Source organism: Stegodyphus dumicola, chromosome 6 (genome assembly GCF_044657685.1).
Source record: "Stegodyphus dumicola isolate Sdum_Otavi_A_Nest chromosome 6, ASM4465768v1".
Lineage (NCBI taxonomy): Eukaryota > Metazoa > Arthropoda > Arachnida > Araneae > Eresidae > Stegodyphus > Stegodyphus dumicola.
The window spans coordinates 52,541,926-52,614,014 of NC_140773.1; positions in this window are offsets into that span (position 1 = coordinate 52,541,926).

The window sequence follows — 72,089 nt, forward strand, 5'->3', positions numbered from 1 at the left end:
TTAATGCTACATGCAGTATATTATTCGTGCAGCCAATGGTTAAAATTCCATTTCTATGAATGATTTCTTACTGATCACATCTGATCTCGTTTCATTATCCAGTCTTTTATAACCAATAAGTTTAAGAAATTCATTCTTAACAAAAATTATCTAAACATTTTCACTTGACAGATTCATGATTTCTTACAGAAGATAGCTACATTTTCATAATCATTCCTTAATATATTTATTCTTAGAAATCATTGAAATTTTCTCTCTTGACAATCTGAGCAGAATTCACTAGCACTGAGTTTAAGAAAGTGTGCAGTGAACTACTGAAAATTTTGGTATTTAAAAATTGTTAAAACAGTTCTTTTTTCAATTCCCTTTTTTTCAAATCAACAACATTTTTTTTACCATTTTCCATTAATGTTAAATGTGAGAGTTCTCGAAATGTTACTTTGATTCATAGAATCATTCGAGAAAGCTTTACTATGTATCAGATGCAGAATCGCTTTTTCCCATTAAAGATAAAAATAACATGAATCTCTTTTCTTGACACTCAAGAAGGTTTCCTATCTATGAATGCATAGGTAAAGAAAACGAAAAATATGTTTATATGAAAAAGTGAACAGAAATAGAAAATTTAAGAAGCACAAGACATTACAAAAGTCTAATGAAAACACTTATTTTAAGAGGCAAAAGTCACAGACTGAATAATTCAACAACAAATAAAACAATCATAAAATAACTAAAAATATAAATATAAGTATAAACAAATGTAAGTAACAACCTTGAAAATAATCACATAAAACTGCTTTGGAAAAACCGGACAGTATTCTTTTAGTTTGGGTCTTCAAAATCTGAGGTCACAAAACTTTAATAGGATTTGCAAATTCTTACCCTTAAGTAATTCCTTTTCATTCATTCATTTTTCCCATGACTCTCGAAGTGTAAATCAATATTTAAAGTATAATCAAAGTTTATATTATTATTATTACTAAATTTAACTTCAAGCTAGGAATTTTGTTTGCTTAATTTTAGGCAAGGCTCATTTGATATTCAAACATTATGAGATCATCACCTGTAAATCTACGAAACTTCTAGTATATTTCGTATCGAGCATCGTCTAAAAGAACTAAAAAATGGATACTTTAAGCCGAACTGGCGTGAGTAAAAAGAATACAATTCAAGCGCATTCAAGAAATGAAATGAAAGGAGTATACGTAATGAATATCAAAGCAAAAGGACGATTACCCAAGGTCGAAACAACGATTTCTGACTGAACTTATCTCAGAGATTTCCAGGTTAACTTAATTAATTCAGAAATCCTTTAAACGTTTATGTCGTGTTAAAATATACAGCAATTAAAACACTTTTGATATCTCAAAGGTTGCATTCGCTTTTAATGAAATCCTGATAGATGTTTCAAATTCATGGGTATTTGATGTAAGAAATATTAATATTAAACAAAAATTTCTAGGCATCAAGCAGCTTTTCACATGTGACTAATAACAGCACAGGAAGAGAACCATTATGAGATCAACTATAATTAAAGGCATTATTGAAAATACATTAATTATCTACTTTCTTCTTTATTTAGAAAATTGAACGAAATAATAACCGGTTAAAGTAGTCACTGAAATTTTAAGCGTTCCGTACAAAAATTGGAAAGTTTTTTTTTTTCTTTTGTTTATGCTTTGAAAAAGTTTCTGTTTTAAGGTGTGTTAACTAACGCTTTAGGTAACTTAGGATCTTTACATTTGTTTGCAGCTAATATAATAAATAGTTAAACACTTCTAAAAATTATACTCTGTAAGGATTTTCAGCTTAAGAAAAATTTTGCACTTAAATGTTGTTACAATATGCATTTCAGGATACTGTTTCCAATAATACTTCTAAACGTATTACGTAAAGTAACACTGACGTTCTAAATAAGAAATTTAATACATTTTTTAAATCCTATTAGAACAATATTTTACAACTTGTATTCTCAGAAGAACATAACATTTTTCTTACCTATGTGGCAAACATTCCGTTTTGGTTAAATAATAGTTACATTAGCTCTAATAATACTTAAAGTATTTGAATTAATGTTGCCTTCGGTGTTTATGTGCTTATGGAAGATTTCGAAATTTTTCATCCGACATTTTGTAACTCAACTGTGAATTTTGTCAAACTATTCAGAAACTGTACCAAAAACTGCAGTCATTATTTGATGGTAAGCTTTCAGAAACTGACACTTAAAAAACTTATGGTATTTAATCGGTTTTGTTTAAAGTCATCGCAAATAAGTCTTCTGTACTCAAATAATGGTTCATTCTGTAATTATTAGTGTAATAATACTACAACGATATGAATATAGTACACAAGAGAGAAACCTGTTCCTTTCAAAATTGTACATGCGTATATAACAAATATATACCTGTATCAATAAATTACGATTTCCTGCTTACGTTAGGATTAAACTAAAACTATGATGGAACTATGATTTTCGGCTTAAATGTGTCAAATATTATGCATGACTAGTGATTTATTATATTACTGTATCTATTACGCTCCACAAGTTATGTATTTCCTTGACTATTTTTCAGTATACGTAACTCAAACTGAATGACGTATTACAGAACATGTTGTATTAATATAACGCATATATTATGTTAATACAGCATTGCATTAGTATAATGTATGTAATATATTAATACAATGTTATAATTATGGTAATGTGAATGAAAAATAATTAAATGTTAATATAATATATATTAACTCATAAAAACTACATTAATCGTGCAAATGTTATTACTGTGTTATTATATATTGCTAACTTCGAAGACTTTATTCGATTTAATTAAAAATGCCGGCTAGTTAAAAACATATTGGCTTGTACTCAACATTGTGGGTTTGCTTATAACACTAAACATCTCCAGTTACGAGCACGTCAAACCGCCATCTGTGAAACAACACGTACTTCGTAAAAATTTTTCTAAATAAGAAAAAAATATAAAAAGTATGGGCTTAAGTGCGAAACACTAAATAATTAACGATACACAGAAACAGCGAGTTTAAAAAGCTGTTAAACCTTACTACGTTAAAAATAAATAAAGCTTCAAATGTAATTTATTATTCAAGAAAAGAAGAGAAAGCTTAATTTACAACACCATGTCGTAACTGACACTGCAGCCCCTTCAACTGAAAATCTCTTTATTTGCTTGCAGCACACAAATTAAGAATGAAATAGCGCTTAAAATATATACATATTTTTTTAGGCAGCTCGCAACACTTTGTATCACTGAAACCCTAGATCACATCTTTTAAGAGGTTACCACTATGCTAATGAGGTTGTGAAAAATTTTAGATAACTGTAACGCTGATGATTTAAAGAAAGATCAAAATACTGCATAATTATTTTCTACTAATTTAAAGGTTCATTGTCAAACTCATATATGAGAATGAATGTCGTGTAGGTAGCTGGTATTTCTTCCATCTTTCAAACTTTCCAGTTATTTTCAAATAATTGCAATAATATACTTTCTTCTGATAGAGCGTATGCATGGTATTTCAGGAAGACTGCATTAATAAATATTCCTTGAATAATTTTTCATTGATAAACTGTTCTAGTTAAAATTGTATCGAAAAAAAAGGTTTTTACAGACAATCAACTTTTGGTCAAGTGATGATAAGACGTAAGGAAATTAAGAGGCTCAACTACACAAACTGAAGCAGTATCTTATTAAACATGCTTCAATTTTAAAAGAGAGAAGCATGGGTTATAAAATTTGTAGGAATGCTAGAATTAAGTTTTCTTTATTCTAACACAGTTTCGTTGCAGATAACCTTCTGGATAAAAAGTGCAATTTAAAATAGTTTTCACATACATTTTAGCGCTTTGTTAACATACCAATGGCTTAAATGCCATCATTAAGTCTTCAATATTGGTTTAATTATAATTCGTTATTTTAGTCTGAATTTTCTACTTTTTTATTTCGTCAGTACTTATTCGACACTACAACAGATGAATAATAATATTTCTACACCACTAAGCGCTGGCTCTATAAAGACGTTTTTTTTTTTTTTTTTTTTTTTTTTTTTTTTTTTTAATTTATCGGCATAAACGCATAAACGCAAATACAAGCCAACTCCTCTTAGTACGTTTTCCTCTAAGGCATCTCTCATCTAGATAGACAGCTCTCGCATGCTTTCCCATATCCGAATACCTGAACATAATCATACTCATTTGCTTATTTCTAATCCAGTAAATAATATTCTCTTTACTCTATTTTTAGACAGAAAGTATTCCATAAAAGTGAAAGTTTTCCAGGCATTCTGTAAATGAATCTGAAAAACATTTTTAAACGTTTTTGAAAATATAAGTTTATAGAAACATATGACATTATTTATCGTGTTCAGACTGTTAATTAAGGAGTTGTAGATAAAGGCATAATTGTAAGAAAATAAAAATTGAAACCAAACACCGCGACGGAAATTTGGAGTTAAAATTGAAGTACACTGTTGTGAAGTACACTGAGCTATCTGTTGTGATCACTTCAAAGAAGACAGATTTAGTTGTATTTCGTGTATAGTGTGGTGTAACAGCTTTAAATAATATTAAAATCTTGTAGTTTAAATAATTTAAATAGATGAACATTAAGGTATTTGTGAATGGCAATATTTGAAACCAGACTCGAGTGCCACGTGCGACTCTCGCACGAAGAATGTAAATTATTTTTAAATGTTAGAATATGTTTTCTCTCCTTGTTTGTATGTCGCCATTTTTGAGCGTTAAATAAAAGTTATTGCTGTGTTCCATCATTGGAGTTGCTTCATATCGCCAAAGAAGTATTATAGTGGGTTCATGAGAGGTGTGCTGGTGTCAGAAAGGGGATCATAATGTATTAAAACATGCAAATTACCGCAACAAGAACCAATAATTGATGCTATAATTAGTGTAAAATTTATAGCCTAATATTAATAGTAGGCTGAATAATTATTTTATGCTATTTGAAATTTTTCAAGTTATCGTTGTTGTTCTTTTTATACTAGCCTAACTATAAATTAACCCCAAATTCTCATTTTCGTTAAATATTGTCTGATAAACGAAATTCAACATTATTTCTTAGATTCTCACATTAGGTCTGTTTTATGATTATAAAGACTAAAATAAACCCAGCTTCTAATTCCTTGTGAATAATATATTTTCACTGGTCTATGTTGGTTTGTAACCAGCATTTTACATTTGCGAATCCTGCTCAAAATAGTTTTAAACAATTTATTGACTCATAAAATGATGCTATATTAAAAAGAAATAGCGAATCGGTCCATTCACAGAAACTTCCCGGCTCAGTGAAGGCGATCGGTTTCTTTCATTGGATCAGTGGCACCTATTTTTATTTTTCTAATATTTACTAAACGTTTATTAATTTAACGTCTATTCCTATACATATTTAGCATGGAAAGTAATATGTGAACATGTAAAATAAAAGTAAAATTGCCAAGTTTAACTATTTTAAGGATCATTTTGAAGTAGTGGTCCATCGATAGCAACCTTCTCCTAAAAATAAGGAATATTTCAGAATTTCTAATGTATTTTACAATATTTGGTTTCAAATAAACATTAAATGTTACATATTGTACCCCATATTACAGATTACACGTACTCTTTACATTTTCTAAATTTGAACATATGCTTTGCTTCCAAAATATTCATCTACTTCTTCAGTATCTCAGCAAAAGAAGTTATTTCCTAAAGTGTTTTATTTGAACTGAATGGTCATTAATGACGTTATTGGTAAGCGACAAGATCAGCTTGACGTATAACGATCAAATATGTTTCGTCACAAGAAGAAAGACTTAACCTTTGAAGAGATGTCACCAAATTTTCATGGTCGTGAGCAAGTTATTGAATACAAATATGATTAGGAGTGTTGGGTATGTCGGTTTTCTTAGGAAAAATTCCAAACTCTTGGATCGACGTTTATGTTCTCAGATGACAGCAAGGAATCGATAGTTGACACATCCAACATTCAACTTCAGTATGATATACTGGAGCTTTCAGACCAGTCTCATATGGAAAGCAGAAAAGCATATGACAAAGGACACAGTGCTGCATGAACATATACAACAAAGTACACTTAGCAGTACTAAGTAAAGAAGTGAGTTCAGTGTTCTGTATTAAAATATTAGGATTTATGAAAATCTTACAGGAACTGTTAGCATTAAAAAGTATTTGTCAATGACTGCATTTATAAAATTCTATGAATTTTAGAACTATAATTATATAATAGTGAAAAAGTTTTCCTTGTGTAGTTAGTAGCAAGAAAAAGATCCCATAATATAATATATGTGTTTAAGGAAATTATTATTTGAAGCAATGAATAAGAAATATTGCTAGTACGTTTAACACTTTGTGGTCGAGAAAAGAATTGGATTGGATTATTTCGATGTCAAACTATAAAACGCCTATTTGTTTAAAGGGAAAATATGTATTCATGATAAGCATTTTCAAAAAGAAAATGGTTGGGTTCCACTCATCAGATATCCCTAAAACTCCCATGCAACTAATCCCCTCGCTCGTAGGGATATAGACCCGGTTCGAGCTACCAGTATTCAGTGGCTTTACTGGTCGATTGTTTGTGAGGTGATGAATGAGAAAAATGTTTATTTATGCAAAGGAATGGAGAAGGAGATGCATATAAACGACTTCACTCTTATGGATTGAAAAATTTTGTTACTCCGCCTGATTTATAGGAAACCATGGTTTTGAAATGTTAAATAATTATCCTTTTTTTGAGCGCTTATTTACGCTATTTGTTAATGTAAGCGTTAACTTTTCAAACTCCCATTGTTAAAAAATAAAAGATTTTAGAAAATCAATGATGCTTCTTACAAAAGCTAGAAGGAATTAAATTATTATGGTACATGATTATGTCAATACGTAAAACTTTATTCAGATAATATCATACAGGAACTGAATACTGAAGCTCCGAGAAAGGTAACCAAAGGAATTCTATTTGAATGAATGAACCAGCCTTCATAAGTTTAATGTGTTAAATTTGCGTCTGGAACTGGAAAGACGTTTTCATTATTTCATTCAGAAACAAAATCTGCGATCTTCACCATCTATTGTACTCTCATCATTGTCTGATGGATAAAGTAACAGGAAACATTTTTTTGACAATAGATGACAGAGAATTTTGAAGCACTAATTTCAATTCTATACTTTTATTTCGACATTTAACACGACTTATTATAGGCGAAAATTGATTCCTCGACAATAACTAAATAAAGGAGCAATAAAATGCAATAAAGAAAGTAAAAAGAAAATAACATTTGCTCATAATATCTACTACACCGCTTTGAAAAAGGGAGAAAACGTTTTGCTAATATTTCAAAAACACGCCTCTTATATTTCTGATTAAAAAAGGAAAAAGAGTAAAATATTAAAAGGTATGTAAATTGAATTACTTCATATTCCAGAAATCAAAAAAGAAGAAAATGAACAAAAAACTTCTCATCCAATGGCTTTTGAATGTCAACTAGTATTCGCACGTAAACATTATGAATGAAAAAGCTATATACAGCATACGTAGCGTACACTGAGAAACAAAATAAGACAACAACAGTAAAATATTATGTTATTTAAATAAATTTGTACCTAAGAAATTGGAAATTATGTAAGCACTTTATATTGTCAAGGCGAACATACATTAAAAATGCAAAACTGCTTATTTCTGCAAAATAAAATTTAAATTAATACGAAATATGCGATATACCGTGGAGTAGAGATATTTTGGCTTTATAGCCTCTTATAAGTACAGAGAAAAAATTCCAATAGTGTACGAAGAACCTTGACGAAATATATGCTTTACAGAGATTTACCATGTTGTGTATTAGATTATCAAGGAATTTCTAAGACAACAGAATGTACTCAAGATGAATAGGCCTTGAAGCTTCTGAAGACTCAGTTAGGGGCTGCAGTGATTCAAGCTGACATCTTTATGCGTCCTAAACATGTCTTATTGGATTTAAATCCGCAGAATATGTGGCCAGGGCATCGGCGGGCTTCCTTCGTAATCATGTAATTGATCCTCAATGCAGCGGATGAACATTATCTCCCATTAGCAAAAGATCATTAACGATTGCACGCCTGAACGTCTTGACGTAAGATCAAAAATCTCATCTCTGTGCATTTGAGTATTCATAGTGCACTTGCAAAAATATGTAGGGTTAATGCAAGCATTCAGAATGATGCCCATTCCACTACCTTTGTACTGATGACGTTTCTTGACATTTTAAGGCTTACTGCACTCGCTTTGCATCCTCCAGATTGTAACACTTCTGGAATCATTTTCTAAACTAAAAAACGAGATTTACTAATTATGAGAAATCGATTCTTGTCCATAGTATTCCAATAACGATGATTTCTGACCCACTGCAGTCGAGAGTATTCCGCATACATCTCTACTGTATGCAGCGCTTTATCTAGATAATCGAGTCTCTGCTCGTAGAGGGATCTTCTGTGCAGTATAGACTATGGTTGTCTACCTCTTTTAGCAATCGTTAACAAATAAAGGTCCTGAGAGTCTGTTGTAGCACATTTTCAACTTTATCCATGTTTCCTGCATGCATCACCATTGTCTTTCAACTGTTTCTAGATTCTGGACATGACCCTATTGTCTATATTTTGGTCTTAACAGATCTTTGTGCGTGTCTTGTAATTGCATACCATTTCTCACAGTTCTTTAGATGCCTTATCAAAGATATATTTCACTTTCCACACATAAACGTTTTATCCTAATACTCGTAAAATCTTTGAAATTAAAATTTTTCTATCTCTTACACTACATCCCACGCATGCCGAAAGAAGAAGTGCAAAATTTGCACATTTATATGTAGTGAAAGTGACTATATTGTAGAGACATTAGGTGTAGATAAGGAGAAATACTGGTTCTGATAATATGACCATTTGACTTCCCATTCATGTGAAAGCAATTTCTTAGAAATGTGAAGTTTTGTACATGAGTAAATCTCACACGTAGTATTTCAACATGTTGAAAGTGTTAGACAAGCAAAATAAATAAATGTCTAAATGCCATATTTAAAAAAGTAACTGGGAGAATATGCTTATATTTAAACGATTAAGTAAGGAGCAAGTAATTGATACATTTTTAAAATGGTAGATGTCTCAAACAGCGCAAATATATATATATATATTTTTTTCAGAAAGGCATTTTCAGAGGATAAGTACTGTCTTATATTTGGGCTAATGTCATATGTTATATAGTACAAAGTACATAGTTAATGTTATATAGTACAAAGTACATAGATAATTTCCAAAAAGCAAACAATCATACAGGATTATAAAATTTTATATTTTGCTTAAAATGCAATAGTTATCACTAGGCCCACCATCGGCCAAGCGAAGTTGCTAAACACTGGAAGTTCACTCCGAGTTTCTAATAGCTGCGAAAGGGCTAGCTGCATGACACTTTTTGTTGTTCTTCCATGTGTAGCGTAAATACGTTAGTCCTTAAAAAGTCCTGCGCAGGGTATCCCTCCTTTTGGAGAATAATATTGTGTGCCGCGCCGCAATCAAAGAGGAAAAAATAGTTTTGACAACGTGTTGTAAGTGAAGGAAAAACGAATGAAAAACACAAAACTCGAGCAGCTACCAAGTTTAGAGAAATAATGTTTAAAAAATATGATGTCACACCCTTTCGAAAGTGTTCTCTTTTATCCTTGTCCCTAGTGACTTTCTAATATCCTTTTGCCCGAGTCATTATCACCAGACTCTCGTGTAGTCTTAAATCACATGGGACAGTTTTAGACAACTGCGGTCAAGTGATTATGTTCTGACAGAAAAAGTATGCCTGACGGAAAAGTGGAAACTGGATCTTCAATCCGAAAACATCAAAGTTTCGATAGCACTCGGAGGGGTAAAAAATTATATTTGAGGAAACAGAGTCATGTTCAGGTGTCAGTTTCTCATTTCTTTTTCTTTTTATTCCAAATTCGGGGCTTATGGTTTACAAAGGGCACTAAAGGGCGGCGAAAGTATTAAATTAACTTGGAAAAATTGATAAATTCACATAAAAGGCATCGATAATTATGGGTAAATTGCTGAGGAATTGGCAACGAACCGTATCTTGAATTCTCGAAATCGTTTCTGTGAAAAGATATGATCTTTCATTTAAAATTAATATTTTTCTGAAATGGTTTATGAAATATTGTCATGTTTTTTAATTAATCTGAAACTTAACTACCCATTTAAGTACCACTATTTAAAAAATAAAGTTTAAAATCTAATACTTTCTAATACGTATTACAAATCTAATCTAATCTATATATCTTTGAAACAGTTTGGCACATTTTGCTCACTTTTTGTGAGCTTAAGCATAGCCATTAAGCTCAAAATAGCTCGAACTTAAGCTCGAAATTTACTGTACGGCACGAAACAATTTTTATTTTCGAAAAATTTATAAAAATTATTAAAAAGTACGAATTTTAAAAACAAATCAGAAAATAGCTGCGAATTTTAATTAACTTTCGAACTGTGAAAGAACGAAAACAGTACGATTAATAAAACTAAGTATTAATAAATATATACCATATTCAATTAACATGAAGTAGGTAAAATTTTGAGAGCTAATTTTTTTTTTTTAACTACTAGCGCGATTTTTACCTACTTACGCGATTTGACACGTTGGCATAGTTTGAATCTAGAATTGAACTGTGGAAAACAAAAATAAGTATGCCATTTCAGAAAAGGCCCGATGTTGTGTCAAAACACCTACGTTGGGAAAATGCTATACATAACTCGAATTTATATCCTACGTCACGCTTTCCAGGCATGAAAAATGCAAGTTAAATTTCATCAATCGGCCAAGTAGAATGAGAGATAGAGAACTATCCCACTTTTTTGTGCAAGGTGTATATATATATATATATTTATATATGTGTGTGTGAGAGAGAGAGTGGGTGCATGTTTGTAAAGTATAAAAGTAGCTAAGGTAAATAACTACCGTTAATTTGTTATAACCTCTTAAGTTCTTAAGTCTCATTCTTTTAAATTTGATTTATTTCTCTTTACACCCTAAAATCATTAACTACTTATAACAAGGATATTTGACTTGCGTGGTTTCAAAATTAATCCTTCTCGCATGGTTCCTACATAATGCTAATGGCGCAGCAATTACATAATGCTTCGGAAAGTCATAATCTAATTTTCACAATGAAATTTAAAATGATTTACGAAAAAGAAGTCGAACCCAAACTGAATCAAATCTTTCTCAAACCTTAATTGGGAAAGTGCGCATTCTTTTCCACTTTCCCTCTTGCTGACTTGCAGTCGACGCTTTTCTACCTTACTGCAGATGCGTCATTAAAACGCAAAATTGGTAAAACATAGGCGCATATCATGTCCCAACATGTGTCAAGAAATTGTGTGTTAAAAAAATATAACAATGCATGTTTTCAGCAAAAAATAAAAGTAAATACATACACGAATTGAGGAGTTAATTTTTTTTGTTTAAGCTTCTTTGGGTCAAGCACACTTCATTTTCCAGACTAATTATAAATCCAAATTGAAAGAATAGCTATAGATAATCCCCTTGGTAGAGTACCAAGAACATTTCTATGTAATATTCTGAATTATAGTTACTTAAAAATCTGATTTGGGGGCACTGGATTCGACATGTTAGTGACACAGGTTTCAGTGAAAGAAAAAAAAAAAAAAAAAATTCCCAAGCCTAACCTAAGTGATGCAGCTGTAACAAATCCTAAGATATTTCCGGGCCAACGCCTATCGTCAGAAGATAATCACGGATATTTACTTCAGCAAATGGTCCGTTAATATGAGGTGGAATTATTGTGGAAGCAGGTTCTGAATAAAACATTTCTTTGACAGAATGACAAAAGTCGATTCTTCAGGCCCTGGAAAATTCTGTGTACGGTGGATTAAATAAGATGAAAGAATATTTATAATTAGGAAAAATGATTATTTTTCGTTAATTAAAAAAATTTGTAAACATTTTCAGTAACTGAAATGTAAACTTTTCAGTTAATGACCAGTCTTTAGAAAAATCTGTGCTTTAAAAAATGTGTAAACTTATGCTTACTGTCATAAAATTGCTGTTTTCCTGAATTTTTATACAAATTAGAAGTTAAATTTATTATTTAAATATGTATCTTATTTATTTAAATTTCTTTTATATTTATTTAAATTTCTTTTTTCTTTTTAATTTGTTTAAATATTTTTTTTTTCTTTTTAATCTATTTATTTAAATTTAATACATTCTGAAAGTAAAAAATTTGCAAATGTGATTTTTTTTTCTGTTTTTATTTATAATAATATATTTATTTGTTTATTTATTTTGCATTGCTTATTTTATTTGATAATGGTAAAGTACACGAGAACTATTTGTCTTAAAATAGATAATTTCCATAAAGTAAACCGGCCTGCATTCACGTTACACATCACGTTGGAAGAATTTTTTTTTAATCCAATGGCAGACACTTGCCTTATTTCAGCATCCCTAAGGCCAGCAATGGTGACTATTCTATTATGGAGGCACTTAATAGGATCTACCATTGCTTCTTATGAAGGAACAGCCAGAAAACGCTATCGATAAGTTATTCATATTATTTAATCTCTTTGAAGAAATATTCACGTGCCAAAATGTCAGCAACGTATAATTTCTAAAACTTGTTCTGCAGTGTTCTCGCCATTTAGGCTTATCATTTACTAAAATCTACGAAAAAACTATATATATATATATATATATATATCAAATTTAAATACTACTAATACCTAGACAATTTATTATTATGCATCTCATTTTATATAGCCTAACTCACAGCAACTTTTGAGTAATCGATCTGCTATTCCTTGTTATTATACCTTTATCTCTTATTACATTTTAATCCAGCCTCACCTTGTCTTGTTCGATGACATGATTAGTGCCAACACACCTGTTCTTCACTTGTTTCTATTCGTCCTATGACACGCATTTCTAATTATGTATACCTACCTTATGCATATTTATTATAACCCACCCAAATCCTACTCACCGAAAGACCTTGCACTTGTCAAAATTTTCATTTTGTTTCTTACGTAATTTAATTTTCTAGTTAGTGTTGCACATAATTATGAAAAGCACAATGTTAGATTAAGGGTAGGGCCTTCGGTCCAGGTACCCTGGTGCCAGTGCCGTTCTCTTTGTGAAACAGTCCTGTTGTTAAAAATTTCTATTGCATTGCGATTTAGGGCACCTTTCAATGACTGATAAAATGCCTCACCGCAAGATTCGAGCTCATTACGAGCAACAGTCAGAGTTTGAAAGAGGGCGTATCACTGGATTGAAAGACGCAAGTTGGGCAAATCGTTGAATCGCTCGTCATATTAGGCGATGCGATGCGGCGATTAGAAAATGCTAGCAAGAATGAATGGACAATGGCAAATTTCAGTCTCTTGTTTCGATAAAATTTATATTGTAAATTCAACGTTAGGTTATTTTAATGCCGCAAATGACTGATTTTCGTTTGTACTCACATGTTTCATGGCTTTCATTAAATTCAAGCTTGACTAAAAGCTTTATTTTAAAATCTTCAAGAGACTATGTTGTACATTTTCAGAAGGAGCGTAAGTCGCTTGGAAGTCCAAAAAGGTCTGAAAAATTCTGTGGTAATATTACACAGCTTCAAACCTTTGCCTATTTAAGCACTATTTTCTTTGTTGAGGTGTTGAAGGATATTAGATTTCTGTTACGGCAATACATAACATCCATAGATTCATAAGGAACAACCGCTTTTGTGACAAATGCCTATGATGGAGTTATCAGAAGTGTTGCATCTTTCCATGGGAGTCATTAATGGCCCTTTATTAACATTTTAAGTATACAATATTTTTCATATGGAAAAATATTAATTTCAGCTCTGCCTAAGAACTGTAATATTCGTAAATTCATCACTCGTAAGTGCTATATGCATATACATGTACTTCCGAAAAGTGTTCTGCTTATATTTGCGTGTTTAATTAAACTGCATTTACATCGGTTACTACTGCATTACTTCCAAGAAGGTGTTACACAATACAATATGTATTTTTTATTTTTATTTTTAATATAAATTATACTCTCAAGTGCTCTATATTGTAACATATGTTTACTAACTTATTGCCCGACAACCGCAATGTAATATGTAATGGAATAAATATTTATATTTTTTCTCGCACTGCAATATTGATTTGCTCTGACATTTCCTTTCGATTCATCCACATAATCAACCGACCAAACAAATGTTGTTTATTCTCTCTACCTGGCTCTGGATAAGAGATGAGGAATTCTGAAGGAAGAGAGGACATTCCCATTTTTCCAAGACAAATAGTGGTGTCTCTATTTGGTCGTCTGACTGAACATGTCTGCTTGTGAGACAATGCTCTACAGAATTGGAGTAGTGGATTCCCTAAACTGTTTTTGTTTTGTGTAATTCCAATCAGTCTATGATTTTTGAACATTGAAATAATTGTATTGCACTTTCTCGCTATGAGCGCGTTGTTGAAAAGTACTAGAGAGCCCGTGAACTAATGTCTTAGGCGCTAATGTTTGGCATTTATAAAATACAAAATTCTCTCTCATTGGCAGTGCAATTATAGACAGCCTTACGTTACAGTCTGGTAAAGTAGATTTGCACCATTAGTTAACAGTATTTGTTAAGTATCTCATTATAAACTTTGAGTTCAAAATATACAGTTACTCCCTTTTACATCCTTGTACAAAGTAAAAGAATTATTGTAGCCGTCAAAAATTTCGGTTATCACATGTCATAAAAAAATCCATTATGAGCGGTTCTTCAACCCATTTGAATAATTTTATGCGTGACATCAATACGTACGGACACAACAAAAGACTATTTCTTCGAAAACAGATTGTAAAATGGATTTAAAATGGATTGAGAAGATTTTTTTTTCGTGACGTCTGTACTTACGTACGTAAGTATAAAATGACGAGATACATACTAGGTAATTGTACGTATCTTGCATAACTCAAAAACGAGTAGCTGTAGAACGTTGGAATTTTGTATATGGGACTAATATAGCATGTAGTTGTGCACCTCGCCACCTCGTTTTTTTACGTTGCAGTCATCAGAATCAAACGTATGTGTGTAATATATATATATAAATTCCAGCCTGTTATCCCGCTCAGTGATCTCAATACTTTTATTCTTATACTTTGGTAAATTGTGCGCGTTTTTGCTTTAAAAGTGGTTGAATTATACTGTTCTTGTGTTCTGGATAAGATTTTTATACTTTTGGTTAATTTTCAACCAATAGTTGTACAATTACCAACAGTTTAAAAGTTTAAGAGGCGCTAGGGGTAACAAGGAATAAAAGTTTGCACATGAAACTCTTAGTAGTATAGCGATTTAAGACACATTTGTTTACATTTGAAACTCTTAGTGAAATAGCGAATCCTTTTTTCCCAGTGGGACTAAACGTTAAATTTTATTTACGTAAAATGTTGTATTCTTGTACGTTGTCCGAATTGTTTCTTTCAGCACAGAAACTCTAATTTTAGTTGTAAAATTTGTTTCCCCTGTTTTAACAGTATTTTAGTATTTTACAATTTTTAACGAAAACGTTCTGAGCTTTTATGTATTTTAGCCTTGCGCCGGAGTGAGAACGGAATTAGGTTAATGAAATTCGGGGAAATAAGTTTAAATGAAGTGCAGCAAGAAATGTGTATAATTTAATAGGCTATAACAATGTAGTCATATGCTGTCTACATCAGATGGCTTACAAAACACAAAGAAGGGAAAATGAGTGAAAAGAAGCTCCACAACTTAACGTTTGTCGATTAAAATATGTAGATCTGAAAAGTGAGACGCAGCGAAAATAAAAATATGACCTTTTCCGTAACTCTTAATTACCCTCATCAGCTGTTGCAGATTTAAGGAAGGTATTGTTAAAGGCTGAATTTATAATGCACTGAAACAAAAACTTACCTCAATTTTAAAAATGGCAATTAATAAAAGTAACTGTTTAACATATTCAGACGGGTTATCAAATATTTTTGAATCTCTGTGAACTTTGAGGAACATATCATCTTTAATTTAATGTAATACTCGTATATGCAAAGAAAAAGAATTTTCCTTAAAAGTAATGCTTTCAGTTAAATATATAAGAATTGGTGATTATTACTGCATGCATAGTAATTTATAACAGAACCTTCTTTAATTTAGGATAATATAATATTAATTTGTAATGAATTTCATTAAGAAATATAATTTATAATTATTTATATACACTATTTAAGATGGTGAAATAATTTTTGAAAGTCTGGGATGAGATGCATTTTGCTGTTTTGATCATATTTTAGTTGAAATTATTAGGCGTTTCGAAATTCATTTTTTATTTAAAGTATTTTTATGAATGATTAAATTGATTAAGTAATATCTTAACCTGATAACGGATTTAAATAAAAAAAAATAATGACACATTAGAAGAGCGGTGTTAACGATCTTTTTAATGGTAGGTTACACATCGCACTACATTAAACTAAATAATACAATACTGATGGCTAAGTTTATTCGATTAAATAATATTAATCTTGAAGTTGAAGAATAAATTATTAACTTAGGTTTTAACTAGTTTTATTAATGAACTGGTAGCTTCAGTTAACTTTCGAAATAATTACATAGCATAAATAAATACCAACTTTTAATATATTTATGAACAGGGGGATAATTTTACAATAACACGAAGAAATCTTTATGCGCATTCTAAAAATAATTCAATTTTAACGATGGATACGACACATTCCTTTCTTAATTTCAATCAGCCTGTGATAATTCTATAACTTAATCTAAGTGTAACTAAACAAATAAATAACAATGATATTAGCACTTCTTTAGCAAGTAATTAAAGAAAGGAAAGAGAATACTTGTACTTTTAAGGTATTGTTTTTAAATTCCTTTAAAGACATTATAATTAAAATTATTGACTAATATCTAGTTGAATTCAGTTTTAATTTAATTTAATTCAGCAACTGAAGACATACTTCTGGATGATTTCCGTCAAATAAATTTAAAAGAACGATTAAGCAACAACCAAAACATAATCATGGAAATGCCTGTTTTAAAGCAATAGACTGCAACATTCAACGATATCCAGTAAAACTCTTCAGCTGCATTTAACTTTTCCCATTTGTTTAAAATTTTGTACTTAATAATTTACTTTTCTGTCCTAATTAATTTTAAATATTTTCAAAACCTCAAAAAAATTGAAAGTTGTATCTCTTAATTAAGACACAATAACACGCCGAATAAATACTAATTCAGAAGTCAAACAACAAAAATCAGCGTTAATTTACAAAATTTTCACAGGACTAGTTTCGATGGTTTTACCGAACCATCATCTTCAGCTGCAAAACCGCAAATGGACAAGATAGGAAATGACTAGTTTCGATGGTTTTACCGAACCATCATCTTCAGCTGCAAAACCGCAAATGAACAAGATAGGAAATTAACAAGATAGGAAACAAGATATGAACAAGATATGAACAAGATAGGAAAGATAGGTAAGTATTGTATCTCTTACTAGCTATATATAAAACAATCTGCGCAATTTCTTATTTAAATTTTCTACTTCTATTATTGCTATGACTTGTATCATTTGTTTGACGGTAACATCAAAACAAACCCACAAAATACATCGTGGTAAGGAGAGCAAGATTGCTCCTGCCGTTAGCAAGAGCTTTGAGCACCATACAAGTGATAGTAGGGCTTCCGCATCGAATTTTGATGAACAGAACTCCGGGGGGGGGGTGAACAGATCAGAGTACCTCCCACCTCTCTTCCCCTAATACCGACCTCACAAGAGGACTTTCGGCTCGCCTCATATTTAGCGTGCCCCACATGCAGCACAGACTTTAAATATACCCGATCTACTATACATTTTATCCATGCCCTTCGGGATTCGAACCCGAGCCCTTCGGTACGGTAGTCAGCATCGCTAGACGCTATCCCGATTGGGCGGCTTTCTACTTTTAAAAATATCGATACTCGCAAATATTTAAACAGATATGAACTCGACAAATCGGATAGGGCGTTACACAAAGTATTCAGTGTCAAAGAAGTCTCAAAATAAGACAAAATAAGCATAATCATCCGTAGAAAATATATCATCAAGAAACAAACTTCGCAAAAGATAGATATTTGTTTATAAATGGAAACTAAAACAAATCTAATATAAAGCAGGTGCATGTTCGAACGTCTTTGAAATGATTTCATGCAAAGGCAATACTGATTTCAAAGCCAAAACTGATCAGACACATTGTGAATAAATTTATTTATTATTAAGTTTGATTTATGACATATGCTTGCGAAGTTACTGTAAGCCTTTTTTACCAAGTCTTAACGCATTTGGTAATTAAAAAAAATGGTTTTGTGGCATTGTAAAATTTAAGTCCAATAATCAGGCGCCCTTGATAATCTTGACTTCGCTAAATTCCCGAACATGCCGGATTAACGATCTTCTCTTTAGATTATTTTTTAAATATTTCTTAGATGCAAATTAACGTTTGGTTATATTTATTTTACTTGTTTAGAATCTATGTCTTGTTTTTCGTTGCAGGAAGGAATACATTTTATAATGGATGCCATCCTAAAATATGAGGAAGAAATATATACGATATTAATCTTTAGCATGTATGTTTTCCTCATTAATTTTACTTAATATGAAGTTCTTAATTTCGTTACATTTAAAAATAACTATTATATAAAGTGAAATTGATTAATTTTGTTTGTTGTTATTTGTTTTCCAGTCGAAAATTCGTTGATACGTAAAGCGCAAGCCCATTTGTCTTCCTTTCCGTTTAGCACGAGATACTCAATTTCTCCGATATGCTGATGGCCAGAGAGCTATTTAGAATTTGGCAGAAGATAGATTTGATAGAAAAATGTAAATTATTGTACAGTTATATCCTCAGTCGACAATGACTGAAATGGACTAAGCAAAAACTGTAATTTTGTCACCGGTGATTGCAGGGTCTTAACAGAAAATATACTATCAGTCAATGATGATAGACGCGGTGTGAATGGTAAGTATGGTATGGTGTCAATCACCGGTGACTGACGGAGCGTTTAACGAATATGGTGACTGACGGAGCAATTCCGAATAAAACAAAAAGCGGCATAATGTCAGCCGTTTCGCTGAAGATGGTTTCAACAATTGTATGAAATGATGTATAATGTAAATAACAGATACCTCAAATAAAATTCTTAACTGTATCAAAAACAGTAATGTCTGATGTTTTATGGACGATTGCTAATATTGTTTTTTATCTTTTGGGAAGATGCTGAGTGCATTGAAGTGTTATGGAGTTTGAAAATTGTTGCTTCCATTTTGATCCAAGAATTTCTCATGTAAATGAAACTAATTTGGGTGTTGAATTTAACAAAGAAAATTTTCGTACGAACTTCCCAGTTTGACGTTCATATTAAAGACATTTCCAAATATCATGTCCTCCCCATAATATTATTCCTAGTAATTTTCATTCTTTTATCTATTAGTTTTTAGTTGTTTCAGAGTTAGTTTTGAAAAATCTCTGTATGAAGAGTATGGGAGAAGAAGATATGAATTCAACAAGAAAAGTTACTTATTTTCGTCGGGACTTACAAAGCTTTATGAAAATCTAAAACGTTTTCGTAAACAAAGATCTGAGAAGTCGCGGAACAAGAAGTAAATTTAAATGTCGATTATCTGTATTTTGAATGGAAGCAACCAAAAGTCAACCAAAGCACAGAGGGCAATATATGTCGCTTTTGTAATGTTGAATAGGATAAATGCTTATTTTTTGTAATATAAGGATCTCTAGCAAAGGATTTCAGAATTGACAATCTCGAGAACAAAGATGATAAAGAAATTCCACAAGCGGCATATTTATTGTAAAAGTTGTTAGAATGTTATACAGAAGTTTCGAAATAATAATTAAAAACAATCAAAGGTTTGCGCTGTAATTGCAACACGTAGTGCGTGTAAATGAAAGATGATTGAGTAATCAGTTCCAACGTTATAATTTGAAAGGAGGTTAGTGTGAAAACGTTGAAATCATGTATTCCATTGAACAACGCGTGTTTCTGATAACGGAATACCGCAGATTAGAACACAGTACACAGTCCTATGGCAAAAAGACGTCATTTTCAAATACGATTTAATGTTCTCAAAGCGCTGTATGTGAAAACCATTCGCAAGCTCATCGCTAAACTCAAACGAACAGCCAGCGTGGTAGGGTATGTTGGTTGTAGACAAACTGTAGTTGTTCCTGAAAACGTCGCCAGTCATTCTGGAATTATTTGACAAAACCCAAAGAAATCCATCCAAAGAATTACAGCACAGACTGGTTTGAAACATTCTAGTAAACAGAAACCAAATACGATGGATGCTTTAAAAATAATTGACAACTTCAAAATTAACTATTTTGAATTTCGTGCTCTCTCCGTAAATTCAACTATTCTCCCAAATTCAAAATCCTTCTATGTTATATAACAACCTAAAATTAAGCAATCACAGATTGGCTTTACTTATGCATTAGACTTAGTTTAAATACTCTTGGCACAGTAAACTATGTTATTCCTTATTCTAGTTTCGCTACTGCTAAGCCTACTTAACTAAAATGACGTAGTATCCCTCTATCTGTGTATATAAGAATTATTGTAATTCATTATGATTGGATAAATGTCTATTAATATAGCTTCATATGCGTGAAAAAAAGATAGGGACTTCTTCAGAATTCATTTGTGTCGGCGTCATCTTTTCGTCTTTCCACTCAGCCACCATGACTACGCAAACAATTATCACACACACACACACACACACACATATATATATATATATATATATATATATATATTTGCACAGAAGAGGAAAGTTAAACTTCGTTAATGCTATATATATATATATATATATATATATATATATATATATATATTCATGATAGATTTGCTTGTCGATATGGTGCGCTGAGATGATACAAGACCTCTTAAACGGTAAGCTTATATATTGTCATTTCCCAATCGAATACTGAGCACTATGCAGAGCTGCACCAACGCAGAGCACATGGTTATGCATTATATGAAGAAATGTCATGGGGTTGAGGAAGGAAACTGAGCAGCTGCACAAAGCAGGTACCCGGAATCATTCTTAACGCTAACTCTGTGTAGCTGCTCCCTTTTAGAAACAATCTCATAGATGAAATGCATATGGGTGATGACTAAGATAACGCATATGGTGCTGGTGATGCGGGAGGCGATGACTTAGAATACCAGAACGCTTTTTTTACTGCTTAACAGCATTCTGTACCATTTCAAAGCCCCATTCCCTCAAAGACATTTCATTAAAAATTATCTGCTTGTTTCGGTCCACTCTTCCGAATCATAAACTACACAAACGTCAAAATGTTAATAACCTTTAATAGGAAAATTTATTATGTAATTCTTTATTACAGTTATTTTTGCCAGACGATGCTTCAGCCTAAAATGAGCAATTAAAAAAATTCACAATAAATTCTGAATGTTCTAGGCATCAAAATGCTATACTGAGATCTATGGATAGCAGGAACCTTAGTCCACGTCGATTGTTTTTTTTTTTTTTTTCTCAGTTGTTAAAATGTTGCTTGGTTTCTGCACACATATGATTTCAAATAACTTCGTAGTAAAAAGGCACCTGAATGAATGCTCAAGAAAAAATTCTGTTTTCGCTAAACAATGAGAGTAAAAATAAAGCAACATAAATTGCAATTAAAAATTTACATAATTCACTTTTTGTAAAATTATATGGCTAATGTCTTGCATTTCGAGATTAACTTCCTTAATTTAATACGTAAATTAACTGATTGAGAAGTTAATATATATTCGTTATGCGTTATGGAGTTAAAAAATGGTCCATTCCTATACGCCCAAATTTAGTGGGGAAGAATAAGATCATAAATTCTGCCACGTCACCTGTTCTCGTAAATTCAAGGATTTTACCGCATTAAACGCCACGTCGACCCCTAGAGACAAGGCTTAGGTTTTCCTATTACGTCGCTTCGGTCACTCGGGACTGGCCACAGCACTTAAGTTTATGTTATACCCTCGTGAGCGTCGGTCATCGCCTAGTGACTATATCACACATCTCGTTTAAGCGATTTCGTTTTTTGTTCAATCAAGGATTTTATAAAAGGAATATAAATTTCAACTAAAATCAATACAGCTTACTTAAGTTAAACAAATGTGCGGTTTAACTGACAACAAGAGACAAATATAAAAACATTTTTGAAATTTTTTGCCTTTTATGAACCAATAATGTAATTTGACTGCACAGTGCGGAGGGACAGAAATATTAAATATGCTCACATTTAAAAGGCAGATGCATAAAAAATAGAAAAGTAAAAGTGGAAAATTTTGTGTTTTTTCTCTTTAATTGTCCGAGTGCGATGTTGTTCCAGCAGTTTGTTAGATTAGCTCTGTAAAACGCCTCACGCTGAAATCATGTGTTCCTATTATAGTTATTTTTAAAACAGCTGAAAAATAGAACGTCCTAGGTTTCAAATTAATAAAAAAATATAATTTCTGGTAACAAAGAGAGGTGAAACATTTTATTATCTAAATACTGTTTACTCGCATACTTCTTCCTTGCGTAAATTCTACCCAGTTTTTTCTTTTGTGCTACATTTGCCATTTAAGCCGTTTATCAGAAATAGCATACGCCGTGTATTTTTTCCTTCACTTTCAAATTAGAAAGAAAAGGAGGGAAATCATGCGAGAAAATGCGGCATGCCACTACATGGTTTCTTACTACGTAGCATTCGGTTTGACACCAATAGCAGCACAACGACGTAATAATTAATCATATGTGTGTTAATTCCGCATACAAATATTTGGAGCCTGTCATTTCTACCGTATGAAATGTATATGCATAATAGAGATATTATTCCTATTTGAAAACTTCCTGCCGCACGGGTTCCTTATAAAAAAATTTTTTTTTTTAATTTGCAAAATCATCTTTTTTTTTTTTTTTTTTTTTGTTCTCATTATGTGCTCTATTTTATTTTAAGAAACTCTATAATTGAAGTTACATATATATATATATATAAGTAACACATAAAGTAAGAAATTTAGAACTAATATTTCACAAAGACCAGAAATTCATACTTAATAAATTTCAAATAATCATAGAAATGCAATAATAAATTTGAAAACTTTAAAACCAAAACATTTCAAACAAGCAAAATCCCTCTTCAAAAATTATGGAATTAAAAAAATTAACAAACACAGAAGAGGAATTCAATCAATCTCAATGTCACTTATCTGTTCTCCCTAATTCGAGATCCTTCTATGTTATACTAGCAGCTCCTCGGTCAGCCTTCGTCTGGCATTTAAATGTACCGGGAAAATGCCTGAAGGGCACACCAAACGTTAAATTTAAAAACTGCGCAGAATTTTACTCTGTAGAACAACTTCATCCAAAAAAAAAAAAAATGTGTTACATATAACAGAATTTCAATGACATAAGCAATATCCCTTAATACAAATATTAATTATCCTAATAATAAATTCACCAACTTCCCATTGCCTTCTATCAAGAAAGAGAAACATTAAATTTAAAAACTGCACAGAATTATCGCCCTCGTTTTTCCAAGTAGCAACCGTGTTGATTTTCAACAGTCAGCTGTCCAGTATAAAATTGAATGAAAAACTGTTGCCAAAAACACATTTCTAAGAGAATGAAACTATTCAAAATAATGCGATAAAATCAAAAAGATAAAATAAAGAAAATCTGATTCGAATTTTGAAAAACATCGCTTCGTGGTGCATTGATTCTTGTCGAGATGCACCTATAAACCAAATTTAGTACCACTGAGTCTATTAACACGAACAAAAGAGACACAGACTCTTTCTTTTATTATATGTAGAAATAACACTACGTAAAAAGGACAACTAAAACTAAAATTAACCAATCAAAGATTAGCTGTAATTATACACTAGATTTAGTATAAATACTCTTGGCACAATAACTATATCATTCTTCTTCTTCTTTCTTCTCCTAGCTTCCGCCACGCCAACATCCACGCTGCTTTGCTTCCTCGTCCCAAATGCCTACGTCCTTTCTTTAAAAAAACAATGTGCATAGCAATTTATCCTACTTAATTATGATTGAATAAGTGTCCGTCAAATTAATTAGATATGTGTGAAAATAAAGATGGTGATTCTTCAATTCAGTTTTGTTATCTACTTCATCAAACTTGCACCCTCAGCCAATACTGTGTTCTCAGCCAAATCTACAGCCATAGGTTAAAAGTAGCGGATTCACGACTATGCACATGTCTCATATTTTGCTATTCTAATGCATTTTCTCTCAAAAATATAAGTAAAAATATAAGTAATTAATAACATAAAACGATCTGTTATACTCTCGGTTTCACAAGTTAAAGAAAAGAATCTGAGGGAGTATTTGTCATTTATGAATGCATAATTTGAATATACCTGAATGTGCTCTTAAAGAATTGGAAATTTTTATTTCGACTTGGCTGTGTTTATTCATATAAGGCTTCTCGTTCGCTCCACCTTTTTCTCTTAGAAAGGGGGAATATGTTAGATAAGAAATATGACAGCAAACGTTTAATATTAATTGGCTATAACCTCTTTTATTTTTATTTAATTTGGGAACTTCCTCTGTCTGCAATAGCACGATAAATCTAAACTACGTTATTTAAAGTATTATACGATCTCGCGTAACCCTTAACGCAGATATCTGTTGCCCAATCAAAATAATTGTAAACCAAACCTAACTCGATCTGAAACCTTTCGACTCCCTTCCTTCTTCCTCTGAATTACTACTGCGACACTCCCTTTCTTCTCGCTTACGCTTTCATCCTGTTAAGACGCAGCAGCAATCTTATATGTTCGCTTCCATGGCAATGGTATCAAAATTGTAAATGTTATAGAAATAGGCACGAGTAGAGTACCAAGTGAATTGTGGCCATCAGTGTAAATTTAAAATGAATATGAAATTTAATCCGGCTCGACTGCTTCTTCTTAAAAATGAATGGATACTTCTAAGCATCATGTATCTACACCATCAATACTTCTGCGCATCTACATCTTAGTGTTCTTACATTCAGTGATTTCCAACAATTGTGCTAATATTACGTATGTATATATATATGTGGGGATTTTAAACGATGAAGAAATTAATTAACGAAAGACATTTTAATTAGACAAACGATTATTACATAAATTTAACATTTAAGAGAATTAAACAAGTAATGATTCGTCAAAGTTCTTTTTGAACAGAAGCAGCGTCTCTCTGCTCCCACGTCAACCGGCTATCATCTCAAAACGGTAATTTCCCTAATTTTTGCTTGGCGCCTTCGCAGCTCGTAGAGAGAATGACGTCACGGCATCTGGTTTTCATCACAGCTCCAAGCAATCGGCACTACATATATATATATATATATATATTGCAACTTACAACTGCGTACTTACCTATGATATTATACGTTACCTATAATAGAAAACTTAGAATTCTCAGACCTTCAATATGTAGTTACATTATCACTCGTCTATTGTCAATAATAACGGAATAAATCTTATGCTTATCTATCTAGGAAACCGAATATTCTTAGGTTTACCTCAGCTTAAACATGACTTCGATTATATATTTACTCAGGCTGTCTCTGTCTTTATACGCCAGGTCAACCTCTTTCAGTGCTGTGCTGAAATATCCAGTCAAATATGACAACACATTTGATAGCATTCATTTGATAACAATGTTATGGCTAGAAGAAATAGATAATACTATTAGAAAAGGTGCATTATCAAAGTAAAGAAAGTACGTGACACTATCAGCCAAACTCATTTTATTGTCTCAAACAGATTGTCAATTTGAAGATTTCGCAATCCTTACCGATTTTGCTGCATTAAAATCACGGTTGTCCAGCCTCATGGCCTCACGATCATTCTGCTATGCAATCCACTAATCTCTGCAACTGTTATTTTCTGCTACCTGCATATAGCCATCTTTATTAGTGATATAAATTGCTGCACATGGATATTAATTGAAATAAAGGAATGAAGTTTCATGTCCAATTCCCCATTTCTCTCTACAATAGACGCAAGACGCGCATCAAATACATAACTATATTTCTGATTCACTTTAAACAAGAATCGAAGGCTATTGTAGGTGATAACAAAAGTATTTTTTTCTTAGATAAAATATATTTAATAGTTTATTTATCACTGAATTAATAACATAAAACGATCTGTTATACTCTCGGTTTCACAAGTTAAAGAAAAGAATCTGAGGGAGTATTTGTCATTTATGAATGCATAATTTGAATATACCTGAATGTGCTCTTAAAGAATTGGAAATTTTTATTTCGACTTGGCTGTGTTTATTCATATAGGACACCGATTTAGATTCATACTGAAAATTCCTTTCAGAGGTACTGATATTTCTGATTTCTAAAATTTATAATATTTCGATATATACTGGATGTCTTCAATAAACCGATGCTTAAGAAGAATATATGTTTCTATTAGATTAGACAACCGAAGCCTGAAACCCATTATGGTCGAAATAACGGAAATTGACATTTTTGAAGTAGTAAAATATTGCAACTGCGTTTTCGCTATTCAAAATCTTTTACGTTTTGAACGAGTATTTGGACATTTTAAAATGGAAATATTTCCCTAAGGTTATTTTGTGAATCGATTCAAGGTTTTTCTCCAATATATGACGTTATAATGTAATGTCGTTTTAAACATTTTTAGTTTAATGATACAAGAAATTGTCTTTAAAAGTAAATTTGTTGCATTTAGAATATGGAGTTTGTGAAGACATACACATTACAAAGCAAACTATAGTGATATTATTATTGCCCAAGTTACCTCTTCCTACTTTCTTAAGAAAAAGAAGATGTTTCTTTCATCCACCCATTCTACCTCCATAAAAGGAAAATATATGATTCTGTACATAAGCAAAATTGTCAACATTACCCCTACGCTAGTTTCGTGCTGGATTTTCCTTAAATCATATACGACAGACATACATGCAAAGGTATTAAATAACTAATACTTTACACAAAAATATGTAGTGATTTGAAACTAATAAAATATAGATACAGTGAAACCTCGAGATACGGGTTTAATTTGTTCCAGCATTGAGCTCGTATAGCTAATTTCTCCTATCTAGAAACAAACCCATTGAAAAGTATTCCCTATTGAAAATAATGGAAATCCAGTTAATCTGTTCCGCACCCCCAAAAAATCTCACTGTCGTTTCATCTTCAGTCGGCGTAACCTGGTGTTTTTCGGAGAAGGTCCAAGTACAGATTCTTAGCCTTAGCGCAAATGATAGCTTCGACACCGAATCTGATTCTAAGTGCTTTTCGTTAATCTACATCAACAACAACTTCTCAACATCTTCTGGGAGTTTTAGACGGTACTTGGATGTAACGATAACTCCTTTGGCTGCATCAAGTTTCTTAATGTTTTCCTTCTTCTGAAGAATAGTGCAGATCGTCGATGTCGAACGGTAAGTCTTCACTAATTCCGTCACTCATACATCACGCTTATGTTTATCTATGATCATTTTCTTAGTTTCAACGTCCATGGCTTTCTTCTTTTTCTTTGCAGCACTATCTGAGGCAACAAACTTCTTGGGAGAATCGTGAAATAATTATTTTCACATTAAAAGTGAAGAATAATTAACTCACAAGCGTACAAACACGTAGATCAAAGAACACTGAGTGATCTGATGAGGGGATTACCCGAGTCAAGCCTGATCGGCAAATGCGCCGTGCATACAAACATACTGGCCAATTACTAGTTACCTGAGTTAATGCTTGTCTTTTAGAGATGTATTTTTCACCTATGCTTTCCTCATATCACGAATTTTTCGTATATAGAGGTGTTCATATCTCGAGGTTCCACTGTATATGTGAAGCTATTAAAAGGTATAAAGCAGTTACAATTTCTCAATCAGGCTAAAATATGCTGCCTGAAAAGCTAAAGGTTTTAGCTTCAAACTCTGGACAGAACAAGTTTCTGTCGCTTTGCGAAATGAGAAGAGTGAAAGAAGTAAAAAACTTCACAAGTCTCTTTGATTCTATCTCTCATATGTCATAAATAAAACTGGGGGGGGGGGAGTTTAAATAGGCTTTGTCATAATTTAATTCGTCTTTGGCTTTGTTATAATTTATGTCACTATCCAATACTAATTCAGCTATTCGTAATAAGTAGTTTTTTATATATATCAGTGACTTTTTACTTTTAAAGTCCAGTTTGTTATGTTAAGTAAACGAATTATGTATTTGAGTTTATCTGATTAATAAAAACAACAATATTAAATAACTTAAACTGCAGAGACATTATTTTGAAGCAAGAGAGATGAAAAATGAGCAACGGCTTCGCCGGGACTCGAACCAAGGGCCTCTCGAACACGCGTCGAGCGTGCTGACCACTACACCACGAAGTCATGCTAAGAAGGCGGGAGAAATACCTTATATACTCCCCCTTTTAAAGGGCGACTGGGGTTTTAGGGAACCCAATCGCCAAATCCTAGTGATGAAGAATCATCATTCACCACCTTTTAGTTCGAGCGCCAAGGTAGAGACATTAGGTTATTTGGAAGCTGGAGACATGGAAAATGAGCAGTGCCTCGCCGGAAACCGAACTACGGACCTCTCGAATCGCGTCGAGCGTTCTCACCGCTACACTATGAAGTCATGCTAATAAGGCGGGAGAAATGAAAAAAAAAAAAAAAAAAAAGAAAAAATATAAAACTTCTATAAAATTCCGAAGTTTTAATAGCTAAAGGTACTTTAATAGGTTTCCATGATGAATATTAATAGTTTGGCCTACACAGATCGATAGAATTAGTGACAGATATTATGACAGAGGTCTTATCAGCCATGACTGTAGATTAGGAGCCGATTCTCTGACAAGTGTATGCTGAGAAGGTATTAATGATATGTCACCTCCTAATGGTTCAGTTTGAGTTATTATTAATAAGCAATCCATCATTCGTAGATTTAACTAGACAGCAAGTCACCGGTTTAATCTTCTCAAGTTTTAAGTTCTTAAGAAATTATTAACTCGCAGTAAACGAATGATAAAAATAAAACATATCACCTAAAATATTTTAATTGTTTAGTTGCATAAACCACTCGTTTCATCCGTTCATATGTTTAAGCAATATATTTAGATGATGGATTATTTTTAACCCTTTTACATCTCCAAAAGTTATAATTAGGTACTGGCTTTATTTCCAGTTCTCATTAATCTAAATTTCTCACATAAATTTATTTTACACTATATGAATTTTCTACATTTAATTTGTAGATAACGCTATCGGTTTTCCACAAGAACGTTTGCATGCAACCACCTGCATTCGGAATGAATGCCTGAAATAATATACATTAAAACTATAATAAATATTCAACCGTAAAAAGAGTAACCCAAGCACCTTAATGGAAAAATCAAACATATTTTCAATCAGTTAGATAGAGGGAAGTTAACTTTCGCAAATTGTACATCACGATCTTGTTGTTAAATATTCAGATATAGTAATGTCGTATAGTTTAATAGTTACCCACTATCGAATATAATTTGTTTTCGAATATAATCGAATATAATTATTTTTTCGTAACAGAAGTATGGTTATATTACTTGATAAAACTAATATAATTTGTTTTCGAATCTATCCGCTTTCGAAGCAGTCGTTAATTCACATGTCTCCTTCACAGTCGCAGTTTTCATAAAGGGATGACGAAGACATAAGGCAGAGTCTCTGGATTCACTAAAAATGCCGGAAATTCTAGGTATCTCCTGCAGAGTTCATTCATCTTGTAAGTCTGAGCACTTAAAACTGCAGCCATAAAAATCATCTCAAAATTTCGGATGTTAATGCTGTTCGTCCAGTTATATAAAATACTAAAAAAAGATTTCATGGGAATGTAATAGATATGACAAAGTTTTCAGATCTTTTATATGATGTTTTCGTTACGATCCACTTCCACCTGGCAAAAATCATTCCATACCCAATTCGCTACTTCCTCGATTTTGTTGACTTAGCAAAATGGAAAATTGTAGACATAGAATTCAGCATTCATCAGCATATTAGAAATTCAGCATTCATCATATACAGAAATATCAAGCGCGGAATCTTGTCTACAACTAGCTTATGTCAAAGCAATGCATTCGGTAATCGTCTTATATTTGAAAACACATAATTAGTAATTATTGTTTGGTGCAATTATGTATGCCCATTTTTAGCACTTTGATGATATTGTAATAACTCTATAACTATCGCTGTAGTTTTAGATTTGATCTAAAACTTCTTTTCTATAATGCCAAAATTATTTCATTTGATCGATAAGTACATTTTATTAGAAACTAACCTAATGAGAACTGTATACAATAGGTTTCCAAAATAAAACTGGTACATACAGACTTCGTTTGTGGACCTTATGTGACTTTAGCATGTTAGAGTAAAAGCACTGTTTTGCTCCTGAAGAGTACAGATCTCTATTCTGGGTCTTGAAATGCCTCAAACTTCTCAAATTGAACAGTAGTAACAAATTAAAATGTCTACGCCAAACTAAAGCTTAATTTTATTTTACAATTAGTTGCATTTTCCCAATTATTATTTCTGACGCACATTTTTCCCGAATCACATATTTCTAACATCTATTAATTCGAATTTATAGATATCATGCTATAATCAGGGATAAAGCCTATCTTGTATTGATTTCCTAATTCCAACTCAAAGTTTTTAATTTAAATTTGTTTCATTTTAAATGCTCAGCATTATTCAATACCCCTTACTTGCTTTGATTTCTAAGAAAGTAATAAGAGAAACATTAAAAGTAAAATGTTATACTACAACACAGTTTACGAAGGTGGTTAGGAATGCTTTTGTCTTATATAGTTCAGTTTAACATTTATAAAGGAATAAATAGGGGAAGAATAATACTGTGTTTCAGAAAACATTTAACAAGTTATAAAATATCGCGATTTTTAATATTCCTTTCTTTACACCCTCATTCCGCCAAAATATAATATAGGCAGTCCTCGACTTAATTAATGAATTTAATTTTTTTTTATTGCAAAGAGAATCTCTCTTTTAGTATCCCATTGTACATGCGAAACAAATCACTCGGATTTGAATACAATTTAAGTACATTTATTTGACAAAATAACTTGGTACACCTATAAATAATATTTAAACTTTAATCCCTAACTATTACAACTGTTTTATTCGAAGCAAAAAATGACCTGTTAGTTTCCCTTAATAATAAATAGCAGGTGTTTTTATTCCTCATTTTGTAAGAATTTGGATGTTGAAAATTTCTGTAAATATTTGTGTCTATTTGATAGTATTTTAGTTCTCTCTATATTTGTAATATCACGTATTCTTTCATTCATCCTTTAATTTTTGCATTTACAATAATAATATAGAGTTTAATTAGGTGTAATTAAAATTATCGCCATCTGTTTTGAATGTAATCGACGAGTTTCTGGAAAATTTTAGGAAACACATTTTCGAAACTCTTGCAATGTTTTTACTGCAAAATCCCAAAATAGTGTGTAGCACAATACAAATACAGCTTGATTAGAGAGAATCAGTTCTGATTGAATACTTCAAAGAGACTGCAGTTCGCTGAATTGCGTTTTAGAATTTACTCAGAAAGTGATATTCATAATTTATTGTATGATATTTCTCATGTAAGAGGCCTAGTCTAGTATCCTCCTTCTCCTTGAGTTATTTACAGCTGCTTATATTGTTGTGTTAACTTTACTAAATACAATAGTCAGTTTCTTCCTGCTCATCTGGAATGATTCTCCAAAGAGCTACGACCCTATATTTTATATAGTTCGTGGGAAATGAAAAATAAGTGCACTTACCTGTTAGGAAAGTGAAAAATAAGTGCACTTGCTTATTTTCCAAAAATGTTCCGAAATACTCAATACTTAATCAACATACTGGATAAACACATTAGAGTTTTCAGTAATCGCAAAACAATATCACGCCGTCCTAAAATGCTATATTAGCCTAAACTGTTCAATAAAGAAATGAGGAATGCTCATCTTGATCTGTTTTACTTCCGTTTTCAGTAACTGGATTCGTAAAAGGTGAAATAGCTTCTTCTAAACTGCTAAAATCTCAGATTCATCCGAACTCATAAAAGTGATTTAATATTTTGAAAACATTTGATAATGCAATTAAAATTACAAGCACATTTTACAGCTTTTTGCAAAATACACTATATGTACTCACAATGTTACGCGGCTACAATTCGAAATCAAAATTTAGAGTTCTTTTTAGGGTTACAGTCACAGTTACAGAGGTAGGAGAACGTTCGCGATAACCTGACTTGCAGTAATCTAGAAGAGTAAAGTAAAATGTAAATACAAGGTGTTTATAAATGGTACGGCATTAAAAATTAATAATAAATCGATGCATTACTTTAAATGGGCAAACCTTATAGCATAAGTTGCGGCAACTGTCCATGTTTTTAAATTAATCACAGTCCTTCAATATAATATATGCATCCTTGGTCGCGCGATCCACATCTAGACGTTTATCAAATGTTTTCTATTCTTGGTGTAACATGTCCGCCATGACGGACTGCCGTGCATGCTTTATCCGACCACTGCGACCCGGGCACTGGCGGTACATAAACGTGGTCTTTAACAAGTCCTCAAAGAAAGACATCACATGGTTTTAAAACCAGCGAACGGGACGGTCAAGGGAGAAGTTTGTTGTTGCAGCACGTCCAATCCAGCGTTAGTGAAGAACACGATTGAAAAGCTCTAGTAGATTCCTGTGAAAATGTAGCGCCGTCCATTTAAAAAATACAATGATCATAACTGGTGTTTAGCTAAATTTAATAACCAGGTTTCCAACATGTCTAGAAATGAGTCACCGATCACAGTTTCTTCTTCAAAGAAAAATGGGCCATGCACTATGTCAAGGAAAGAAACACAGGAAACGTGCACGAAACTCGCTGCATTGAAACCACAGATTTGGATACCTCGAAACAACGCAATATCAATAATATATTGATTTCATAAAATTCTTATCGATATTTCTCCTTTTATCTGAAACGATAATCTGTTGTCTGTAGCGGGAATTGATTAAAAGGCAACTTTTAACCAGTTATTTCTGTAGATAACAATGTATAATTAAATTACCTAAATCTAAATGAAAAAACTAATTTAAATCTAGTAGAGTACAATATAATTGATAATTATTGAAATTTCAATTTAACAGCTCAGCAAGAATTCAGAAACAGAAACTTATTAGCATTTGTATGCATGTCTACTTTGTTTTCATACTGCACGTTTTATTTTAATTAGAGTATTATTTTCATGTGAATCCTTTTGTTTGTTTTTTGTTTCTTTCATCAATTATCACCAGAATATAAACTAAACTGAGTGTAAATACTGAGCGAAAGCTAATTTAGAAGAGTGCTCCGACAGCCAACCGACACAGTTTTATACCTAGGCGATTTCGATATTTATTCAGTAAATTGTATATTGGCTGGATCACAGGATTAAAATAAATAATAATCGCAAATCAAGTTATTTAGTAGAAATATTTAGCTTACGTGCTGCGCTTAATTATTTAAATTGCTAAAACTCCGGCCCACCAGCGGCCGAGCGGTTCAGTCGCTGAACACTGGTAGTTCGGTCAGAGGTTCGAATCCCGCTAACGGGCTGGCTGCATGCGTGTTTTCGTGGTTTTTCCCATGTGTAACGTGTATACGAGCCAGTTAGCCTTAGGAAGTCCTCCACAAAGGCATCCCTACCCTTAGGCAGATAGCCCTCAAGGCTTTGCCTTAATTAAAATCACCTAACCTAACATTGCTAAAACTCCGTAAACAGCAGAGATATTTATTGATAATTTTAAGTTGCACTAAGCCGTTATTCTTAAAAATAATTAAATTAAAACTTGTAATTAACCTTTTAATTACATTTTAACCTGATTTTTAAATAGTATTGTGGTGGAAAGTCTTCTGCGCAAAAGTAACTTGAGTAGTTGGGTAGCTAGTTAGGTTTAATTTATAATTTTAACGACTCTGTTGACATAATCAGATTTACTCAACATATGGCGTTAAGCTCTTTGCAAGAGCCTGCTGTATAAAACCCTAAACCGTATACGGTTAATCTGCGTTAAAGAGGCAATTAACTCCACTATCACAGCAAAGCCTAAACGTTCAATAATACTCGTTCTTCAGCTCTTTATAATGATTTATAGATTTGTGTTTCTGCATTTTTACCCTCCATTAACATATTTCAGCAGAGTGCGGGAAGAAAAAAAACTGCAAAATTTGTTTATAGGAAATAATAAAGATTACTTTAAACTAATATACAAGTTTCTTATGAAAAATTATAGAAAAAAGTCATCATCTTGCTTGAGATAATCATTAGACTGTATCTTAAAGCCCAAGGCTGTCGCATATTTGTTACGTTTTAACGAAGCAACTAAGTCAGGGATGGGCAAACGTTTTCTGTCACAGGGCCAAAAATTGAAAAAAAAAAAGTTTGGCGAGGCAAGATAAATTTTCTAAAATTTTAAAAATAATATACAAATATTATAATTTAAACATGTTAATGAGATGAATGAAATTGCGATTTCATTTTTAAAAGTTACTTATATAGGGGTTCGAAGTGAGATGTACTGATTTTAAGGAACGAGGCTAAATGCTCATCTGTCAGTCTACATCTGAAATAATTCTTCTAAGGTTCATAGTTGAGAACAATTGTTCACGTATATGAGATGAAACAGACATAGCACTGATTTTCCGGATATGAGATATTAAATTTAGGAAACTTACTTTCGATAATGATTTGTAAAACTCTAACTTTGGCATATTTAAAAACAACTGCTTGAGATAATTATTAGATTGTAACTCAATTAATTCAAGCTGCAAATATAACCTCACTGCTTCACAATTTACGTTGAAAGACATGGTAAAAGTATCCAATTCTTTTTGAATGGCACCGAAATCTTGAAATCTGCGTTCGAACTCAAAATTCAGTTTTTTCAAGCCGTCTTCATAATTCTTTAGCTTCTCTTCATTTACTGAGGGTATTGAATTTAACCTCGGGAAAAGAGACAAGTCGTTTTTAGCTAGCTGCCCATCAAACAGATTAAGCTCTGTTTAAAAGCTTTGAGATGGGACCAGATATCGTCGATAAAATTATTTTTCCCTTGCATCTTGACATTCAAGTTGCTCGTATGACAAAGAAGATCTGTGAAAAATATAAAGTCCGAAATTCATTCCGTATCTTCTAACATTTCGCACAACACATAACACTGTTTCTCATGGAGAAAAGACACATTATCGTCTTTGAGCTGCGAAAACGTGCTCGGAAATCATCCTGCACTAAGCCACTTTACTTTCGTGTAATACAGTACATCAGAGTATTCATATTGCACGGTCTGAAGAAAATCTCGAAATTGTCTGTGAGTAAACCCACGAGATCGAATAATATTTACAAGATATTCTCTGTAATTTCATAGTTCTCATCAATACCCCTTATATATAATACTAATTGAACAGTATCATTTATATCAGTGCTTTAATCCATAGCTATGGAGCAAAATTTAAACTGACCAATCTTGACTCTAACTGTGATGTCAAATTTCTATCGAGTCTTCGATTCTAGAAGTTACCGATTTTTAAGATAAGCTTACAGTCTCAAAATTATTTTTCTTGTCTGAGCATAAAACATCAAAAACTTGGAGCATGTGTTGGTTAACAAACTCCCCATCACTGATAGCTTTAGTATTTTAGCAATATTGTATGCTACAATGTAACTTGTATATGCAACTGCTTCTTGGCTACTGTTTACCTTCTTGAAAAACTTTTGTCGGCCTGATATATTTTTACAAAGACTTTCTGCATTTTGTTTTCTTTCATATTCGGACATTGCTTCGTAATTGGAATTCTTAAGCTTAGATGCGAAATGACGGCAAATGTTATATTCTTTGAAGAGTGCTACAGCTTCACTGCAGATGAGACACACTGGTTTATCTTTTACAACTGTAAAAAAAATATTCCCAGGTTCATTCATCATTAAAAGCACGGCACTCTGAATCAACTTTACATTTTTAGTAGCCATTTTGAGTTGAAATATTTTACGAATAACACAAACAAGCACTAGATACGTTATACTTTTAATAATTTCACCACTATTCACAATGGTTCTATATGTTCACGATCTTTCCATACGCAATCGATAATATTAGAACTCGCGCCAAAAGAAAAAGCCGCTGGCTGGAGTTTAAAAAAATGCGCAGTTTGCCACATGTGAAGTCTAATTCCCCTATATTGGATTCCCATATGTTTACTCCCCGAGAAAGAGATAACGCTTGTTGGCGCCAATCTATAGATGTAACTAAAAACGAACAACCGCTTTTAACACTTTACAGATATACAAAAATAGAGAAAGTAAAACGATCATCAGTCCTTTGATAAAAAGGATGAAAAAATATTTAAATAATATTAAATTTTATTTTATTTTAATAATATTTTATATTAATTTAGTAAAGGAGATAGATATAAAATATATAAATATATACTTCTTTTAATTTGCCTCGGAAATTAAAATTCAATAAGCGGGCCGGAATCGGCCCATCCTTGAACTAAGTAATACTCAATTCGTGTGCAGGATTTCATATTTGGTAAACAAAGGGATGATTAAAAAATGGTGCAATGTTCATTTCAGTCAAGACATTCTCAATAATTGCATTACAAAATAGGGCAAAAAGTTTTTTAACCCGACCGACTCTTCTCTAGTTTTGAAAATTTTTTTGGAAGGGGTTCTATTGCTTCTTTTTTCTTAAGGCTATGAATTCCTAATAGATCCCTTCCTTATAGGAGCATTCCTTACAGATTTCTTCCTATCATAAAAATGCCATCAACTTTGCCCTTACTAAAGCCAAAGTTTCGAAGCAACACGAATTAAGCTTTACTCATCCAAGTGACTGTCAGTTTGCCTCTGGGTATAAACAACAGCCTAAATTTCATAGCTGTCAATAAATTTAAAAATTCGAGATCGGTTTCCCTTACTAATTTTTCATTATATTCTTAAATTCGGAAAGCCGGCAACTATCAATTTGTTAAAAACAAAACACGAAATCCCGTTTAAATTCATTCAATAAGAGCTGATATTTTAAAAGAATAATAAATTATGTTAGAAATCATCGGTGTCACTTATTATTTGGTATATGCGTTTGAATTTACTATAAGAATTTAGTTTTGATAATGTTTAGTTACGCTGTGTATTTAGTGGTTGAAATACATACATGTTTCAAATGTGCTTCAATTTAAAATACATATGACGTATAAAATGGTGTATAAAAATATAAATCTTAAAATAATTTTATAAAAGTGTATTTTAATTATTACAGAAAATGAAAAATTAAATGAGCAAACAAATTAACAATAAAAATAAGCAAAAATTAAAAGAATTAACAATTTTGGAGTATCAAAAAATAACGCATTTCATCTCTTCTTCACAGGAAAACTGCCGTGTTAAGGATATTATGCTTACTTACTGTGCTTACGCAGTTAAATGGTAAGAGGATCTACATGATAGCAAATAATGATTTGTTGTAATACTGTTAAAGTACATTTTTTGCATAACGGAAGTGAATCAAGACCTACAGTCTAAGTTAAATTATTTTTTTTTTTCTCTTCGAAAAAAATACAGACTTTTCAAGGGTAGGAGTTGAGATTATCATTATATAAGGGGGAAAATTATGAAAAACGTGAATATTTATTAGTGCCGGAACACTGAATAGAAAAGTGTATTTTAATGTCCACGTATCTTCCTCATAAATGGCAGCAAATAATGCAATTTTACGCACCTAACTGTGGAAATAAAAAGTTAGAATATTTCTTAAATGAACAGAAACTTGAATTTTAGCACATTGCAAGGAAAATCACTTTAAAAACGATTTTTTTAAATACAAATCCTTTTGCTCATCGAAATTTTCTGGGCATGGTTCACCAAAATAATCATGAATGAAAAATGTCACAATAATTTTGGATAAACATTAAATTTCGTTCTTTCGCATTTTGCTCTTTTTTTTTAAAACCATAAAAATTATTTCGTTCTTTTTCATGAACATATATTTAAGATATCTTTGTGTGTTTCATAAACATTATAGAATTCAAGCCATGCCTTAAACAAAAATTTACTTAAAGCACAAGTAAAGTCAATAGTAGGAATAAAACGATATGGCATTCATGATGGATGGACATGTTAGGTATGTAAAGAGCATCAGTACATAAAATTCTGAAATGCTCTTTCAAAACATTTTTCAACAAGAACGATGTCTAGAATCTTTCAGTAGCCCATTTATTTCACAAGGGATCTTTGAAAAATATTTGACAGGAGTTTTAAATATCAGGAAAATTTTACTTTAGTTTTATTCCAAGCCTTTTAAAAATAGATACGCTATGAATATTTGCCAGGAACATCAGTGTAAGTTCGTTTAATTAAACATTTCTCAAAATCATGCAGTTTTCCATCTTTATCTCAGTAAGATAAGTTTATGAAAAATGCTATACATATATAAACATTTGATCTTAACCTACAGACGTTCATTATGTGTTAAAGATATTTGTTTATTTATATATATTGTTACGAAATGTACAGACGCAGTAAGATGGCTTCCCCAACAAAGAAGTTTTAGGGTTGCCATAAAATAGCAATGAAAGGCAGGGTTGCTACATTTGGCTAGAAATCGTCCATTTGGCGACATGCCATGTACGGATGGAGAACATTCTGGAATGAATTCTTACCAGTTTAGCCCAGAATGTGCTCGAACACAAGCTGAAAGCTATATAAACCCTGCTAGTTTGCAGTCAGTTAGTGTGTCTCATAGAGAACGAGATAGTCTCGAGTTAGTCAATCCGTGAGGAGTCGATCGAGTTGATAGCCGGGCAGCGAGTGCCGAGTGGGTCGTCGAGTGCATCGAAACATCGTCTTCGTGTATCGCGGTTAGTGCATCGTCGTGAGAGAGTATTGAGCCTCAGGAACGACTGAACCGAAGAGTCGGGAGCTGTGCTCTGTGTGTCTTCGAGTACATCGCGAGTTGTAGCGTGGAGAGTCTCGAGAGTACGCGGAGTTCCGAGAACGACCAAGCAGCGTCGGGAGCTGTACTCTGGCGCTTTGCCCAGGTATTGGAAGCATAAAAGTAGTTTCATAAGATGTAATAATTTTCTGTATAATGTTTTTAACTCAGTTATGTTTTAGTACTTATTTAAGAATGTATTAGCATTTATTCAAGAATGTCCTGTGTTTTTGTATTATGTAATTGCTCCACATATTTGAACCTATATTTTATATTTGTATTATGTATTGGTTAGTATGCATGTATTACGTACGATGGGTAAGAGATGGTAAGAGATTCGGCTTCCTAAGAAACACAGTGCTTTAATATCTTCAAGGACCTTAAACTGCTGAGTTGGTAACCAATTCTGTATGGATTACGTAATACTTTGGGACGGAAGCCAACTCAGCGGATTTCGGATTCAGTGAAGCTGTCTCGAGCGTTATAGCCTGATAGTGTGAAGGCTGTGTCGCTGATTGTGTCAGCGTGTTTATAGTAGTTCTTCGACGACTGTAAAAGTGTTTTGGAGCTGCCCTGATTAATATTGGTAAATAAAGTGTGTTTCGATATTCTATCAAGAGCTGTCGCCGTTATTCACTCCAAATCCACACGAACCCCGTACGAACGTGAAGGAAGAAAATAACGTAACAACTGGTGTCAGAAAAGAAAAACGCAACAGTATATATATGTATGTATGAATATATATAATAAAAATATAAGTAATAAAAATTTTGTTCTCTACGCCCTAAGTGATCGTACGTCAGTTGAGTTCTTTACGTAAACTGAATTATTTTGAATGGCAACAGAACTACTCATATATAAATGTACATCCAAACAAAATGTTTTTCTTCTTACAAAATTTTGTAACTGAAAATATTTATCTTTTGACAAGTGAGAAGAAAAGTAGTCAAATTTATATTATCATATCTTTGAATGAAATCTTATTCAAAAACAAATTTGTGTCACTCGCTGAATTAATAAGCTATGAAAATAATGTAAAATTGAATTCCAAATAATTGTGATCTTTAAATCTTTTCTCAAATGTTTGTCGTAATAATGCTATTTTTCTTGAATGTTCTTGAAATTTCTCAGTTCAAATAAAAACGCAAGAGTTAAGATGCAGAAAATCTGCGAAATTCTTTTTAATCCAGTCCTGTTTCATATATCTGCATTTAAAGTTAAAAACTTTAATACAAGCATGCATATAACTGATAAGTTTATTCCTTCTTTGCAATTATTTGTTCACGGTATTTAAATGGACGGTTTAAGTCACCAAGAAATGCTAAAATGGTTTTATACTATACAATTACATAGCCCGTCATAGTTTTTCTTAAAGATCATAGGCACTTTTTTTTTTTATTTATTAATTCAAAATTCCGTTATAATGCAGCTCGTCGAGTTAACTACCTCACCTCGTTATAATAAATAATTTCTACGCATTCACTTTCAATTTCTTCAATATACAAATGCCAGAAAATTTTCGATGATTTAGAGCTAGTCCAAGATTATGCTTACTCGTTTAACTACTATTTCCAAAATATTATCCACTTACAAACGTTTAGCACAGATTTCTTCTTGATGAATAATGCAACGTATAGAGCAAATGTTTTATGATTTCTTTTCTTTCACTACATTTAATTTAAATACTTTTCAAATCCCCCCCTTTTTTTTTCAAATCATATCATCTGCGCCGTTACTTACGAATCCACCCATTTTATAACTACTCAATTCATACTTTTTTATTGTTGATTTTATTCCAGAAACTATATTATGCACTCCATGATATGGTCTCTAAAGAAATGCATTGCTTTCATTAGAAGTTATTTTTATAAATCCCTCAGTCACATATAATCTGCATATAATTTTACATATAATCTAAATTCATCAGAATTACCCCATCCGAAGATGGCAAATTGTTCTATATCTTGGTTGTCAGTACTGTCAATGTCTGCTACTGTGGCATGCTGAAATATCTGACATATCTTTTATCAGACATCGTAAATCCTAGTGATTTTCTTAATACGCTCCGCTACGATGTTAGCTGAAATAAATTATTTAGAAAAAGGACAGGACAAACAAATTGGACTTAACTAAACAAATTTTAACAGTAATGGGTTTTGTTTAGTTTTGTTTCGCAATTATTTGCGTAACAGATAAATTTTTCCGCATTGTTAAGGCCCATTTCCACTAATGCGTATGCGTTCTCCAATCAGCGAGAGAATTCACTTTGATTAACATATGCAATCCGGTCGATGTGCGGCGACGGTTGAGGGACGGATGAAGTTCAACTATGTCCAAAATCTATCCGTATGTCTGTGGGTGCTTTGGGGTCACGTGTAAAAAAAGAAGCAAATGGAGGTAAAAAAGGAGCAGGTGTTGTCACCAAAAAATTAACGGCGACAGAAGTAGCGATGTACGTTCGATCAGGGAAAGAATGTTTTGCTAAAAATACTTATTTATGAATTAACATTACAACGAGTAATCTGCATACTGAAAATAACAGCAATCAGCTGAATTTAGTTAAAAAGAAAATATAAGAAAAATAAGATAACTGCAACTGCAGTACTAATTCGCAGACAGCAGTGATTACTCTCAAGAAAATGAGGCCCAAAAAATATAATTCCAAGTCCATGAAATAACAAAATTTGTCCTGACAATTATTTCCAAGTTCTGCATGCACATTTACCTTTAATGAAAATGAACCTCTGACTATATCAAATGTAAATCAGATATGCACTAAAAGATTTGCTATTTTTTTAAACAGGTAAAAATTAAAAACGGTAATTATAAATTAAATTGGATAGCGTTTTAAATATTCCACTGCATTAAAGAGTATGTTAAATTTGTATTTCTCTATTTATAGATATTCCATTTTGGCTAATATTTGTGAGCACATGGAATATATTTTTCGCAGTCCGTTTAACTTCAATCAAAACGCCACTTTAAAAAGTAACGTTTTTTGAAAGAAATGCTGAAGAAGTTCTAGAACTTTGATGAATTTCTTAGGCGATAGCACACTGAAATAGGACCAAAAAATTTAGTTTTAAGAATGCATTTACTTGATAATGTATATAAGCAAAAATTGATAATCACGTCAGTGTGGTGTTCGTTTCACTTTTATGTGAATGTACATACATGTGATGAGACGTTGGAATATTTCCAGCTCTAAATGTTCAATACCAGTCAATACGAGACAGTATTAATACACATATTAATAACACTTCCTTTAAGAAACTTATTGTAATAATTGCTATTAAGATTCAGTCTTCTCCAGCTAAAATACAGGAATTAATTAATTAAATATTTCCATTTTATTTGCCTTACGTATGTATACATATATAAAGAGAAAAAGCTTATCTTTATAAATTTTTCTATAAAATATATGAATTTAAAATTTATAAATTAAAAATAATATTTTATGGATTATGCATAAATGATAACTGCGCATTGTGCATTTTAAAATAAATGAGATTTCTAATAAATTACCCAGTTCTAACACAAATTCGATGCTAAAATTTTATATACTATCTGTTTTCTCTCCAAGTTTGCGCATATTTTAAAAATATGCAATCTCACATAGCAGTCAGCGGTATACAAGCACAGCAAATTTTGTGTAAATATTGAGAACCTTTCTTTACAGTTGCTCTGTATTTTTAAGGTACCAGCTATTTTTAAATGTGTTTAAACTTTTTTATTTGTTTTGCAGTAATAGTACACTGCTGGCCACCGTAAATGAAACACCATGAAGGAAGCATGCAAATAAAATAAAATTTACAACCTGCATTAGCGGAGGTGAGATATGGAAATGATTAGAATTTCAGGGAAGGCGCACATCACGCGCGCCTGTGGTGCCACTTCAAAGCGCAATTTAAGGCTTAGAGTCTTCGGCGATTTGAAGTTCGTCAATTGTATTTTTTTTTAAATGATCAATTATGCCTCGTAGTAAACAGCGAACATCGTTTGATCAAGTATTCGAGTTCGACAGAGGAAGGATAGTGGCCTACTCAGAGTGTGGATTATCTTTCAGGGAAATCGGTAGTCGTGTTGGACGAAATCCAAACAACTGTAATGCGGATATGTGACCGTTGGATGCAGGAGAGTACGACGTACCGACGTGTTCGATCGCATCCACCTCAGTCACTTCACGTGATGAAAGGAATATTGTGCGCGTGGCAGTGACGGATCGCTCAGTCACATCACGAACCATAGCACAGCACATTCAGTCTGTAACGCATCATCCAGTGTCTGCGCATACCATTCGACGCCGTTTACATTATAGTGGCATGTGCGCAAGACGTCCATTGCTTCGTCTACCCCTGACGCAGAACCACACACGTCTCCACCACCAATGGTGCGATGAAAGAAGGATGTGGACGACAGAGTGGAATGAAATTGTCTTTACTGACGAGCTACGTTTCTGTCTGCAACACCAGGATGGTCCGATTCGAGTCTGGAGGCACCGTGGAGAGAGGATGCTGAACAGCTGTGTTATGCACCGCCACACTGGTCCTGCACCGGGTATTATGGCATGGGACAGTATTGGATCTCACTTTCGCACTCCTGTAATACGCATTGCCGGTACTTTAAACAGCCAGCGCTACATCTCCGAGGTGTTGGAGCCAGTTGTCCTTTGTTACATTCAGAGCTTGCCCACAGCCATATTTCAACAGGACAATGCGCGACCACACGTGGCACGCATTGTCCAAGGGTTCTTCGTCAATCGCCTGATTGAATTGCTTCCCTGTCCGGCTTGCTCTTCGGATCTTTCGCCGTAGACATGTGGACATGGTTGAAGAAGAAGACATGTGGACCATGGTTGCTGAACGATTGACCCAGATTACATCCCAAGCTACCACACCAGATCAACTTTGGCAACGTGTGGAAGCTGTCTAGTCTGCTGTACCTCAAGAACACATCCAAAGTCTCTTTGAATCAATGGCGAGGCGTGTGGCAGCGGTGATCTCCAACAATGGCGGTTACTCTGGCTACTGATTCTGGAAGAAACCACACTTCACAGAAGTCTACAAATTTAATCATTTGATAATTGGTCAACATTTTATCTACTAAATAAATTTTGTTGTGATATCTCTTGTCTTTCTTGATGCTGCAATTTGGGTGGCCAGCAGTGTACATTTTAGTTTTAATTATATATTATTTCGTTAATATTTAAGGCTTCTAGAAAAGCAAAGAAATTTCTAAAAATTACTCCAGCTTATATGCAATTAGAGATGTTCATAATATGCATTATGACATTACTTATCTAAAAATGCTAACTGCTTTTTAAATTTCACAGTTCATAAGCAGAACTAAAAATTTCCAATAACATCGAATTTAAGTATTTTAATCTGAATAATAATTATCTGAATCCCGTAAGTTAAATCAGAGACATCTGGTGGCAATGAATGCAACTGACAACCAAACGTCCGTAAGCGTAAATCCTACGCAATAGTTTAAAAGGTCGCCCGTCTGCATAATGCTTTTCTCCCAAAACGCTACGCGTTGGAAACGCACTACTGGAATTTGGGCTTTATTCTCAATGAAACGCTGCTACCACTGCCAGGAGCTTGGGCACAACTAACATAACTGTAAAAATATATGCTGCTGCGCTTACTGTTCCACACAACACAGCATCAAGTATTGCTACGTTAGACTGCTGAGTTGCATCAGGTGCTCCCACTTCAGTTTATCGGACCGCTAGCAACGTTGTAATCGTTTATTCTACGTATTCGATTTCGTGGCATAACTGTCTGTGGCATTCTGTGTCGAGAGAAATCGTCAAAATACATTGTAGAGACATTAGGTATTTTTGGGAAGCAGGCAAGATGAAAAATTAGCAACGCTTTCGCCAGCAATCGAACCGCGGACGAACCAATTACGTACTGAACGTGCAGACCACTACACCACGAAGGCTCGCTAAGAAGGCGGGAGAAATCCAGATTTATCCAGATCATTAATGTCACTGCCTGCACTCTCACTCCTTCACTGCATATTTGATTGCCCTCAACTGATCTCAACGTACACAAGCTTTGTAACTTTAGAACTGTGGTACTAATATATCTCTCAACTGTAAGTCTCAAACACTATATATGTGTCTTTAAAAGTATTTAGCAGCGGCGCCTATGGACAAAGTTACTGAACACAAGTAGGTCGACCTAAGTTCGATTCCATTCTTGATGCATGGAAATTTCGTGGTTTTCCCTATGTGCAATGTGGATACAAATCAGCTTCCTTTAGAAAGCTCTCTCCGAAAACATCCGTGTTCTTAGGCAGATAGCTCTAGAATTCTTTGCTATAATCAAATGAACCTAACAGAAACTATATTTATTACAAATACATAACTAAAGTGTCTTTACCGGCAATGTAAAATTGTTTCGATGGCTGCCAGTTCGAGACCACTGGCTTATAGAACTTTGCATCTTTCATTGGTACACTCCTCACCTTTCCAGATGATAAGTTATTTTCTAGCTGTTCCGTGTTTCTAAGATATGTTTGTGCATGCTTGCTATCAATGCTCAAACTACGAAAACAACAAAAATATTCTCATTAGTATCGTAGTTTTTCACATGCGTTGAAATAAAAATATGACTAATTGTTCTACAGCTTGCTATTTCCAAAGAAGAAACGTATAAATATGGCTATTCATCGATTTCAAGAAACTGCAAACGTTTGGAATGGATTTGAAAAATAGTTTTCTAACCAAGCTGACTAATTTTATTTTGAAGTTTTTGTTATTTGGAAAATAATAAAGGATTTCTTTTATAGAATGAACAGTAAACACTCTTTGCTTAGAGATTTTAAACCCTACAAAAATAGTGTTCTTACGCATTTTTTCGTTAATAATGAAGATCCTGCCATGCTCTTTGCCTCAATCATTCTCCCGGAAATTTGAAGAAGTAGATCGCGGTTCAAATGGCTAGGTACGCAGTAGACACAAGATGCCCTAATTGGCGTAAATTAAACTGTCTGTTGCATATTCACATGCAAAACTATTCTCATTGCATTCTGAAACTGGCAGAAAAAAGAAATAAAAATTGATGCTATTTTTTATCCTTTTCCAACTAAATATCACATTGAGTGCATTTTCGTTAGAAAGTTTATCCCAAATTTAATTACATTTTTTTTTCAAAATCCGAAGAAAAAACGAAAACAGTAGTTAAATTATAACTCTCTTTACAAAAATTAAACTACTTTAATGAGGAATAAACCTGAAACGATGATGAAGAACTTATGGCAGTATTGAGACACATGCAATATCCACTATTGGTACTAAATCTGTTTGGCGACACATTTTGTCTGTTGAAAATATTTGAAGGGAAAATAATATAACTATTAAAACATTTACATTTGAGTAATACTAACATAACCGTCACCAAAACATTAAAAATAGTAATAAAAATAATCGATTCGAATACCTGAATCTTGCAAAAATTCTAAGAGAAACGTTGAAACGCAATTGGAGTAAAACTATAGATTTTGACTTGGTTTATCTCTTCGTGGCTTTGGATTTCTCGCTATCGGCTATTTGTTACTTTAATTCTTCACGTTGAAATTTTTTGATTCATTAGTAATTAAGGTTAATTTAAGGTAAGGTTAATTTCCTTCTTATTATTATTATATTTGCATTACTAGGGAAGAACCTGAATTTTTAACCATTTATATATACCTAAGACTTGTCGACGAACTGTCAATCATAAAATGATGAAGTTATTAATGGTTTCTTGGAAATAATTAATAACTCATATTTTGTCTCAATATTTTCCTTAATCAAATGTAATGCTGGAAAGAAAACTGTAAAATAAAATGTAAATTTGTATCAAATCGAAGCAAAGCCTTTTCTTTCCTGCTGTGTTAGTAATCCAAAAATTTACACTGTTCAGTTATTTCACACAAGAAATGAAAAGGAGTCATTTGTATAAGTTGAGTACTTCTTTGAGAATAAAAGAAGTCTTAAAACTGTATGGTAATTTTTCCATTTGTTAGTTAAAATCCAAAAAGCAGGTGAGGGCTACTTATTTAAAAGCAGCGATGCCTTCGTTAAACTCTTTCTAAGAGAAACGATCAAATTCTTACCTAAGTTCAAACCAGATGTGCGTCTGAAACTTTCCAACTGACGCTTTAACAAAATTCGAGTTCTAGCAATGGTTAAACGGCAAGGGTTTCTTACTGTTAGCCAACCCAATAAAAGGTGCAACAATGCCTAGAAAAATTTGAATATATTTTAATTTATTGAGGATTCAGTAATAAAGGATACTCGAAAAGCGAGAAATGGATGTCACATAATTAAGGATAAATTAAGAATTTTAACTTTTTCGAGATCCGGAGAATAATTCTAAACTTGAGAAACTCTTTTGAGTTTACTCTTAGAAGTCACCCGAATTTAACACGTATAGAAAATTACTTTTACTAATGAATCGATACACAAAATGCTGCGGCAAATTCTACGTTCACTGCTGCGTTCAGTTATCGTAAGGGCCCAAGAGAATAGCAAACGAACATTGTATGAGTGCTCTGCGCCACTGCAGGAATTCTAAATAGACTTAAATGATCGAAATACTCCGAAATTCAACGCAACTTTCGAGATTCAGTGATAATTGTAACCGCAGACTGAAAGATAAATTAGAGGCTGATACGACAGCACTGTGTAGATCGCGTGAGAGAATTCACTGATGGCTGGGGAAATCAGAGCGATGGAAGCATAGAAATTTATTCATGTGGAGGAGCATTGTTCAAATAAAGGCTTATAAACACGGTACGCATATGGCACGTAAGCATTCAAATATCAGTCACTGACGAAAAATGTCCGCTGTTTGAAGACCGTGAAAGAAATGACAATGAAAAGTTTGTAAAAGTGGAAATGACAACAAAATTCAGACTGTTTAAAAGCTAAAAAATTGTTACGAAGGTTAATAAATAAATATTTATTAACCTCACGGTTAATAAATAAATATTATACAAATCACTGAAATTTTTTAAGCCGTGAGTAATGGTACTAATGATGATAATAAACAGCATTTTAGAGCAACAAAAACAACTTTAAGAAAAGGAAAAAATATATTCAAGCTTTCAGATTTAACGATAAAAGAGCTTGTTATGGTTTTTTGCACTCTCGCAGAGCTTGCAGTCTAGTAGCCTGCTGTCACACTTCTTCCTAATAACCAATTTTTCGTCTCTTTAGCTTTAATATTAAGCACCATTTTCTTCTCACTTGCACTATATAGTACAATTCAATAGCGAAGTCATAAAATTTCTAAAAGCAGCATAGTAGAATATGTTTCGGGTTCTCGATGCAATATTACGTTTTCGCATACAATTTTCCATTTGTTTCAGCCTCTTCTCACTTTAAATTAACCGCTTGTTTTAAGAAGCTAAATTATCAGCTTCTTAAAACAGTTATCACAGAATAGAAAAAGTATATAGTGATATGAGACAACCTTGTGTAATTTCAGAAACACATTGAATATTTCTTATTACATATCTCATGATTTTTTACATCTTTTTACTTACTTGTACGAAGCAAAAAGGTAGTATTGTAATCGCGAAAAGTTTCCGGCAGCATATTTCAACGAAAATAACCATTTTCACCGCTATCGAATGCAATTTAACGATGTTTTTGCGTGATATCTGTACATAAGGACAGAATGAAGGACTCTTTTCCTCCAAAAAAATTATAAAACTGCTTTAAAATGAATTCTGAAGAGAATGTTTCGTGGCGTCTGTACGAACGTATGTACGTACGTTCGTGCGTACGTACGTATCTCGCATAACTCAAAAACGAGTAGCCTCAGAACGTTGAAATTTTGTATATAGGACTGCTATAACATGTAGATGTGCACCTCGTATTTTGGCTTCAATCGGCCGCACCAAACGTATATAAATACTATATTTATATATATATCGACTTACTATTACTCGGCACAGTGATCTCAGTTTCTTTACTCTTATATGTTTGTAAATTGTACATTTTTTGCTTTAAAAATGATTGAATTATGTTGTTCTTATCTTCCTGTTAAGGTTTTTATGCCTTTCCTAATTCTGGAAGCAATATTTGTACAATTATCAACAATTTAAAAGCTGTTTAAGTGCGGTTAAGTTTAAAATAACATGGCGGACATATTTGTTTTCATTTGAAACAGCAGAATTGTAGATTTGTTGCCAATCCAGAGAGACTAAGCTTCGCAACAACAAAAATAACGCCTTCGTTTATTATTGCGAATTAAATCATACTTAATCCTTTCTGGAATTTTTTCGAGGAAATAAGTTTTGAAGATTTACTTAATTTTTAATAATTAGTAATTTTTAATACAGATATTTTGAGCTTTTATGTATTTTTGTCTTGTCGCGAAGTGAAAACTGAATTAATTGAATGAGAAATACTCAATCGTCTGTGAAAAACTGTTTTTTTGTTTGTTTGTTTGTTTGTTTGTTTGCTTAATTTCTTTTTAACATCGTTCTAGCTTTATTATAGTATTTGAAAAGAACATGTGGCAACGATTAGATAATTCTTTAAATGATGTACTTTTTGTGCACTCTGAGTTATAATATGAATGAAATATAATACTGTTAAGTGAACCTAGTGCCAGAATGTCGCTATGTTAAACAAATAGAGTGAATTTTAAAGAATGCCTTTATTCTATTGTGGTTTATGCGCTGTCGGCGAAGTAGGTTTAATTAAATCCAATTAGTTTAAAAGAAATGCAAGAAACAAATGCGTTAAATTTAATATTCCGTACCAGGAAGTCATGTGGTGTACACATCAGATTTTTTAAATCAATCACATTAAAATGTAGAAAAATACTTTAAGAACGGATTTTTTAATTCACTTAGTTTATTACGCAGTAACTTCCCAGGTAAAATTTGAAAGTATCTTATGCTTTACCGAAAGGTAACAAACACCCTGGAGCATGGTGATAATTTACTGCTTTCATAGAACCTAGTTTGTTAATTAAAACCGATATATAATTATCTCACTTTTTTCCGAATGGCAACAGTCTTGCGCACTGGAGATAGAAATGTTATATTTCAAACAGTGTTGCCACTATTGACTTTCAAATGGTGGAGTTTGTTAATTAGAAATTCGTTAAAGTTTTACGAAAAGGAAATATATAATAAAATAAATTCTAAAATTTCGCATTCGGACTTCTAGGTGCGCATGTTCTGATGGAAGACGACGTTATTCACAACTTGAGGGGTCTAGGCGTCATCGTTTTTTCCACTGCGAGGAATATACACACGTACATATAGAATCTTTGTTTAATTTATTTAAAAATAATATAAGTTGATAACATTTGGTGGCATCAGTTTGAAAAGTGAATCTGTTACCTAAATTGAATCGAAGTTTATAGTGATACGCTGCAAAATCCCGTTTTGAGAATAAAGCCCGTTTTGAAGTAATAGTAATGAATAATAAAAATAAAATAATACAAATCTACTCAACATTATCAAAACATAAACATTGAAATGTAACGATGAATACAAACTATTATTGCACAAATATTTGTCAAAGCCAATGCATGAAGCATGAAACATGAAACGGAAACTAAAATCATTAATTTATTATGATTTTCAACAAATAGTAATACCATAAAATTTGCTTCAAAATGTGGATGCAAGTAAAATTATTTTTCAAAAGCATAATAGGTGATAACATTCTGTCCTGGTTCATGTCATAGCTTAATGTGAGAGCATTATATCAGATTATGAATACTGAAAGAAAATCTCCTGCCTTAAATTGAATCTCATCCATTCTCTCTGTTGCCTAACCTTCAGAGTATATTAACGTTACTTATTATTTCCGTAGCTGATAATCTCTTAGACCATTATGAGGCATTCATTATGATCATAAAATATAGTTAAACAATCTTCTGGGCTATACAAACATCATATCTATGGAAGCAGAGGAGATCTTGCTCTTATATATAATGCTTATTTAAGAATTATTAGAGATATCTGAATAATTCTACCAGTTTTTCCCAAAGGCTAACTTTCTCTGCGTTGTTTATTAGTCCACGTTTATTTTGAGAACTATTATTTATTTAATTTTAAAGATTATCCGAAAATGGAAAAAATAACAGAAACTAAAATACGTAATCATTTTACTTAATAGAAAAAGTATGTAAAGTAATGCAATATATTATTATTCCAAAGAGGGTTAACCCAGAAGTGTTATTAAATTCGTTTTGGCCTTTTGTGGCATTCCGCTATAAAAGGCGTTTCTCTTTCCAGATTGAGTACACTAAATATTATCGTCCTGTAATATTTGGTGTATTATATTTAAATAAATTATTCCTTCGTCCTGTATTATATTTAAAGAAATTAAATAATGAATAATCTGCATAAATGTATGAGTGTTTCTCGCGTTGTGATAAAACAACGGTCCCTAGAGCCATCAAATTTTAAATAACGTACGTCTCCACCCGAATATGGACATCTGAAAGCCCAAATTTAGAATTTGGAATTTGTTTTATTATCTATTCATATTTTGTGAAGAACTTATGGGTTTTTGATTAATAAACTCACAGATTTCAAAGCGAGGAATGGCAACACTGTATGGGGGGGGGAAACATTTTCATCTCCAGCGCCGCGAGACTATGTACTGGAAACTCGAAAGATATCCTCATTATTAAATTATTTTGTAATATTGCTGTTGAATTGAATGTCATGGCTTAACTGCGATAAGCATGATATTTAATAAATAAAGGTAACACTCAATACGTTAAAAAAGCAGCTTTGAGCGTAATATAAAATCTGAAAACATTCAGATTTTTTTTTACTTTTACTTTTTTTTTAAATAACGAAAAATATTACACATTAAATAAATGATTATAAAGGATTAAACAATTTAAAGGCTATATCAGACGACTGAAAAATTAATAATGCCTTAACTCAGGGCTTCTTAAACTGTGGGTCGCGCGACCTGCAACAGTGGGTCGCCAAAAATTTTATCAGTTTTGATATTTCTTTATTTGATATTTCTTATTTTCAGATACATTGCGTAAAAATATTACCAAATAATTTTACGCAATGTATCTGAAAATAGATAAAGATAAGACAATACTGTGATACGTCTTTAACAATTTGAAGCAAACTCCATTGATGGAACACAGAAAAAAACCTTATTTAGCACTCAAAATGGCGACATACAAAACATGTAAAAATAAATTACATTCTTCGTGCGAGAGTCGCACGTGGCACTCGAGCCTGCGTTTCAAACATTGCCATTCACATATACCTTAATATTCATCTAATCAAATTATTTATTTTAAACTACAAGATTTTAATAATATTTAAAGCTGTTACAATACAGACAAAGAAAAAAACGAGAACGTTTCCACGCATTCTCTATTTAATATAAACTTTCATTTTCCTTGCTTTGCACGTGACGCTGTCACTTTGTCTGTTACTTATTTAAAATTTTTACATCATTCTATGTTTTAAAATTAGAAATTAAAGTTAATGACATAAAACTGCAATTACAGTACAAATGAAAAAATTTACAGTTTCTCTCATGCGTGTGTCGGATTTACGCAATACTTATGGGATCCCACAAAATTTTTGTAAATATTATGGTATCCTGGGGCTCACGACATAAAACTTAGTGATAAAAAAGGGTCGCGACTGAAGAAAGTTTAAAAAAACCTGCCTTAACTCATCCATCCACTCGACCGGGTACTAAAGTGTAATTGGAAAAATTCTTAACCACATCTGCAGCAACATCGTCTGAAAATCCGCGGTAAACTTTTAATAAAATTTTAAACATATTTTATTTCGCTTAAGAGCATGCCAAAATATTTCAGAGGGGCTTAAATTCAACAAACCTTAACATCAATCCTTTTGAATTTTAAATCATTAAGAATGAAAAGCTGAAATTCAGTAAATCATCATAATGTATATTAAGTTCATTATATCTAAATATGAGTCAATGTGTCTTATTAGAAAAACTTTAATTTTTTGATAGATAGCATTTTCCAAACTGCCGTCGTACTTTATGTAGAGAAAGAAGTTAACAAATCTTAATCCAAGCTTAGTTGTTACTCATCCCTTTATAAATATTCAGCATAGATCAAGTCTTAAATTTTATGATTTCCCTTAGTTATTTAGGAATATAAAATAATAACATTTATAGGAACATAAGTGAATGACAAGATTAAGCAAAATAAAACTCTTAACTTCTAAAATAGCTGGGAAACGGTTCTATCTGAACTCATTAAAAATCACAACGTAAGTTTTTCTTTCGTATGGCAATTGTCTTAGGTGGCTGGTCGCGCACGCGGCTTGTTTAAAAAAATATTATAATGATTATAAAAAATAACGTATGACAATCCTATCGCGAAAAGGAAACTGAATATTGATATGATGAATTGAGAAGAGACTGAAAAAAATATAATTATGTCGGCCAGTACTTAAAGCTGTATCACGAATTCTAAATTTGCTGCTATATGCTGATTTTACTTCTTTTAAAGTGATGTGATTTTGCTGTTGAATTGTATGTGGCGAAAGTATGTAGAAATGATAGCGGAGAAAGAAAGTATATAGAAAGCGGTGTTTAAAAATATTAAAGAGACAAAAACAAAAATTGCTGCTACGTTGCTTTTAAGTACATGTTGTTACGCTGCTTGTAAAATTGATGTGATTTTGCTGTTGAACTCGATGTGGCATACGCATGAAGAAAGTGATTCTTAGTTATAAATCTAAAAAACAAAAAGAAAAAATTTATTAACAGGAGGGAATCCAAAAGCAAATTGGTAACCTGAGAAGCGAAAACATTATAAACTGTAGAAAACACTCTGATACGACATTAGAATCCGAAATTTTTCCGGATTGTGTTTCCTTTTTTGTTTTGTTTTGTTTGTGTATTTTCGAATTTTACATTGAGCAATTTCTCTCCCATTTCATGAATGACAAGACACTGACATCCAACTGATATTTTAGACTATAAAATTTCCTGTTTTATTCTTGATAAAAAAAATATTCCATTCGTGACTCCAAAGCATATTTTCTAGGCAAGACTCAATAATTTTTAAAATAACAAACATATTTCTTAAATTAATATTGCTGCCGAAAGAATTTCTTCAAATGAACCTCCTTATTACTTTTATTTAGAGCTGTAATGGTGCATAATATATCTGAGATAGACCACGGCCTTTTAAAACTCCACTCCATAGTAAATTTAATGGAGTGGTGCTGTTTAATTTGCGAAAATAATTGTAATTTTTTTATGGAACGGTGAGGTGAAAACTGCAAAGAATTCATGAGATGATTATTGATTCACTGAAATGACAAAAGGCGCGTCTGTAAGAGATAAAATTGCCGTCGGATTTACTTAAAAACACAAATCTCTTTTTATTTGAGTAATGTTTACGAAAAAATCTTTACATATACCTATTTTGTAATGCTTTCATTAAAACTGGATTGATTTAGAATATCTCTCAAGCCCACTATGCATGCATGATAACAAATGCAGAAAAAATTTTGTAATTTTAACAAAAGAGTATTTTTTTCAGACAATGAGATAAAAGAATATCAAACTTCGCAAGATAATTAAAAGACTCAGAATCTTTTCACTTGTCAATTTGCAGTAAAAGTTTGAGTCAGCGGATTATAAAATAAAATTATGTTATTTTACTAAGAATAAAAGGATTCCAATACTTCGTAAGAAATATATATCTAGTGAAAAGTCTATCAGCAGTTTTCGAATTTTCATAAATGAAATTTCTGTTTATTTGAAATAAAAAAAAACAAATATAATACTTTTATCTTGTTTATTTTGTTGTATTACTCACCGCAAGTTTAATTATGGTGAGGTAAGTTGTTCAAAGGTATTTTGATATATATTTTGTCCATTTTTATTTTAATCATTTTCCAAACTCAGAATATATTTTTAATCAAAATCTCGGTTTGGCTTCACATTAAAAGATTAACTAAAAATTAAAAAGCTCTGAAATCCTTAAAAATTCAGAAATGTGAAATATATGTGACAAATTTATAAGCTTAACAAAGAAAAACATTTGATGAAGAAGAGATGGATATTGCTGCAATAGTAAGAGAAATCACAGGAAGGTCCGAATAAGGCTTCTGTAGCAACAGAAACAATGATTAAAGATATATGATAGATACACAGAAAATGTTTTTAACAACAACGACAAAAACAAACTAATTTTTCAGAAGCAAATAAAATAAGTACGGGTCTGTTAAAAAAAATAAGCGAAATATAAGGCTGCAAAGTTATGGCAAAATTTCCATAAATGGCTTATAAAATGTTTCTTAATATCGTCATCTCTCAAAGCCTGAGCATTAACCTTTCCACGTGGAAAGACAGGGAGGTTTGTGCGTCCCCTCAAAGAAATACCATCCCAAATACAGACATTGCCTCCTCTTTATGCATTTCGTTCACGGACGTTTGATCGGTGATAATGGGAACCAGGTTTTCTCCAAATCAAATAATTCCTTCTGTCGCTTTGGGGCCTAAACCTGGACTCATCCGTGAAAAAAACACACCTCCACCGATTATCCATCCAATGGACATGTTGACATGCCCACCTCAAAAGTTTCCTTCTATGACGTGATGTGAGCACTACGCAAATGGCTGGTTCGTTAGCGTACAGACCTCGTCCGTGAAGCCTTTTACGTAAGGTTGACAGTGACACCGGTGGCTGTAGCAACGGAGTACCAGAGTTCAGTCGTAATTGCGGTTCCATTTCTTTGTGCGCATAACAACAAATATAGGTCATAGGCACTAGTTGTAGCGGTTGACAGTCTTGGCGGAACATTCTGGATGCCGAACCTGTGGTTAAAAATTGTTACCAAAATCTAGGAACTGCAGAAAGACTCACATTTAGCCATCTGTCTAAATAAGTCAAAAAGACAGAAATTTCATTAGCAAAAATTACTTAACGTGTTGCCTTTGTCCTGCCTCTAGTCTCCCAACAGCTCTCCTTAGCATTTCTTCTGGCAAATGGTGCCTGGAGGCCAATGCAACAAATTGGCTATACCAGATTTCTTATCTCAGTGTCACAGCAAAATTAGAAGACTTGCACTTCATCATGCAATTTTGTTCTCCTCACTGATGACGCATTCCGATTGCAGCACCACTAATTTGCGTACTGCTTATTTAAGAACATTTTTGTTTAAGAACACTCAAATTTATTATAGATTCGCTTATTTTTGAACGATTTATCGCTATTTTTTATTTTTCCTTAATGTTTAGAAACCATTGTATATAAGACGGGAGACAGCATCAGTTTTTCAGGAGCTGTTGAGTTGTTAGTTCAGAGCGACTTTGGAGTATTGAGATAGCCATGAAAGCGTTGCCTTTTAGATGCGATTTGCACTGAATTGTGTTTAACGTTCTTAGTACTTTGAATTGTAACTACTAGCTGTACTCTGCGGTACTGTGAACAGTTGTACGAGTATTTCTGTGGATGGTTTTAGAACTCTGAAGTGTTTCTTTTGATAAAATAAATTTATCAACCTATGAATCTATTGCGAGCCTGTACGCATGCAACAGTACCAGAAGTCTTCGGATTATAATATAAAAGCTTCGAAGAAAAATTTACTTTTTTAATAATGTAAACAATTACCTGCTAAGAAAAGACTTCTACGTTATTTGCATGCTTTTGACGTTAGAAAATTCTAATTAAAAATCATATACATCATACAAATTATCATCTCAATCAATCAAGAAATCAATTTTTTTTTTGCATAACTACAATAACCTTATAAGGTATTTCTCCCGCCTTCCTAGCGTGCCTTCGTGGTGTGGATAGTAGAGGTATGCTTCGTGTCAGAGGTCATTTGAAACAAGCAAAATTAATAACGATACCATTATACTACGAAAAATCTAAGGTCACAGAGCTAGTTATATTTAGTAAACACATGAAATCATTAAAATCAGAAGTTATGGCAACATTGTCCGAAGTCAGGAATAAATTTTGGTTACCTAGAAATAAACAGGTAGTGCAGGTATAGGACCGCCAGCCGATTCGCAGGACAAATTTCTAGACATCGTACAGTTGAAAGTTTCCATTTCACAGTAGCAGGAAATAAATTCACCACAACAATTACCATTAAAGCTGAGAGAGAGAGACGCTAAAAAGACAATTTTCTATTTATGTGTGCAATTACGCACAAGGTGCGCGTTTATGCTGTCTTCTATATGTTAATGAAACATTTTATTTTATCTCTTCGGCGTTTTCTATCTAGAAAAGTAACCTGCATAGGGATTTATTCAAATAATGCAAAATCTTTTCTCAACACAAGTGAAAAAATACTCAAGGATTCAAAAGTATTATCAAAGCTCAAACACGGAAAGGCTTCATAAGATCAAAGATGTCACTTGGATATTCATCCCTGAGCGTTTCCTATGGTGGGGAGCACAGTGGAGTGTTAGAGTAACAGCGGCTCCCGAACTAAAAGGGTTGTTGGATGATGAATCTCCGCATCCAGATTTGGCGTTTGGGTCCTCTAAAAACCCAGTCGCCCGTTAAAATGGAATTATATAAGGTATTTCTCCCGCCTTCATGGTGTAGTGGTTCTGCACGCTGGGCCAGTATTCTAGAGGTCCGCGGTTCGATTCCCGCCGAAGGCGTTGCTAATTTTTCATCTTGCTTGCTTCCAAAAATGTCTCTACAACCTAAGAGTAATATATACTTTAACATAAAAAGCAGAAGTAAAACAATATACACTAAATAAATTTGATAATCAAATACAATTGACATTATTAATGAAATGAAACAATAAAATAACTATCATTATGAACAGTAGTAACAAACACAAAATGTGATATCACTAAATAAAGAAATGCAATGAATGAATATAGTTCAATTGAATATGTCTTAAAGTTCATATTTTTAAAGCATACAAAAGTTGAATAGATCTTCCAAATTGTCCTTTGCGTGTATGAAAAGTGCAGTCTCTCACATGTCCGTCTCTGCCTGTTAACAATCTTCAATGATATCCATGTCGCAAAGTAGTTTGCTTTTTAGTGATTCCTCAGCAAGAACAATGTCTTCTTTCTAACGTTGCTCTGAAAAGAAGGATTTAAAACGTGAAGAGCGTTCCTCATTTGCATCAAATATTGTTCCTTCCATGTAGACCATTACTGCATGAGGAGTACTCGACTGATAGAATTTCTTTCTTGTTAGAGTTTCTCGATCGGAAGCTTTGTTGAAAATATTCATAAAGTGTAAAGGAAAATTGATATACTTGCGCCCTAGAAAATGCGATAGTGTATGAGATGAAAAATTGATATGTAACGTCGTGGCAGTACGAAATGTGATGGTTTGTGAGAGCGAGTTTCACCCATCTCATTACACTCGTAAGTTAATGATCTATTATTTGAAACACATTCGGTTGTTAATTCCTCCAATAGCAATGATGTGACAATAAGATCTTCCTAATATTTTTTTTATTGGTTCCTCTATATCCTTCATCATGCGCTCTCAGAATGCTCCCCACCATAGGAAACGCTCAGGGATGAATATCCAAGTGACATCTTTGATCTTATGAAGCCTTTCCGTGTTTGAGCTTTGATAATACTTTTGAATCCTTGAGTATTTTTTCACTTGTGTTGAGAAAAGATTTTGCATTATTTGAATAAATCCCTATGCAGGTTACTTTTCTAGATAGAAAACGCCGAAGAGATAAAATAAAATGTTTCATTAACATATAGAAGACAGCATAAACGCGCACCTTGTGCGTAATTGCACACATAAATAGAAAATTGTCTTTTTAGCGTCTCTCTCTCTCAGCTTTAATGGTAATTGTTGTGGTGAATTTATTTCCTGCTACTGTGAAATGGAAACTTTCAACTGTACGATGTCTAGAAATTTGTCCTGCGAATCGGCTGGCGGTCCTATACCTGCACTACCTGTTTATTTCTAGGTAACCAAAATTTATTCCTGACTTCGGACAATGTTGCCATAACTTCTGATTTTAATGATTTCATGTGTTTACTAAATATAACTAGCTCTGTGACCTTAGATTTTTCGTAGTATAATGGTATCGTTATTAATTTTGCTTGTTTCAAATGACCTCTGACACGAAGCATACCTCTACTATCCACATATGGCGCTAAACTGTTAAGCTATGAATCAGATGCTATTAGATTCTTCCTCACTAGTTGTTGAATATTCGAAAAATATTTCTCTCTCTGCATTTGTTTTATCCAGTATTTCTCAGCTCCTTGGACTTCCAGTGTAGTAACAGGACGTTCTTCACAGGTTCGTTTCCTTAGCTTGACGACAAACAGCTTCATTCAATCTGTGACGCTCAACATTTTTTTCAGATTATATTGGATTTGAAACACAAATATTTTCCGTGTTGCCTAATTGCAACTCACTGTCAGAAGATAATTTCTTTTTGTTTTGAGCCTTGTCAATATAGCGATTTTAGATAATTTAATTTGTTAATAAAAATTCATAAAATTAGCAGAAGATATGAATTAAATTAAAAAGCAAATTCGAAATTCAGAAGTTCAGATTGATGGTGCATACGTACGGGTGGATTATGCTCGTTCAAAATCTCTGGGTGCCACCATTTTTTGACAGAACTAGAAATAAACATATATACAGATTTTTCATTATTTAATAACAAAGGTTAAAGAAAAGTGATTACGAAAGCAAGTTACATATAACAGTCTTATAAATCATAGCTCTAAAAATCACAAAATTTAATTGGCAAATTCATAAATTAGACTTAAATTATCTTTTGTACGAGTGCTGAATTATACATTCGCCTAATTTTTAGCATTAATATATTTGTAAAGTGCAGAGTATTTCCACTAAATCTAATGAATTTTGTTAAAGATGGTTCAGGTTTCTTCCTACCGGAAAGACTGTTCAATAGGAGATATACACTGGTGTGCAAAAATTAAGGACGAGACGGTTTTTTCAATATAACTTTGTACAAACGCTTTCCAAATCAACAAATTTAATACCGTAAGATCCCCAATACGTAAGGATATGAGTAATGTAAGCAACACTTACTAAAAGAGAAATCAGAGGGATAAAAAGAAGCTTTATTGAAAAAGTAGCATGGAGCGCAATGCGACTGAAGGCCGAAACATCCCTGTAATGGGTGTCCAGCAAGAAACATCCGGTCTTTAATAGGGGATATGATCTCCCCTGACTGCTAGGCAGGTTTCACAGCGTCTGCCCATGCTGAGAATGAGGGTGTCAATGAGTTGTTGAGGCATTGCTGCCCATTCGTCTTGCAGCGCCAATCGAAGCTCCGGAATCGTTATTGGTGGTAAGGTACGAGCTGCCAAGCGTCTGCCTAGAAAATCCCATACATGCTCGATGGGATTAAGATCCGGAGATCGTGCCTGCCAATCCATACGTTCAATATCCTCACTCTCTAAGAGCTGTTCGGCAGCTACTGTGCATTGTCGTCCATGAAAAGGAACTGCGGACCCATAGCGCCTCTAAAAAGACGCACATATGGAAGAAGAATCTCGTTACAATAACGGGTTCCGTTGACTGAACCTGCGTCGAAGATGTGAAGATCCGTACGACTACTAAGCATGATGCCTTCCCAAACGAGAACACCGCCACCTCCATACCTGTCCCTTTCAATGATGTTCGAGGGATGATTGCGGCTTCCCCGCTCTCTCCAGATGAGTATGCGATGAGAATCGCTACTCAGACTGAATCTGCTCTCATCTGTAAAGAGTACTCGTCCCCATTCATTGTCTCTCCAATTCCGGTGTTCCCGGCACCACAGAGAACGCCTTCTCCGATGGGCAGGCGTTAGAGGTACACACCATACAGGGCGTCGTGCAAACAGACCACCACCGTGCAGTCTTCTGGCCACGTAAAATGCGATAACGGTCGTCCAGTCGCCTGTGTCGTGTGTCTAGCGATTTCTCCCGCTGTCTGCCGCCTGTTTCTTCTGGCCTGTAAGGCAATATACCGGTCATCTGCGGGTGTGGTTCCTCGTGGATGACCACTACTAAACCCCCGGATAGGTGTTCCTGTAGTTTGAAATTATCTCCAAAGTCGTGAAACGATGCTGTGACCAATTTCGAACTCTGCAGCCACACTTGTCACACTGCGGCCTTCCTCCAACTTCCCAATGATTCGACCTCGGGTAAAAGCATCCAGATGTCGTCTAACAGATTGATTATTCGCCATTTCTCGCTGAGGCAGCAACTCGGTGTGATTTTAACTGCTATACGGCGTGCAATCTCTTTGCCAGAAATACTGATCTTACACCGACAACATGCTTTATGCTACTCAGACACTCCCCCATTACGTCTACCTGCATATCTGCGCATGTGCTACCGTACATCACCTTACTTAATATCCTGATTGGTTTTTCTGTCCGCATTGCCTCTTCGTTCAGCTGATATGTTAATTTTTAGATTTCGTCCTTAATTTTTGCACACCAGGGTAATTATAGAAGACATATTTTAGTAACCATAAAGGAGCTTACAAGGTCAAAAATAGACAGTCTTTGTTTCTTAAAATAAATCAAGAATGTCAATTAATTGTAATTATAGTATTCCGAATTTAATTCCATTAAAGGAATCTAATACATAATTACTTGCACGCTCCTCTTTGTCAGCATTTTGAATTTCCGTGTAACTTTAAACAGAAAATGTGATCTTCGCCAGTCTTCTCTTCCAACGAAAACTCTTTTTCGCCAATTAAAATGCAAGTCTTGAGTAAGAATGTTATGTATGCACAGATGGTAGTAACTTTGAACCGCATGATAATATGCTACTCTTAAACAAAAATTAAAATGACATGGAAGGAAGTGGTTATGTCTTGTAGCACTTCTCTGTTTGAATGCGGACCTGATTTTACACTCGAGGAAATAATTAGTTCCTTTTTCCTTTCAAACAACTGTCATATTGATTAATTATAACATTTCCTCCTTTCTCTGTACTGTAATATCTAAATTTAAAACATATCATCCAAATTTATTCCACCTTTCATCTTTTCCCTAATTTTGATTGTTATTAATAGCCCGATAAAGTCTTCTATTATTCTCTGAAAAGGTGATAGAAAATGTAAATATCTTTTAGGTATGGTAAACGTGTAATTCCTTCATTCGTTAGCGGTACAATAAAAGGAAATGAACTTAGTGCTACATCTTAAAATGAATATACGACGTATTGTATTTTCTATTATAGAATTCAACACATTTCTGATGTACTTGCAGATATCAAAGTATAATTAAGTATAGTTCTTTCTAGCAAAGTATAATTGCAACTATGCTATCCTTAGCATATTGTTACGTTTCTGTTCGGGTTTCGGCGGATTTGGAGTAATTAACAACAACACTTGATAAAGAATGAAAACACAATTTATTAGCCAGTATTACTCAGGACAGAACCAAAAACAGGTCTACAGTCGCCGAAAAACTACGACAAACACACTGAAATAATCAGTAACACAATAGGCTATCAAGCTATAATGGTGAAGATACTTTCACGGCAAAGCACCAGAGTACGACTCCCGACTCGATTCAATCGCTCTCGCTACGTACTCGCGAGACTCTACACGTTACAACTCGCAATGCAATCGATGATACACTCGATAGACTCAACGATACACTTGATAGACTCGACGATGCATTCGCTAGATTCGCGTTATTCTCGACGACCAACTCAAAACTAGACCGACGATCAGTTCGCTAGACGAGGCACTGATTGACCGACTAGACTTTCATTCACTCACTGACTATAAACTGACTGCTACTCCGCCTGCAGGTTGGGGTTATGTATGGGCTGCGTTCGAGAATATTTTGTTCCAATCTGGTAGAATTCGTTCTAGAAGGTTCTCCATCGGTCCATGGTATAGGGCCAATTTTGTCGCCATATGTCGCCAAATCGGGCAACCCTGCCTTCACTTGCCATTTTCTTGCAACCCTAAACCCGCTTTTCTAGGAAGCTATCTTACCGCGGCTGGATATTTCGAAGCAATAGCAGTGGCTAAGCAATACTGGATAAGCAAGTGGACCCTACAACGTAATTAGCATATTAAATTCAAACATTTGATTCGCTTATATTAATATGTTCAAAAGGTTTGCATAAAATTGCTCTATGACAGTTTTATTTGAAATGTAAGTCACCTTTGAAATAAAACCCGTAAAATTAAATTATGTACTACATTTGCTCCGAATGTTTTAGGAAGCTGAAGAATAGTGCTTTTTTTGATAGCTGGACACTGGCTCTGTCATTGCTTCGGATAAATTTTAAACTTTTTTTAAAAATTTAAACCTATAGAGTACATTCTAAAAGGGACAATTACGAGAAACTTCGGAACGGGAGAAACCTGGGCAATGATATGTGATGTTATGAGATCAGAAACAACGGTAGTGATATGTGATGATGCTTCTGATCAATGAAATCCAATCAGCTTTACTCAAAATACTGCGTCGTGTCCATTGATAAAAAAGTTGTTTTTAACATAAATATGCTATTGTAATAATGTAGCTTTATACATTCTTCTGATAATAATACGTTAACGCCTTTTAACATCTAAATTCAAGTATCATCATATTTCGTGCAAAGGCATGGTTTTTCCTTATTTATATATTAATGAGTTCCATCACAGAAATTTCTCAACAGAGAAAATATTCAAATCGAAAAAATGTGACATGGTTTCATGCGTTCACCGTACTTCAGCCTCTTAATTTCACATTTAGGCACATAAATACACAATGTTATTTTAGAAAAACTGGAATTAATGTCAGCATTTGGAAAAGGTTTTGAACTCTGGATATTTATTCTTTAAAATTTCTCCTATATTTTGGTGATATATGAATTTCTGATGCTTATCTACATTTATAAAAGATCAATTAATTTTGCGTTGGAGAGAGAAGAAACGAATTAATTGAACTGAAATTGAAACTAATAAATACGAATAACTGGAAACATACAAACGGACATTTTTATACCCTTGTTACTTTATTTCTCTTACCCTTCCGCGAGAATATATGGTAGCACTCCATTACTAAGAAAAGGAAGGGTTCCTTTAAGGGTTTTTATTCTTTTACTAAAAAAAAATGTCATTTTTCTAAACAGTACGGAATTACGTAAAGATACTGTTCTCTTCTAAGTGAGACTTCTAAGTTTATCGAACAAAAACAACTTGAAGTTTCAGGGAAGTGGAATAGAATCTTTATTCTCGTCACGTAAAGGATCTTCAATCAGTTGAAAGAATTTGATCCTGTGTTTCAAATCCAATAAAAAGACAAAAAGTTAAACAACTGAAATATTTGAAATTAAACAATGGAATTTTTTAAAGCTAAGTGACTTTTTAGGTAAAGGAAAAAAGGATTTCTAAATATAACTGAATTAGTAAATGTCATTAATAGTCATACTAAAATTTCCTTATCAGAAACAACGTTCGTAGAATAAATTTGAATAATTTACAATTGATTTAATTAATTCAAATTTACTTATTTTGTAATAATTCATTATTAATTAGTTGGTGGAAGTATCATTTCGCGATGCTAACATTCATAACTCGTTTAGGAACATAATAACAGGAACTGAATTCATTCGTAATCTTGGAGATGTTCTCTGTCCCAAAATACTTTGAATAAATTTCTTTAAACAGCTGTTTATAATGAATAATGCTCAAAATAAATTCCACGGAGAATATAAGTGATAACGCTTCAGTAATTATAAATATATAGCTTAATTTGCTGTCAGAATCCAACTAGCTGTGACGACCGAAGCGAACCAACGCTGCCTTGTAATAAATATTATTAATTCACGTTCGAATTCAACAGGGCACTTGTGGTTTCGCTGAATTCGATCTAATGTTAGGAATAGAAGGCATCCCAAATGACAAAACATTTTAGGAAAACGAAGCTTCTGTCTTTCTCAATTAGGCCTTAAATAAATAGAAAGTTCTTTTAAATTATTTCAAATATTTAAATTTGATATAATAAATAATGATCATTAATATTTGTAAATATAAAGATAATTATTTAATTTATTTCTTGAATATGGCTTTGTAGATCATAATTTACACAATTTTCGATAGTATTCACGATTCATATCTGCGATGTTTGTGATTTTAATATACGTTCTACGTTTCCTTATCATTTAGTTTCGCCTGTTAATGCTAACTAATATTTTCCATTGCTAGATTTCGAGTTCTTTAATCTGAGAAAGTAAAGGAAAGTTAAATATTGTACGTTTTGCAATTTTACTACACACACTGGCCAATGAATTAGAAATCCAAGATCAATATTTTATTAGACCACCTTAGCACGGATAACTGCTCTGATTCGTTTGAGCATCGAATTTACATACCTCTGGAGTGCATTTACGTCCATATAATACCATGTATTTATTATGCAGTTTTTAGATCTTGCAAATTAGATGAAAGAAGAGAGTGCTGCCGGATGCGTCTTTCCACCATATCCCACACATTTCCTATGGGGTTAAAATCCGGGCTATGCGGTGGCCAGGGAAGGTACCGGAAGTCAGAATGATGTTCAGCGAACCAATTCTGAACACTTCTGGTACGATGTTCAGTTGCATTATAGTCCATGAAGTATCCGTCGCCATCAGGTGAAACTGCAAAATTCCAGGGTGTACTTGATCTGCCAGTATATCTAGATATTTCATGGCTGTGTGTTCATTCTCGCTGAACCCCAGAGCACTACTACCATTCCCCATATCATGATACTTCTACCAGACCCTTGCACAGTGCGAGTAAGGCAAGATGGCTTCATGGCTTCATGGGGATTCTGCCAAATTTGACGTCTTCAGCAACCGACTACATTACCCGTTTCCTACCCTTAGATGTCCAGTGTCTTCTTTCCCGACACCACTGCAAACGAATTCTTACATGTCGGCCAGAAATGTGTGGTTTTTCTCACAGACTATGCATTCTTATCCTCTACAATTTGCGCATGGTTTTAGTTGAAAGCTGTTGGGAAGAGCCTTGGATGACTATCAGTGTCAGTTGTTCAGTGTTGTTCAATCAGTGTTCTGCCTTATAATTCGTCGGAGGTGACGCCGATCACTTCTTTTGGAAAACTATGCTCGAACCGCAGTTACGTCTTCCAGTGAAGGACTGTGGGGTTTGATTCCAACTTTTGAAAACCTTTGATATCGCTGCTTTTGAGAACCCCTTGATATTCGGTGTCTTTAAAATCGAGACGGGCACCAACATTAAGCCCTTTTTCAAATGTTAAAAGATCTATAATTTTCCCCTTTTTATTTCATTCATCGTGAAAAGTGCTCTTACACCTTGCTTACACTAGCATTCTAACCACTTGTAACCCTCGTCATAATAAAATTGCATGCTTCATCCCAGAACACATTCAAATGAAAATCTCAAAGGTTTCTGATTTATTGACCAGTGTGTGTATAATTTTTTGTTGCTAATTTTTGAATGCTTCTTAAAATTACTTTCCAATATATTTTAAAATGTTCTTCAGCGGGCTTTACACGCTTTACTTATAATTGTCTGTCGAATAATCTTTCATAAAGTGTCAATACAAAGTTTGCTCTAACATTTTGAATGATATTTTTCTTTTCAAATTAAATAACTCTAAATTTTCTGCGAAAGTGTCCGTATATGATTTTTCCATATCTTCTTCTTAGACTTAATGATGAAGAATATCAAAACGTATCTCTCACGGAACTTTACCTTTCAGTTAATGAAATTTTAAAAAGGCATCCTCTATAATACAGCTTACCTCAGCTTAAATAATACACAGGAATCTTGAAGATTTCGCTTTTGTGCATTTTGTAGTTTAGTTTGTAAAGTTTTTGACATTTTAATTGCAGAAAAGGATCAAAGAAAACATAACATGTTAGTTAATGTAATCTTTACACAATGATAAGTCTAGAATGCTTTAAATGATATAAATCGAGGTTAGACCTTTCAAGTAGATGTGTGTTTAGTGAATGATAGGTTACGTCAAAATTGTATTAAAAAGAAAAAGTAAAACTCACAAAATTTGGCTTCAAAAATGCATTCATAAGCTAAACAGTATAATAAAACCTAGTTATCATTTTTAAACAATATTATGAGCAGCTGATTTGTATGGATGTCAGCAGATGCTCCTTGTATGCGTAAAAAGGTCGTATTTGAAGTTCAGAAGGGACAAAATGACTGATTCTTTCCTTAGTAGGGACAAGAGGATGATGATTCCTTCCTCAGTATGTTATTTATCTAAGTGGCGTGAAGTTGTACAAATCTGAGAGTTAGCTTTGGCGAGCAAAGCGCCACGGACGAAGCACAAATTGGTCTATCATAAGAAGAGAAAATATTCAAAGCTGTCATTAATGCATTTATTTATTATAATTAATGATACCTTCCTATGTACCTAATACTGGCTCACCGGATAAGTAACTACTATATAAACATAATAGTAAGAATTATTTTATGTGAATTGCAGCTAATGTAGATGACTGTATTTTTCAATAATATAAAGCAATGTTATAATATAAAGCATTGTTAAAAAAACTTGGAAACGTATTTGATGAAAGCAGAAAAACTTACAGACCATGGTTTTAGTACTATGTCAAAGCTATTTTTCTCATGCACTTTTTAATTCATTTTGCTTTGTATTCACAAAGATTAGATATATGGTGCATAACAAATATATTGTACTTTAGACAATAAAGTACAAATTAAGGAAACGTTTAATGGACACTGGACTCCAAGGGAACTATGCTTGAGAAAATAATTAATGAAACATTTCTAAGAAGCATTTGATGAAAGTAAAGCCTACAGGAAAAAATACAGTAACACTACTTCATTCGGCTCAGAATTTAGCTATAAACATAAATGCCGATATTAAGTAGTTTCATCCATTGCAATCCATCTTTGAAAACACGTTTAATATAATGTTTTAAAAAATTGCCAAATAGTCAATGCGTTTTCTTAAGCCCACTATGAATACAAGAAAAATGAAACGAATGATGAAATATCACAGTTAATAATAAATAATTGTAATGATTATTACTGTTTGAAAATTAATATAAGATATGCATGACCCTCTAGTGACTAAAATTTGATTTCTTCACCTATATCAGCTAATGATTTATTAACGAATTTTGGAAAGAAAATTTTGCTACGAAAACGTAGCTAAAACTATCTCAGGCTTCGACTACTATTCCATTTATTAAGCAACTCTTAAATTTATAATGGAAAAAGCAAACAACTGACAGCGTCATTTCCAGATTCTGACACTGAATCGGAAATCCAACTGCAGCGAGCATGTAAATCTTCCGGGATTTCCCGCGAGAGGCTGAAAAGCTCAGCGAAGGGCAAAAATTCCTTGAGATATAAATCCCATTACCCTGATTTGCTCTTTCGTGTTAATCTAATTGCTTTGTCTCTGATGAACTTCGTGAGCAGATAGTTTCTTCTTATTTTTTCATTACTGATTTCTTGTTGCTTTCTTAACAAGATCTGTTTCTCTCTAAGCAAAACCTTGACAAATTCTACGTCTTATATTGTTATCATAGTTAGGTTCCCTCAGATTCCCATCTGGGATTTTCTATAATGTACAGTTCACCTCCAACAACGACACTCACTGTTTTTGAAGGAAAAATTTCTGGTAGTGTTGTAAATAAGGCATAAATAATTTTGGTGATTAGATGAATATTTATTTATTAACGTGTTTTCATAAATACAAGTATGTATCTTTACGAATAAAGAAAAACATCTAATTGTTTAAGGGTTTCAGGAATTTATTGTCTAAGAAACTCAGACTAATCTCATAAAAGTTATCTTAAATTTAACCTTCTTTTTTTCCTCCATATGATAACACTGTATTTCTTATATCTTATTTTGTGCAATTTTTATTTTATTAAGTACGACATTTAAGTATGGATATTTCCAACTATAATTAATAGCCTTTTAAAACGTCTCTTTTGCTTCATTGGAAGTGATATACATTTGCTTGTCTATTGCAATAAAATTACATGACTTTTCAAAAAAGAATTAATTCTGATCATTAAAAATACTGAACAGAAAATTATATTTAAAATATTTAACAGTATTTATAGTTTTTACCGGATAAAAATTCCAAAAGTAAGTTTTATCTTTGGTGAATTAAACGTAGTTTTATTATTTGCTCATCCAGCTTATTATAGGCATTTCCATAGCTTTAAATAGGTGAATATCACTTTGATAATTTCATTCTGAAATTTTCACATTGGATCAAAATTTAAAAAGTAAATAGCATGAAATTACGTGAAGAATATCTAAATCTTAAACCCCGACGTGAAACTATAAAAGGTAACATAAACCATTTTCTTATTGTGCGAGGTGTTTATTTCATTGTCCGAGGTATCATTTGTAATGTTAATAACTAAAGAGATTTTTAAAATGTTTCGTACTGGAAATGCCTATAAATGCATACCTGGTCCTCAAGAATGTTTGAGAGTATGAACTGTAACATTTAATAGTAGCTAAACACATTTTTTTATAAAGAATGGGTCCTAAAAATATAGGTGTATAACATTCAGTTTTAATGAGCTTAAATAGTTCGACTTTCTAATTTAAACTTAAGAAACAGAATAATACGAATATGTCTTCTTATTCTTCTAATCCTCCATTTGATTGCAAATGTAAATTAAGGAAGTTTAAAACTTCATTATAATTGCAGTGCGAAGTATTTGCCACCTTCTAATGAAAACGTTATTTTCTAGATTAAAACAACTTGTCACATTTCTAACCTCTTCGAGTTCGAAAGGATTAGGGCATTTTAGAATACATTGATAAAATGAGACGCGTTATGAGTAATACTTATAAATGAAGTACTCTTTGTTTTTAATTCGTCAAAGATTAATTTGCTATTGAATGAAAATATGTTTATTTCTCAAATTCAGAAGAAACTATAGTTATTTGTGTAAAGACAAGTATCGAATAACTCACCATCTAGAATATGTGATTCGTTCTGACGCATATTTCCCAATGGACGGAGTGTTCCATATTTTTCCATCATCTAATGTTAAGATAAAATTCAACCTTTTGCACTTTGTTGAAATAAAGTAAAAACTAGGTTCTTTCGAAGAATCGATCTTTGATAACATTAGTAAGTTAGAAGACTTCTGAAGTCATAAACATATAACTATTCCAGCATAAACAAAACTACAAGTATAATTGTTATATCAATCCTTGGAGAATTCCTCTGAAGTTGCTATTCTAGCAAAGCATAACTTTGCTTCTCTTACTTGTGGCTCGCGATATTTTTATTGTTATAAAAATCCTTTTAATTTTACAATTCATAGAACTGTACAGATGTAAATAATTTTACTTAGGAATTTCAGACAATATTAGGGTTCCGCAACTCACCATCTTAAAAAAGCTATTCATTCTGATCTATACATTTTATAAGTAATTATTTAATAAAAATTCATCTACCGATGCATACCAGTGTGTTGAAAAGGATATAACATACAAAAAGTTTCAGTTTTCTTTTAAATGCTTGCAATGGGAAACATCAATTCATTTCATTTTGATTTGCCTATTAAAAAGAAACATTTATCGTCATGGAAAAAGTAAACCAAAAATGTTAATGTAAACGGAAGTGAACAGCTAGCGGTTTTAAATCCTTTATTGTCATATTCAAATTTTACAAATTTCATTATTATTATCCACCGCAGCAGAATTCCTGCTACGTATGCGTACTTTTCATTTTTAAATAGATTCTATATACCATTTAGGCTCCCCGCATCCGATGCTGCTGTCTCCGATTTAGGAAAAATAATTACTGTCCTATAATTCCTAATTATGTTGTGTTTATTGCATGAAATCAAGAAACGTGAGCTGTGACGGGTCATCAATAACACTCATGTAGTACATAGAACTATTTTGATTGAATCCCGATGCTAGACCATCTTCAGGAAATACTGAAACTATCAGTATTATGCAAAGTTTATCTTGGTGAATATGTTTCTACTTCGAGCACGTAAAAAATCTTACTAACTTATACTGAATTTTAAATCTTAAAATTCAGAGAGATAAGTATTTTAATCAAAAATCTATTGAAAGTGGTATTTGAATTTTTAATGTGTGCTTCTTTAGTTTTGACTTCGCCGTTTTATTCTAGCTTTCAAAACTATTTACAGAAAAGTTTTGAAATAAATATAGTACTTACCATCTTTGAATAATCCGTGTCTGTTTGGCCATGGTACAGTCCGGCATTTTTGCCTCAATTAATCAAATTAGCAGTTTTAATATGTTCCTTAAACTAATAAATACTTTTAGTCAACAGGTTCATAATACGGTATCAATAGTCAAAAAGCTTCTGAAACTGAATATCATATACACAATCTGACCATGAGTGCATTAAAATAAAATTAAAGCATTCATATCAAGATATTTTACTTGGAATATGAAAAGATTTAATTACGAAGGGTCATCAATAAAATGGCATGCTAAGAAGTAATTGAACTTTGGGGTAACTTTCAGACGCAGAAAATTCATTGGATCATTTCCAGCGTAAAAAATATACCAAGTACATTTTTGCCATATTTTTGATTGACTACTTGGGGAATTAGAGGCTGAAAACAGGAGACCATTCAATAGCTATAGTCCTATTCTTAAACAAAATCTGAGGGAAATTTAACCTAAAATACAAAATATAAAAAATTAAACTCTCAAATATCAAATTGCAGTTTTAATATCAGTTTATTTCGGATAATCTCTAGTAAATTGAATCCAAACTAATACAGTTTTTTCGCCTTTGTTGAATTAATTTTCCTACTTAGCAGGTTAATTTGTAAGGTAATTTTGAATTACCTTACAAATTAATTTGGATTTTAGGTATTTAATCCTAAAATCCGTTTTAGAAAGTGAACATTAAGTTTACTAACTACGTATTCGCTTCAGTATAGGCGTTAACTGCACACCCTTTCTAGTATAATTCTATCAGGGATTTGTTGGAGTAGTAAGCACGACTTTTTTAGTTAAGAAATTAAGCTAGCATGTGAATTTGCTTGTATATCTGATAT